The sequence below is a fragment of the Argopecten irradians genome, chromosome 15 (genome assembly GCF_041381155.1).
Source record: "Argopecten irradians isolate NY chromosome 15, Ai_NY, whole genome shotgun sequence".
Taxonomy (NCBI): domain Eukaryota; kingdom Metazoa; phylum Mollusca; class Bivalvia; order Pectinida; family Pectinidae; genus Argopecten; species Argopecten irradians.
In genome coordinates, this window is record NC_091148.1 from 22,789,438 (window position 1) to 22,861,526 (window position 72,089).

Below are 72,089 nucleotides of genomic sequence, written 5' to 3' on the forward strand. Positions count from 1 at the left end.
TTGCTCTTGTTCTAACGTGTCAGTGGTCCTGTCTCTATATGTAACGGTCTCGTGTAATATTCCGTGTCTGGTACCAGTCCCGATCTGGGCACAATCTCATCACGGACATTCTTTAACCGAAGGAATCTCTTCAACTTAGAATTTCCCAAGAGAAAACATTGCTGAAGTAACGAAATACCACTTTGTTTTCTTACCCTGTGTAATACTTTCTAATGGCGGATTCCAAGTTAAAGAATTCTTTAAAGTTAAGGAATGTTCATGAAAATAGTTCCTGGAGGTCGATTGATGAGGATAAGATTCACAGACAGACCTCAGCAGGCTGGTGGATATCGCAAAATACCGTTCGTATGTCCTATGATGTGGCAACCCATCTCCTCAACGTTCTTTCACTTTCCCCTACTTCCGAGGCCTTATTTCATTATGTACGAGTTCTACTGATCTCCCTGTTGTCCGCGGATGTCTTCAATAGTCTGTGCGTGGTTCCAAGGTTCCAAGACCCTGTCTGTCCTGTCATTTCGTTCTCACTATGTCATTGTGTTTAAGCATGCTTCCAGCTTCATACGCATATAACATTCTCCCAGTACTCCAAACCAAAACTAACGTCTCCCTTGACATCTCCCCACTGCTTGCCTTTGGTTGAGCCCTCGTCCCTGCGAGGAACGCTTTGGTTTCTGTCCCAAGCTTGAGACACACCATAGAATATCAAAGTGGTAGTGTCTGCACCCGGTTAATGATCAACAGTAAGGGAGTGGGATGACTTGGTGCTGAGGATAAACAAGAGCAGAAGCTGCCACTTTCGGACAGGGGTAGAGCCTAGGATGTTCTTCACAGGGGCGAACGCTCAAAAGTGAGACGGTGTCAAGAGAGACGGTAGGTAAAATAAATAAAGTCAGCTAGAAGAGAAAAGACAATATGGTAGTATTGAGATACCAAGGCGATGTGGGTAAAGTAATATTTACCGTCGATTGGTCCCACCTTACGGTGACTGTGACGTCACAAAACACGTAAAAATATGACGTCATAATCATGGAAAGGTGGAACTAATTCTAATTGACGGTGAATCGTTTCTTCGACACGTCATTTTGGAATCTCGAAATCGACGTATTCTAACATTCTGCATGCAGGACAGTGATCATTTTAAAAATTACATTTCAAATTAGTTTTTTGGAAAGTTCAGACTTGAATTTAAAAAAAATAACATTGATGGGAATTTCGGCTTATAATCATACAGAGACGCCTTTTCTTCTTACACAACATTGCTTTAGAGATTGTGCAGTTATTGGTATAAAAAATTCTTAAAGAAGCCTCCAGTGAGGATCGATCTCACGACCCCTGGTTTACAAGACCAGTGATCTAACCACTGAGCTATGGAGGCGATAGAGTCGACTGTTGTTATATCTGATCCGTCCATTACAACAGATAACGTACGATTGATACCGTACCTCTAGCACACAATTCATCTTCTTATCTTATTTAAACATTTGGTTTGTTTGTTTGTTTGATTAATTAACGTCATATTAACAGCTTTGTTCATGTAAGGACGGTCACCCATGTATGTGGTGTGTTGCGTGTATGTTGGGCGAGGTGCGTGTTTTGGGAGACTGTGGTATTTTCATGTTGTGTCTTCTTGTATAGTGGAACTGTTGCCCTTTTTATAGTGCTATATCACTGAAGCATGCCACCGAAGACACCAAGCAACACACCCCACCCGGTCACATTATGCTGACAACGGGCGAACCAGTCGTCCCACTCCCTGAATGCTAAGCGCCAAGCAGGAGCAGAAACTACCACTTTTATAGACTTTGTTGTGTCTCGGCCAAGGGACAGAACCCAGAGCCTTCCTCACAGGGGCGAATGCTTAACTCAAGGCCAAAAGTGAGGCGGTGCCAAGGGAAGCATTAGGAAAGATAAAGTCAGTTAGGAAGAAGAGAAAACACCCTACCTGCATTTGGTTTGAACATATCATATTATTGACTTCCCATTTTATTTTATAGTGTTAATATGATTCTCTGAACTTTATTTTGTGTTTTATTGTATGCATTTGTTAAGAATGTTAAGAAATAAACAAGTATATCTTAATATTTTTCAAGGAAGATTTTGGTGTCGAATTCATTTTTCATTCTACATCTGCGTGAAAACATACACGTGTATAAGATTCAGTATTAAAATCTTTTTGTCCAAAATGACTTCCTCTAGCCCCCAGTGAGGATCGAACTCATGACCCCTGGTTTACAAGACCAGTGCTCTAAACACTGAGCTATGGAGGCGATATGGTCATTCTTGACATCTGTTATAACTCATCTTTTCTACAATTGATTAAATCCGAACCTTATGCTTGACACACGTTTCATTATTTCAGCCTGTAGATGTTTAGATATTATATTATTAGTATTATGAATATGGTCATAGCATTAGAAAGTACACGTAATTGTTTTAATTATCCTTTTGTTTCCTAACGAGTAGAATCAAGCCACAAATTAAATATATTTTCTAGTCGTTTGGTGATAAATATATTCTCTATTCAACATCTGGATAAAAACAGACATAAATTGATCAAAACGTTTTCGTGAGCATTAAGATTCTAGCCATATTGAAGATCGAACTCACGACCCCTGGTTTACAATTCACTGAGCTAGTGAGGCTAATGATTCAAAAATAAGTATTTGACTTTGATCAGTTATTTGTGTACTATAGACAGAAATCATTTATTTGAAGGTAATATAAGTGAGTCATATGGTTGATTCCATGCTCCAACCTTTTCAAGTGTATTCTAAGCTGTAAAATACAACAGTATGTAAAGGTGGTAGTTCCTTCCTGCTAAGCGCTCAGCGTAAAAGAAGTTGGGCGGCTGGTTTGCTCTAACATATAGAGAAAGGTAAGGAACTTCTCCGTGATGCAAAATTGAGCAATCTAAGAAAGAGTGGTCAATGTTATACAAAGAGCAGAAGAATATACATCATTCAATAAAGAGGTTAAAAGATACACCAGGAAAGACAAGAGAGACTACATTGATAGTCGATCGGACGAAGTACAAGAGAATTTGAAAGGCCTGGCAGGTCAGTTCCAGCATACAGATAAACCAGCATAGAACAGGGATGGGAATGCCGTATAAAAAATTGAAGATCAGCGATTGGTCCATCACTATCAGAAACTTCTTAACAGACCAAACCCTGATACAGTATCCGGTATTACATCAGCGGAGAAACAGCGGCCTACCAATTGTGACAAACCGTCGAAATAAGAAGCAAGGAAACTGAGGAAAGCTTCAGGGCCAGATGAGCTTCCTGCTGACGCCATCAAACCAGATCTGGAAACGGCATTCAATATACTGCACAACCTCTGCAACAACATAGGGAGAAAGTCAAGATTTCGGTACATGGAGGCCATTATTGTTAGGCTTACAAAGAAAAGGGACCCATCGAACTGCAGCAACTAGAGGCATAATGTCTGGAAAGGTACTTGACAGAGTGTTACGTGTTCTGAGTGAACAGATCCTGGAGACACCAGATTGCTAGCCTAAATTCTGGAGCAGTCGATGAAGTAGACTTCCTCCGATGAAATCCTGAAGTTAGGACATTTCAAATAGAATCTACTGTCCCATTGAAAGATTTTTAAAAGGCGGGTAAATTTAGGACTTTATCGTTTCACTTTTTCCTTGATGACCTTCATTTTTGCTAACGTCTCACCCGACATTGCCTAACTGTAGGCCTTTAGTTGTGGACTCGCCCTGGATAAGGCTCTGAGTTCTATCCCTTTGCCAAAACACACCTTAGTCTATCAATGTGGCAATTCTTCTCTTGCTTTGCGGTCAGACTGGTTATCTTGTCTCGGGAAGGCTTTCCTCGCCCAGGCGAGCGGTCAGACTGGTTGCCATGTCTAGGTGAGGCATCCTCCCCCAGTCGAGCGGTCAACTCGTGGCAAAAATTGTAGTGGTGTTCAGGGAGACGCTAGGAACAAAAACGTCAGTTAAGATGGATAGAAAATTAAAATATCTCAATTTTAGTCGTCTTTTACGATAATATGATGTTTGTGTAGAGGAATATTCAAAGAAAGGTATGTTTGATGCATGGGCACAGAATTGTGCTGTTGTCATCAAATTGACACATTTAAGAACATTCCGTTTTTGTAAATTATAGTGCTACTCGATTTTAAGGTAGGGTTGGGTTGTTACGTTATTGATAACAAAATAAAGTTACGTTTATAAACAATGGCAGTAACCATCAATACATGTGTGTAGTATGTAAAAACAAATGATCTGTACTTGTATTAGCCATAGCTGGGAATAGGTTTCATTCATGACTTTGAGTTTCAGTGAAAACTTCTTATAATAATAAAGATTCCCCAAAAAATATTTTCGGCAAATGGGGCCTTATTTAGCTCATGCAGTAAATACTTCTCATTTGCATGAAGATTGTCGTCATGGACAAAACAGAATTTACTTACATGTGTAACAGTGTACTAAACAAGCCTCCAGTGAGGATCGAACTCACGACCCCTGGTTTACAAAACCAGTGCTATAACCACTGAGCTATGGAGGCGAAAGAGTCGACTGTTGTTATATCTGATCCGTCCATTACAACAGATAACGTACGATTGATACTGTACCTCTAGCACACAATTCATCTTCTTATCTTATTTAAACATTTGGTTTGTTTGTTTGTTTGATTAATTAACGTCATATTAACAGCTTTGGTCATGTAAGGACGGTCACCCATGTATGTGGTGTGTTGCGTGTATGTTGGGCGAGGTGCGTGTTTTGGGAGACTGTGGTATTTTCATGTTGTGTCTTCTTGTATAGTGGAACTGTTGCCCTTTTTATAGTGCTATATCACTGAAGCATGCCACCGAAGACACCAAGCAACACACCCCACCCGGTCACATTATACTGACAACGGGCGAACCAGTCGTCCCACTCCCTGAATGCTGAGCGCCAAGCAGGAGCAGAAACTACCACTTTTATAGACTTTGGTGTGCCTCGGCCAAGAGACAGAACCCAGTGCCTTCCTCACAGGGGCGAATGCTTAACTCAAGGCCAAAAGTGAGGCGGTGCCAAGGGAAGCATTAGGAAAGATAAAGTAAGTTAGGAAGAAGAGAAAACACCCTACCTGCATTTGGTTTGAACATATCATATTATTGACTTCCCATTTTATTTTATAGTGTTAATATGATTCTCTGAACTTTATTTTGTGTTTTATTGTATGAATTTGTTAAGAATGTTAAGAAATAAACAAGTATATCTTAATATTTTTCAAGGAAGATTTTGGTGTCGAATTCATTTTTCATTCGACATCTGCGTGAAAACATACACGTGTATAAAATTAAGTTATTAAAATCTTTTTGTCCAAAATTACTTTCTCTAGCCCCCAGTGAGGATCGAACTCCACGACCCCTGGTTTAAAAGACCAGTGCTCTAACCACTGAGCTATGGAGGCGATATGGTCATTCTTGACATCTGTTATAACTCATCTTTTCTACAATTGATTAAATCCGAACCTTATGCTTGACACACGTTTCATTATTTCAGCCTGTAGATGTTTAGATATTATATTATTAGTATTATGAATATGGTCATAGCATTAGAAAGTACACGTAATTGTTTTAATTATCCTTTTGTTTCCTAACGTGTAGAATCTAGCCACACATTAAATATATTTTCTAGTCGTTTGGTGATAAAATATATTCTCTATTCAACATCTGCATAAAAAAACAGACATCAATTGATCAAAACGTTTTCGTGAGCATTAAGATTCTAGCCATATTGAAGATCGAACTCACGACCCCTGGTTTACAATTCACTGAGCTAGTGAGACTATTGATTCAAAAATAAGTATTTGACTTTGATCAGTTATTTGTGTACTATAGACAGAAATCATTTGTTTTGAAGGTAAACATAAGTGAGTCGTATGGTTGATTCCATGCTCCAACCTTTTCAAGTGTATTCTAAGCTGTAAAATACCATAGTATGTAAAGGTAGTAGTTCCTTCTCCTGCTAAGCGCTCAGCGTAAAAGAAGTTGGGCGACTGGTTTGCTTTAACATATAGAGAAAGGTAAGGAACTTCTCCGTGATGCAAAATTGGGCAATCTAGGAAAGAGAGCAATAAAGAGTTTAAAAGATACACCAGGAAAGACAAGAGAGACTACATTGATAGTCGATCGGACGAAGTACAAGAGAACCTGAAAGGCCTGGCAGGTCAGTTCCAGCATACAGATAAACCAGCAAAGGACAGGGATGGGAATGCCGTATAAAAATTGAAGATCAGCGATTGATCCATCACTTTCAGAAACTTCTTAACAGACCAAACCCTGATATAGTATCCGGTATTACATCAGCGGAGAATCAGCGGCCTACCAATTGTGACAAACCGTCGAAATAAGAAGCAAGGAAACTGAGGAAAGCTTCAGGGCCAGATGAGCTTCCTGCTGAAGCCATCAAACCAGATCTGGAAACGGCATTTACTATACTGCACAACCTCTGCAACAAGATAGGGAGAAAGTCAAATTTCGGTACATGGAGGCCATTATTGTTAGGCTTCCAAAGAAAAAGGGACCCATCGAACTGCAGCAACTAGAGGCATAATGTCTGGAAAGGTACTTGACAGAGTGTTACGTGTTCTGAGTGAACAGATCCTGAAGACACCAGATTGCTAGCCTAAATTCTGGAGCAGTCGATGGAATAGACTTTCTCCAATGAAATCCTGAAGTTAGGAGATTGAAATAGAATCTAATGTCCCGTTGAAAGATTGTAAAAGACGAGTTAATTTAAGGACTTTATCTTTTCACTTTTTCCTTTATGACTTTTTTCTTCCTAACGTCTCCCTAAACATCGCTCACCGTTGGCCTTTAGTTGTGGACTCGTCCTTGGATCGGGCTTTGAGTTCTATCCGTTTACCAAAACACACCTTAGTCTATAAAAGTGACAATTCTACTCTTGCTTAGCGGTCAGACTGGTTGCCATGTCTCGGCGAGGCTTTGAACTCGTGGCCAAAATTGTAGTAGTGTTCACGGAGACGCTAGGAACAAAAACGTCAGTTAAGAAGGATAGAAAGTTAAAAATATCTCAATTTTAGTCGTCTTTTACGATAATATGATGTCTATGTAGACAGATATGGAAAGACAGGTATGCTTGATGAATGGGGAGGGAATGATGCTGTTGTCATCAAACTAACACATTTAGTTTAGCATTACCTGCTTTTGAGGTAGGTTGTGATTAGCACGTTATTGATAGAATATGAAGTTACGATTATAAAAAAAGGCAGTAACCATCAATACCACACGAACTTTATAGCATGTAAAGACAAATAAGCTGTACCTGGATTAGACATACAGTAGTTGGGAATGGGTTTCATTTATGAATTTGAATTTTAGAGAAAACATCTAGAAAATAAAGATTCCGAAAAAAAATTTCACTTTTTCCTTGATGACCTTCATTTTGCTAACGTCTCCCCCGACATTGCCTAACTGTAGGCCTTTAGTTGTGGACTCGCCCTGGATAAGGCTCTGAGTTCTATCCCTTTGCCAAAACACACCTTAGTGTATCAATGTGGCGGTTCTTCTCTTGCTTTGCGGTCAGACTGGTTATCTTGTCTCGGGAAGGCTTTCCTCGCCCAGGCGAGCGGTCAGACTGGTTGCCATGTCTAGGTGAGGATCCTCCCCCAGTCGAGCGGTCAACTCGTGGCAAAAATTGTAGTGGTGTTCAGGGAGACGCTAGGAACAAAAACGTCAGTTAAGATGGATAGAAAATTAAAATATCTCAATTTTAGTCGTCTTTTACGATAATATGATGTTTGTGTAGAGGAATATTCAAAGAAAGGTATGTTTGATGCATGGGCACAGAATTGTGCTGTTGTCATCAAATTGACACATTTAAGAACATTCCGTTTTTGTATATTGTAGAGCTACTCGCTTTTAAGGTAGGGTTGGATTGTTACGTTATTGATAACAAAATAAAGTTACGCTTATAAACAATGGCAGTAACCATCAATACATGTGTGTAGTATGTAAAAACAAATAATCTGTACTTGTATTAGACATAGCTGGGAATAGGTTTCATTCATGACTTTGAATTTCAGCGAAAACTTCTTATAATAATAAAGATTCCCCAAAAAATATTTTCGGCAAATGGGGCCTTATTTAGCTCATACAGTAAATACTTCTCATTTGCATGAAGATTGTCGTCATGGACAAAACAGAATTTACTTATATGTGTAAAAGTGTACTAAACAAGCCTCCAGTGAGGATCGAACTCACGACCCCTGGTTTACAAGACCAGTGCTCTAACCACTGAGCTATGGAGGCGATATGGACAGATGTTACACTTCATCTTTATATACAACATATAACAATTGATTGATATCATAGATAAAATCATTTGGTAAATGTATTTGTTTGATTTACGATACAGCATGTTTCCTCTCTGAACTTATAGTTGTGATATCATACTAGCTATAGATACATGACAAGCACATGGTTTTCAGGTGATAAAAAATAATAGGATGTGTTTGATTTTGATTATGTATTTTGTTCCTATAGAAAGAAAAACCGTTCACTAGTCGCATTCTGTTTTTGATCTAAAACTCAATCTAGATACATCAAAATGTGAATCCATTATTCTTGACAAAATAATAAAAGCTGAAATACAAGTAGACATCGTCCCATAGCTCAGTGGTTAGACCACTGGTCTTGTAAACAAGGGTCCAGTTTCATGAACATTCATTAATTAAACATTCTCCATAGGAAATCAATACAGATTTTAAGGAAGATTACTTAACTTCAGCAATGCTTTCTTACGGGGGAGTTTAGTTAAGGAATGCTCTAAAGTAAAGGAACAATCGTGAAACTGAGCCCTGGGCACTGCATACGGATAATGATTTGTCATGCTCAGGAAGAGTGAGCGTCAGTGACGACAATCGAATCTGAAAGTTGTGGACAAACGATTTTCATATAAAATAAATTAATGAAACCTCCAGTGAGGATCGAACTCACGACCCCTGGTTTACAAGACCAGTGCCCTAACCACTGAGCTATTGTGCCCTTATTTTATTGTGATAGCGACGAAGACTAATCACATATAAAAGTTAATTGTTATAACATCCTCCGATTTTTTTGCCCATCGAAAATGTCAATAAGGGTATCCGCGTCTATGGGCATGTCGCGGTGCACATGTAACAGAGCCAGAACCCATGCTCGCAGGTTTTAGGGCCCTAAGGCGCTTCATAACACTCTAGTATGCTTCTTACTGCTGTTGCCGTTGTTAGTAGCATCGTTATTAAGGTCTGAAAGATCTTGTGTATATTGGGATATAACTTCTTATTAGTGTCTTGTTCATGTCGGGTTTTCGGCTTAAAAACGTCAATTTTCTGACACGACCTCGCACCAATAATTGCCATAATTGTAAACCCTGGAAACGGAAACATAATTTTCCGGAAAATGTGAACCTAAAAAGTAGGCGATTCGGATAACAAATTAAAAGGTTTAATGTTAGTCTCGATTACGTGTAGTTATGACTATGATTTTTTTTTTTGTTTTTTTTTGAAAATTGATTGATGTGCTCGCAGTTGCGTTTTTGCGTCAATGGTAGCCTGACATCAGATAACAATTAATTAATACTGGTCTTTTCATAGATAAAGTCATTGGGTTATATTTGTATTGGTTTTGATTTTATTTCAAATTACAGCATACTTCTTATCTGGACTTGTAGATATTATACCAGCTACGGTTTTGATCATGTATTTTGTTCATAAAGAAGAGAGACATACGTTCAATAGTCTAATTCTATGATAAATCAATATATAAATACTGTAAATGTTTCCGCGTTTTTTTACGCTAAAATAACCACAACACAACAGCAGAAATACAAGTAGGCATCACTCGGATAAGTGAGGCATTCTATGTCTATATCGACAATCTTTTTCCTGCATGTTGGTAAGTCGATAGCATTGTACCTGCTGGTCCTATTGCATGAAAAAAGCCCAATTATGTCAAACACTTTGAACGTCAGCTAATTAAAATTCATACTGGTGGTGTTGCCGATATAATATGCATGAACGAGACTTCGGCTGCAATCTAATTGGCCGGCTATGAAAAGTCCACAGTTGTATATATTTGAATAGTAACGGCGAAATCCATATATATATATAGATGTACAACGTCCGAAAAGATAGACTTTTTATCTACTGTCCCACTGAAAGATTGTAAAAGGCGAGTTAATTAAGGACTTTATCTTTTCACTTTTTCCTTTATGACTTTTTCTTCCTAACGTCTCCCTTAACATCGCTCACCGTTGGCCTTTAGTTGTGGACTCGTCCTTGGATCGAGGCTATGAGTTTCTATCCCTTTGCCAAAACATACCTTAGTCTATAAAAGTGGACAATTCTACTCTTGCTTAACGGTCAGACTGGTTGTCATGTCTCGGCGAGGCTTTCCTCGCCCAGGCGAGCGTCAACTCGTGGCTAACATTGTAGTGGTGTTAATGAAGACGCTAGGAACAAAAACGTCAGTAAGGAGGATAGAAAATTAAAATATCTCAATTTTAGTCGTTTTTGCAACGATAATATGTTGTCATGTTGACAGACATTCAAAGACAATTTTGTTTAATGCACTGGGCACAGAATGGTGCTGTTGTCATCAAATTGACACATTTAAGAACATTCCGTTTTTGTATATTGTAGAGCTACTCGCTTTTAAGGTAGGATTGGATTGTTACGTTATTGATAAAAATAAAGTTACGCTTATAAGCAATGGCAGTAACCATCAATACATGTGTGTAGTATGTAAAAACAAATAATCTGTACTTGTATTAGACATAATGGGAAAAGGTTTCATTCATGACTTTGAATTTCAGATAAAACGTCTTCAAAATAAAGATTCCCCAAAAATATCATCGGCAAATGGGGCCTTATTTAGCTTACTGATAATACAGTAAATACTTCTCATTTGCATGAAGATTGTCGTCATTTACAAAACAGGAATTTACTTATTTGTGAAAATGTGTATTATACAAGTCTCCAGTGAGGATCGAACTCACGACCCTGGTTTACAAGACCACTGAGCTATGGAGGCAGTTGTGATATCATACAAGCTATAGATACATGACAAGCACGTGATTTTAAGTTTTAAGGTGATAAAAATTAATAGGATATGTTTGATTTTGATTATGTATTTTGTTCCAATAGAAGGAAAAACCGTTCACTAGTCGCATTCTATGATTGAATCTAAAACTAGATGTAGATACATCAAAATGTAATTCCACCATTTTTGACAAAATAACAAAAGCTGAAATACAAGTAGACATCGTCCCATAGCTCAGTGGATAGAGCACTGGTCTTGTAAACTAGGGTCCAATTTCGTGAACATTCTTTAACTTAAAAGTCTCCATAGGAAATCAATACAGATTTTAAGGAAGAATCCTTAACTTCTGTAATGCTTTCTTACGGGGGAGTTTAAGTTAGGGATATTTTAAAGTAAAGGAACATTCGTGAAACCGAGCCCTGAGTACTGCATACGGATAATGTTTCGTCATAGTTTAGGAGGAGTGAGCGTCCATGACGACAATTGAAACTGAAAGTTGTGGACAACCGATTTTCCTATAAAATAAATTATTGAAACCTCCAGTGAGGATCGAACTCACGACCCCTGGTTTACAATACACTGAGCTAGTGAGGCTAATGATTCAAAAATAAGTATTTGACTTTGACCAGTTATTTGTGTACTATAGACAGAAATCATTTTAGTAGGTTTTGAAGATATATAAGTGAGTCGTATGGTTGATTCCATGCTCCAACCTTTTCAAGTGTGTTCTGTGCAGCAACTAGAGGCATAATGTCGTGAAAAGTACTTGACAGAGTGTTACTGGATGGAGACTGGAGAGGCACATTACCGTGTGAACAGATCCTTGAAGGACCAGATTGCTATCCTACATTTTGGAGCAGTCGATGGAATAGACTTCCTCCCTCGAAACTCTGGAGTTAGGGCATTTAAAATAGAATCAACTGTTCCGTTGAAAGATTGTAAAAGGCGAGTGAATTAACGACTAATTTATAATAAATATCTCAAGTTTAGTCGTCTTTTACGATGACATGATGTCTATGTAGACAGACATTCAAAGACAGGTATGTTTGATGCATGGGCACAGAATGGTGCTGTTGTCATCAATTGACACATTTAAGAACATTCCGTTTTTTGTTGTATATTGTAGAGCTACCTGCTTTTGAGGTAGGTTGTGATTAGCACGTTATTGATAGAATATGAAGTTACGCTTATAATAAATGGCAGTAACCATCAATACCACACGAACTTTATAGCATGTAAAGACAAATAAGCTGTACCTGGATTAGACATACAGTAGTTGGAAATGGGTTTCATTCATGAATTTTAATTTCAGAGAAATATTCTTCAAAATAAAGATTCCCCAAAAAAAAATCATCGGCAATTACGGCCTTTTTATGGTTCCGGATCATAGACGAAAACATTTTTGCATGAAGATTGCCGTCATGCACAATACACTCATTTGTGTAAAAATGTTCTAAACAAGCCTCCAGTGAGGATCGAACTCACGACCCCTGGTTTACAAGACCAGTGCTCTAACCACTGCGCTAAAGCCATAGCCCATTAGTCTCCAGAGCTAACCATAAAAAAAAAAGAAAGAAGAAAGAGAAGAAAGGAAGGAAAAAAGAAGGAAAAAGAGAAGAAAAGAGAGAAAAAAGAAAGGAAAAAAGGGGGGAAAAGAAGAAAAAAGAGGAAAAAAAGAAAAGGGAAGGGGAAAAAGAAGGAAGAAAAGAAAGAAGGAAGGAAGAAAAAAAAGAAAAATTTAGAAATTAGAGGAAAACAGAATTGTTTTAATATCTTGAATCGATATGAGGAAAAAAAAGAGAGAAAAAAGACAGGAAAGGAAGGGAAAAGTGGGGAAAAATGAAAAAGTGATGGAGAAAGAAGAAAATGATATTCAGAATTGAAATCATTTGGAATTCTTTATTGTTTTTCTCTCTCCTTCATCTGAAAGTATAAATTTAAAAGAAACTATTAAGATTAAACATGTTTGTTACTTTATCTATAGAGTATCATAACTTTAAAAAAATCATTGCTTTTATTTCATTTACTTTAACATTTTATATTCAATTGAAATTAATGAAACTGACAAAATTGTTCCAGAATGTAGCAAATATGAAGAAAAAAAACATTGCTTGAGTATGTTGGAAATGATAAACAATTTAATGATTCATTTTTCACAAAAAAAGAGTTGCTTTTTCAAAAGGAAAGCATGTTAAAGAAAATGTATGATCATCACCACATTCTTCAAACCTTAGTCAATAAATGTGTCACAAATCATAAACAATTCTCCTCTGCTTTTACAAGGGCTTGGAACCTTCTACTATATCACAAGCATATATATTACATGTTTGTGAAATAATAGGCAGCATTAAAAAATGTTATGATTGATGCTTGTTGTCATTTGCCTGCTTCACAATCCACTTCTAAAATGGCAGAAGAATGCTTAGTGTGAAGCTCAATCAGTCCACAAGTGGTTTGACCTGCAAAAGAAACATTTGTAAAGGATGAATAAATGAAGATAGTTTATGAATTTACTTTCTTTGAATTGTTCAACAAAGGATTCTTTGTTTAAAGCTTTTAATATGCTCATAATTATATTGAATGCCATCCATTGGAATAATATTACAGCAAAAGGATAATTTTAAATACATTAATCATTTTTAACTGTTTTGTCGGTAAGCAACATTTATATTGGCAATAGGAATAATAAAATTATACTGTATTTTCAATGAAGCACATTTTAGTCATACCTTAAACCAAAATCACTATCAAAGTATGATGACCCAGAATTTGGCGAGTTGGTCTAGGTACTTAGTCAACTGTATATAGGAGGCAGGAGACAGCTTATTAAGAGGCTCAGACAGTCCAATTAAGATGATGACAGGATTTCAAACTGTAAATGATAGAAGGCATCTTATTTACAACTATTGCAACAAACAAATTCTGAAATGAGATTTCAAGACAAATTGAAAAAAATCTTGAGGAAATGGATACAACTGTACACAAGTAACCAGACTCTATTGTTTTTAATTGATTAAGTAAGGAATCAATTCGCAACTTCTGTTTCACTTAACGACATGAGACAATGAATATTAAGAGATTGAATACTTACATAGCAGAGTCTACATCACTGATGGCAAGAGGTGGCTCTCGAGAAGGCTTGTGGTGGCCTGAGGTGGCTGTGAGGAGGCTTTATATGAATATGCCATAACACAAAAATCTTCACAATATTGAGTGTCCTCACATTATTCGCAGTTGCTTTAGAGTAATCTTTTTATACAACAGATAACAATTGATCGATCTCATAGATAAAGCCATTTGGTAAATGTATTCGTTTGATTTCCGATACAGCATGTTTCCTCTCTGAACCTATAGTTGTGATATTATACTAGCTATAGATGCATGACAAACACATGATTTTCAGGTAATAAAATTAATAGGATGTGTTTGATTTTGATTATGTATTTTGTTCCTATAGAAAGAAAAACCGTTCACTAATCGCATTCTATGATTGAATCTAAAACTAGATGTAGATACATCAAAATGTAATTCCACCAAATAACAAAATCTGAAAAACAAGTAGACATCGCCTCCATAGATCAGTGGTTAGAGAACTGGTCTTGTAAACTAGGGTCCAGTTTCATGAACATTCATTAACTTGAAATTCTCCATATGAAATTAATACAGATTTTAAGGAAGAATCCTTACATGTAACTTCTTTAATGCTTTCTTACGGGGGAGTTTGAGTTAGGGAGTTCTCTAAAGTAAAGGAACATTTGTTAAACTGAGCCCTGGGTACTGCATACGGATAATGTTTCGTCATAGTTTAGGAGGAGTTAGCGTCCATGACGACAATCGAAACTGGACCTATCTGGGCTTGTAGATATTATACCAGCTTTGATTTTGATCATGTATTTTGTTCATAAAGGAAGAGAGACAGACGTTCAATAGTATACAGTAAAAATTTTCGCATTTTTTGCGATAAAAAACCAACAAGCAGAAATACAAGTAGGCATCATTAGGATAATTGAGGCCTTCTATGTCCATAACGACAATCTTTTTCCTGCATGTAGGTAAGTCCTAAGAATTGTACCTGCTGGTCCTATTGCATGATCAAATATACCGCAGTCTCACAAAACACACACTACATACAGTCATACACGCTTGGGTGGGATGCTTACATGACACTGACTGTTAATAGACGTTGATTAATCAAACAAACAAATTCTGCGTGTTCCGGGACCGAATTAAGGACCCATTCAAAGGTCCACTTTTTATGTTCACTACGTCCCTCAAATCTTTTGTGGATATGTACTCCTAAATAGGTCGAATCTAAGTAAAGCTCATTCACACTATAAAGATCCTTGAAAGACCAGATTGCTATCCTACATTTTGGAGCAGTCGATGGAATAGACTTCCTCCGTCGAAACTCTGGAGTTAGGGCATTTAAAATAGAATCAACTGTCCCGTTGAAAGATTGTAAAAGGCGAGTGAATTAACGACTAATTTATAATAAATATCTCAAGTTTAGTCGTCTTTTACGATGACATGATGTCTATGTAGACAGACATTCAAAGACAGGTATGTTTGATGCATGGGCACAGAATGGTGCTGTTGTCATCAATTGACACATTTAAGAACATTCCGTTTTTTGTTGTATATTGTAGAGCTACCTGCTTTTGAGGTAGGTTGTGATTAGCACGTTATTGATAGAATATGAAGTTACGCTTATAATAAATGGCAGTAACCATCAATACCACACGAACTTTATAGCATGTAAAGACAAATAAGCTGTACCTGGATTAGACATACAGTAGTTGGAAATGGGTTTCATTCATGAATTTTAATTTCAGAGAAAAATTCTTCAAAATAAAGATTCCCCAAAAAAATTATCATCGGCAATTACGGCCTTTTTATGGTTCCGGATCATAGACGAAAACATTTTTGCATGAAGATTGCAAGAAGATCATGCACAAAACACTCAATTGTTTAAAAATGTTCTAAACAAGCCTCCAGTGAGGATCGAACTCACGACCCCTGGTTTACAAGACCAGTGCTCTAACCACTGAGCTATGGAGGCGATATGGACAGATGTTACAACTCATCTTTTTATACAACAGATAACAATTGATCGATCTCATAGATAAAGCCATTTGGTAAATGTATTCGTTTGATTTCCGATACAGCATGTTTCCTCTCTGAACCTATAGTTATGATATTATACTAGCTATAGATGCATGACAAACACATGATTTTCAGGTAATAAAATTAATAGGATGTGTTTGATTTTGATTATGTATTTTGTTCCTATAGAAAGAAAAACCGTTCACTAGTCGCATTCTATGATTGAATCTAAAACTAGATGTAGATACATCAAAATGTAATTCCACCATTTTTGACAAAATAAAAAACGCTGAATATCTCCTCCATAGCTCAGTGGTAAGAGCACTGGTCTTGTAAACTAGGTCCAGTTTCATGAACATTCATCAGCTTAAAATTCTTCATAGGAAATCAATAGAGATTTTACGAAAGAGTCCTTAACTTCTGTAATGCTTTCTTATGGGGAGTTTAAGTTAAGGGATTATTTAAAGTAAAGAAACATTCGTGAAGCTGGGTCCTGGGCACTGCATACGGATAATGTTTTGTCAAAGCTTACGAGGAGTGAGTGTCCATGACGACAATCGAAACTGAGAGTTGCTGACAATGGATTTTCCTATAAAAATAAATTAATGAAGCCTCCAGTTAGGATCGAACTCACGACCCCTGGTTTACAAGAGTTATGGAGGCGATATAGACAGGTGTTACAACTCATCTTTTTAAACATCAGATACAATTAGTTGATACTGGTCTTTCCATAGACAAAATCATTGGGATATATTTATATTGGATTTGATTATATTTCAGATACAGCATAATATAGTCCCATTCCATGATAAATCAATATATAAATACAGTAAATGTTGCAGCGTTTTTTTTCGGTTTTTTTTGTTTTGTTTTTTTTTACACAAAAAACCAGCTGACATACAAGTAGGCATCACTCGGATAAGTGACGCCTTCTATGTCCATAACGACAATCTTTTTCCTGCATGTAGGTAAGTCCTAAGAATTGTGCCTGCTGGTCCTATTGCATGATCAAATATACCGCAGTCTCACAAAACACACACTACATACAGCTATACACGCAACACATCGCATACATGTTGGGTGGGGTGCTTACATGACACTGACTGTTAATAGACGTTGATTAATCAATCAAACAAACAAATTCCGCGTGTTCCGGGACCGAATTAAGGACCCATTCAAAGGTCCATTTTTATGTTCACTTAGTCGCTCAAATCTTTTGTGGATATGTACTCCTAAATAGTTCAAATCTAAGTAAAGCTCATTCACACTATAAAGTTATCCGGCTCGTATGGATAGCTATATTGATTGTTACGCTCTGTATTTATGAGCGTTATGTTATATTGGGAAGAGAAATGGCGTAATTTTTCGTACTCGTAAACACTAATAACTTATCAATCATAATCTATCCTGAAAGCAGGTAGCTCTGTAATACACAAAGAAGAAATCATCTAATATGAGTGACATTAATGACAACATGATTATTTATTACATCGCCATGCAGTAAACATATCTGTGTTTAGTATCTGTCTATATAGACTCAATTTGGGATACATTTTCTATTCTTCTTATGACCGTCTTATCCCTTGACACTATCTCGGCCAGAGGACAGAACCAAGAACCTAGCACACAGGTGCGAGCGCTCAACCAAAAGCCCAATTCTGAGGCGATGTGAAGGGAAAGATAGGGAAGAAGACAGTCATTAATTAAGGAAGAAGGGAATTATAACATTTTTACCTCTACTTACAGGGCTTCTGGGGGTTTCTACTCGATATGTAGGCTGGTAAAATGGTCTGCCTGCACAGGAAATCCCTAAACCTCAAATTGATTTTAAGTTGTAAATCAAAGTACTGAAAGTACTAAATGGCTCGGTCTCAATGATTGGAGGATATATTTCTAAAGTCAACATTTTTTTTTCAATAAGAAATAAAGTTTTCTAGTGTTCCTTCCAGTTTGGACTTTTGAAGATTCCTTGGACACCAAGGTGTTAAATAAGAAACATATGCTAAACTCTTAGGAGCCCATTCTAATATTTCCTATGGTGTTATATGCCAAATGACTTTATAGCATCTTTAACCTTTTCCTTGTTAATTTGATGTCAATTAAAATATCCATTCTGAATTGCTATTCTCATTAAGTTCCTGGGACCAAAGTATCAGTTAACAAGTATTGTTTTGCAGCAGAGACAGACAAGAGGCATATTTTTCTATGCCAAAATGTCTTAAATATAGAATATGTCAGTCCTCAAGAAGACTTATCAATATAGTCATACCATTTCTGAATAAACTGGTCAATTGGTCTACTTTTAACAAGTTTTTGTAATTAGTCTTTTGTAAAACAGCAAGTTGATTGATATATCCAAACATGATTTAAACTAGCTCTGATAAAATATCTTAAACATCTTACAGCCATTTAAACAAGAGCTGTCGGAGAACAGCAAAGCTCGCCTATTCAGAAGAAGTTGTTGTTCAAGTATTTACTATTTAAACATGGAAATATGACAAATTAACAGACTAAAAAAAACCTAAAGGGCCCCAAATTGGTTGTATTATCACGTTCAGCATCCATACACATTAGGAAAATAAAATCATAAACATTTATGATGACTTAAGCTTAAACAATAGACAAAATAGAAACTTGCTCAAAAACTTTAACGTGAAATATGACAAATTAACAGACTCAAAAAAAACCTAAAGGGCCCAAAATTGGTTTATTATCACGTTCAGCATCCATACACATTAGGAAAATAAAATCAGAAACATTTATGATGACTTAAGCTTAAACAATTGACGAAACAGAAGCTTGCTCAAAAACTTTAACGTGAAATGGGACGCCGACGCTGACGCCGACGCCGGGGTGACAACATTAGCTCCCCCTATTCTTCGAATAGGCGAGCTAAAAACGTCTGGTCTATTTTCATGTTAAGTATACATTATGCCAAAAAGTAATCATTCTACATTTTATTCCAATATCAATTGGGTATCTTGTTAGCTCGCCATAAACCATGAATTGTTTTATACACTTTTTTAACTTGAGGAAATTACAAATGATTTTTTCTACAATATTTGTATTTTCAAATCCCCATACTTCTGACGAGTATAATAAAACTGGCATTACAAGTGACTAAAATATTTTCAGTTTAAAATCAACAGGAAGGGATACATTCCTTTGTTTCTTAAAAATAGTAGACATGCACTGATTTAATTGTTTGTTCAGCAGTTTTTTTCCTTTTCTTTAAAAACGCTACCATTAATGTTAAAAAATATATACATAGATATGTATACCCTTCTTATCAAAATAATTCTATATCCCATAACGTAAACTGGTGTTGTTGGGCCAATTTACGTTTTGAGAATATTACAACTTTTATCTTTCTGATATATTAAATTATAATTTCCATGTAATGCAATAATGTAATGCAATATTATTCAAATCCGTTTAACATTTGTTGTAGAACAGTGTCATCGCCATATAAAATGATAAAAGTTTGGGATACATTTCAATATTATCTGTAAATAATTTGTCAATAGTTGTCAGACAATTAACATATTTTTTCCGCCAGATAAGATTCCAAGTCATCAAGGTATATTGAAAATAGGAAAGGAGATATAAATAAGGTACCATACTGTGCATGTATATGTTCAATGTAAATTAACAATGTAAGCTGATCTTGCAGAATTGCCTTACAGCGTTATAATAAATGCAGTTGTCTCATTGCATTGGATATAATTGATTTAAGGCAGTTCATGTGGCGACCGAAAAAGGTAAAATCACCATTTTCAGAGTGATCAGAGAAGATTGATAGTCAAGGAGGGAAAACATAAGACAACCTGTGTTATGCAAATTAATATCTAATTTATTTTGAATAAAGTATGCCGAAGATGATGATTAGTGTATTATTAACAATAATCTTAATATGTTTTCTAAAAATATTAACAACTAATGTCATATTGTGTTATAAATTTAATGTTTTATTTATTCTTTTTATTTCAAGCATGTAGATGTCATAGAAAATAAACAAATACCAAGTATATGCATATATGCAAGTAAAATTCACAAATCACAACACTAATGTGTATTGTATATATGGAATGAAGATGATGATGGTAATTATTTGGATCAAAAATGTTTACAACATTAAATGTATTATATATATGGAATTTGAATATGATGATAGTAATTATTTTCATATCAAAAACTATTACAGTATTAAGCTACCACAGTTGAAAATGATTTCTTTCATTTTGTTCACACATTTTTTCTCCTGGACTGGTTCCAATTGAAATGATACTTGCATGTAGACATTCTGTGAAACATAAGAAAACAATAAATGTATTAACAGAGTAATTACCGAAAAGGCTAATATCATATAATTAAACATTTTTTTTTATAAATCACAATACCAGTTTAGAGTAAATATTATTGAAATTTATTTTCTGTTGTTCTTAAGTCCTCCTGTTCTTTGGAGTTTTGTCCTTCATAAATTGATTGTAATACAGCAGTTGTCATATAATGTATCTGATAATGTGCACACAGAAGTATAAGTATATGCATATGCATGTGTGCATGGGCACGGTGATAAGTTTATTTTGCCGAGTAAAAAGTTCAAAGAACTAGTATTGTTCATACTCAAAGATGTAATCGCACTAAAAACAGTGATCGTGTAGGCTTTTGTGTGATTGCATTTGTACGGGGGTGTATCTCTGAACGCCAACATTTTGGATTTAGCTGTAGGGTAGTTTGTTGTGACAGTGGTTATAGTCTTTTTCCTAAAGGCAGACCCAATGCCACAGGTAAATTTACCTGTAAAAGTTACCTGTGTTGATACTTATCTAAGTGTATATTGATTAATTTTCATTTCAATAAGTGTTCATATTTAATATCAGATACATATATACATAATATATGTTTCTGTTAATATCTATGAAAATATAACAATAGAATCTATGAATGAAATTAAATTAAATTCACAATGATTTTATTTCAAGAATTTTAAAGATTTCCTTGATATATCTAAAATCTCTGGTATAAATCTCATTAGATTTTCAATAGATTGATACTAAAATCAAGCAAAATTCTTTGAAACTTATTTCACATGGAAGTAACTTTACCATTCAGTAATATCAAAGAAAAAATCCAAAAAGGAATTATCCAGTTTCAACTTAGTGTAACACTAATTTGATTAAAAGTTTGAAATAATATAAGCCTTTTGCCTGTTGAAAAGTGATATATTTCCACAAGGTCTTCCATATATGTCTGTTAAGTGACCTTATATACATATATAGTACATGTACATGTAACATCTGCGTTAATAACCTACCAAAGAGTAAGTGAATTTATGTCAAATATGATTTCCAAATTTTACTTGTACTTGACTGACCTTTTTAAGTTAACAGAACATAAATATATTTTGAAAGTTGCATTAGGATGCATCATTTATCATAATTATATAATTTTCCTGCTTTCTTATCCTAAGATGGTATTTCTAGATCAGCGTGATGTTACATTATAATGTAAATGTACATATACATTTGTATATCATTATTGCAAAAGAGCACCCAATAATTAAACTGTTGTCCGTTAACAGCGCAGTAAAATTATATATTTTTGTGCATGTTAGAAATAACATATAAATTTCTTTCCTATGGTTGAATTTCGGTCAAACATTGTTACTAGATACAAATTGGTATATGTACTATAATCTTTAAACAGATAAAATTAGAAAACTGTTAATTCGGTATTCTGAGCACTAAAAGTTTGCAACATTTTGAGAATTACAAGACCTTCAACATATGGACTTGAAATAATTTTGCCAGTATTGCAACATTAACATCTATAATGTGATTTAAAATGAATATGGTTAAGACCCTAAGTAACAGTCTTCAATCTCATTTCATTTAGTATTTTTACATTATTAAGTGACTTCTAAAAATATTTTGTATCAAAAATACCTATAGAGCATTAAACCCCAATGATATATTATTACCAATGTTTATAAAACATCATAATGTGTGTTTGTGTCGGCTTCAATAGATTACAAACTTAAACTATAATCAACAGGTCAAAATTTCCGACAATATTAATTTAAACTTTTGTGATATTGTTTTTCTCCACTCATTTTCTAACCAAATACTTCACGGTGTACGTCTATGCGATAAGAGAAATCATGCGCAACTATGCACGGTCACAAGAAATGAAAGTTGGCTAAGAATGTAGCCCTACTGGAACTCCTATGTCAAAACAGAATACTGTTACATTAGAATATACACTGATCAAGAAACCTGTTTTTCTGATAAAATTGAGATATGATTTGTAAAAAAATATTTCACCTGGAACTCAAAATGCATCGTTCTTAATAATCCACATGTAGCTCCATATTAATTCTTAGCATATTAAAGCACTGATTATCTTTGATTAATAATTTACGTTGTATATAATACGGAATATATTGAAGGAATTTTTATCCAAAACCCACCAATGTTACCTATGATACTGATTGAAATACAGGTAAATCTGAAGTGACTTTACAGGTGAAAATAAAGACAGCTTATATGAAACAGTATATAATTGCCTTCCTATTGTTTCCAAAAATAACACCTACCTGTTGCTGATAAATATGTTGGCGTTAAGAGAACACCCCTTTGTAAGACTGTGCCAGGTGGTAGAGATTAGTTCCGCTCGAGTGATCACACAATGCAAGTGAGAATCAGGAGTATGTTTGTGTAAGTTTTAATTACTAATCTCTGATACTTGTTGATAAAATATAACTCAGGATAATTGCTAAACATTTAACCGTTTTCTCCACGTTTGTTGTAGATTGAAACAGCTTTTTAAGTGCCGTTCTACGGAAGAATTATGAAAAAGAAATCGGCATTTTCATCGATCTACAAATGAAGTAGTCCAAAAAAATCTCACTTCGAGTTATACGAACATTTTATGTATGATTTTTGTCATTCGGACCAAAAATACTTCGTTAATTACGTAGTTTACTGAATACGTTATATATGTTATCAGAACGTCAAGCTCCTGTAGGCCTACATGTGATGAAAGTGGCTAAAACGTTTTTAGTGACAACCTCTATACGTGCTTTAATATGTATATATAATCTGATAATGTATACATGTGCTTATAAAATTATCGATAAAAATGGATGTGGTAAATATTCATACCTTATTAACTGCCGTAAGTTGGAAGATTACGCCAGCTTGGACATTTAGAAAATGTTCATCGGCTCTCTCACGCACTATTTGATCAGTTTACAAAGTTTATCCTAAATTTTCTTAGAGTTGTCTTTCTTCCATTGTGGATTTACGTACATGTGGCATAACGCAGCCGTGATAAACAAATCTCCATTTCGTCCTGAGATTTATTTGCTCCCGAACTAATATGATTCAAATTACAAAAATCATTATTGTAAAAATTTTGATGTTTGAGGTGAAACATTGATTTCATTTTTTCCGTTGCGGGATAATTGTCACTAGTAGGGACAAAACGCGTGGGGCGAAGCGAAGCATTTTCGGGACGAAACGTCTTCATGCATTGTTAACAACATTTTCGGGACGGAAAGTCTAGATACATTGTAAACAATTCAAGTGAAAATTTTCCAACCTAAGATCATTTGGATAGTGTATATGGTAAGGATATGAAAGCAGTTATCTACTTCTCCTATTTCAACATTACAGATACGCTTATTTCAGTAACTTTCATATTCAAAATTTGCTATTTAAAATTCCCGGTAAAATCAAAGTTGTTGAATACACTGCCGTTAGGAGCGCTAGTATCTGCGAGCAAGTTCTAAGCCAATCATATTGAGGAAATTGACTGAAAGAGAATTTTGCAACCACGATCACAATGGCGAGGTGATCTGTCTATATAGACTCAATTTGGGATATATTTTTTATTCTTCTTATGACCGTCTTATCCCTTGACACTATCTCGGCCAGAGGACAGAACCAAGAACCTAGCACACAGGTGCGAGCGCTCAACCAAAAGCCCAATTCTGAGGCGATGTGAAGGGAAAGATAGGGAAGAAGACAGTCATTAATTAAGGAAGAAGGGAATTATAACATTTTTACCTCTACCTACAGGGCTTCTAGGGGTTTCTACTAGATATGTAGGCTGGTAAAATGGTCTGTCTGCACAGGATACGTTCCTATGGAAACCTGTTGATTTTGTGATAGTTCGTCTTTGTATATCACAGATCTATTCTTTTTAGAGGGTATGGTGTGATTGGTACGTGCAAAAATGTTCTCTTCCAAATATAAGTTACACTACGGAAGCCAATTGGTGCCAAATTAGAAATAAAATAAGTTATGGCAATATTTGAAATAACATTTCATTTATTCGCAATCCTTTTTTCATATCTAAATTGGCACCAATGGGCTTCCGCATTACATATCATTACAATCAATACTAGTCCGCTAAACCTGCCTATATTATTAGGATTTTTTTTTTTTTTTTTTTTTGCCTAATATATAGTCAGCTCGCGGTACCTCTTAAAAATGTGAAATCGTAGGCCAGATTTGGCCTACGCTACGTCAGCGGTATATTTCTAATATATCGTCCATGCAATGCCGGGAAAACATACACATACCTATATATTGGGATCTTATGTACTCCACTGCCCCATGTTACATCCCATTTATGAAATTAAACAACTCTGCACAATGAAATACTTCCGAGACCCTTCTATTTCACACATTTGTAATGGCCGCCGTATACACATTTAGTAGAGCAAACGGCAGCCATTCAACTTCGCTTCCGGTTTTATTTTTAAAAAACCACGTGTAGTTGAAAGATAAACACAATTCAACTGTGTATATGCTACATGTATATGCAACGTGAATATCGCGAAAGTGATGCGGTACCAGCAATAGTCGTGTTCAATTTGAATATTTGACAACATGTCGTGTATATCGACCATAATTTCACTATAAAAACTCTAACTGGCTAGCATTTTGTTTATCTTTCAACAACGCTGTACCCTTACCCGAGTCAAAGTCACGCACGTTAAACAAATGCAATACATAACCACTGAGGAGTTGATAAAGTTATTTCTCTAATAATGTTAACACAACTGTAAGAGCGTCTTTAGTAGTTCTAGACAAAAAAATCTTTACTGTACATGCAAGGGTCTGGGTTCGGCATACAAGGCCGTGTAATGGCGATTGAACATTTCACATACATTTGACGACTGTGGGCTTTTCTGACATATCACAGTTAAACCAACTTATCTAATTACCATTAGAACTGATTTGTTTCCGAAATATGTGCAAGTATTTATGCACTCTTAGATCGAATTGTCCCTTTAACCTTATCAATCAATTTTATTTTTATACAAATAACTGCATTCTGAAATTGATGCTTGGGGATAGTGAGCGTCTTCTGTTTCCATGGCGACAACAGTTACAGGATTTTTTTTCTTGTAATCTTTGGGAGCATGAACAACAATTATTTTCGCACAAAAAATTGTAGTCGACTTCACTAACTCGTCTATCTAAATATTTACCTGTCACTGATGTTGAGGGTAGGGTTGTTTGTTTCGTTTTTAGATTGTATATGGCGGAACATAACAATTGTTTTCCTTTCCAATATCATGTCACCCTCCCAAACACATTGACTTTCCAACATTGTATGACACTTGTCAAATATAAAGTAAAGATTGACACGGGGATATTTACTTTGACTCCGTACCAATCAGTTGTTATCTGTTTTATACAAGATTTCAAAACAATAACTGTTATAGCATATAACAATTATAGTATTTTTTCTATATGGACGTAAGTTCAAATATAGCCAATAGCAAACTAGCACTTTTCCCAGTTAATGTCTCATTGCAAGAAAAGCTATATGTTTGAGGCGTAATGTCAGATTTGCAAAAGCAAAAACAATCATCGTTTGGTACACTAAAAGCAAAACGTTCAACCTCACCATCAAAGAAGTACATTTTGATGAGTTCATGAAGTCGATCACTAGGCTTCCTCATGGTATTCATCTTTTTTCTATCTGTGGCAGACAGGTTGACATATCTTTCTATGTAAAGGAGATATTTTTGCTTTCTTTTGGAGCATCATTGTCTGTTTGCATGCCTACAGATTTACCTGTATTTGTGAATATAGTTTGATTGTTACGGTATATTAATGTATGCACGTGCAAACATTCCGGGTTTTTTTCTCACGAACACATGGTTTACAAATCAACAAATTTATTCAATCAAACATATTTTTGTTATATGCAAAGATAAAAAACAATCTTATTTTGACCTATATTTAGGACTTTTTGAATGTCCTAAAAACCAGGATAGGATTTGCGATAAATACTGAAATGTGAAGACAGATTAATAAAATTATAATGCATGGGACAATATATTTCAAGTGCAGATTTTTTAGCGACATAATTAACTGTTGTGACATGGTATCAATCGATTGTTATCTGTTGTATAAAACGATCAGCTATAACAGCTGTCGCAGTAGTTTATATCGCCTCCATAGCTCAGTGGTTAGAGCACTGGTCTTGTAAACCAGGGGTCGTGAGTTCGATCCTCACTGGGGGCTTGATTTGTATATTTTTTATACCAATAACTTCATTCTGGCTTTGGTAGAGTTCAGGAAGTTCAGTGAGCGTCTTTTGTTTCCATGACAATGACTGCCATGATAATGAGATATTTTGTACGACGTAAGGTCAAATATAGCCAAAACGAACAATTTCCCTGAACTTCAAGCTGACAATGCAAGTTAAAAAATGTATATTTGAGATATAAAAAAAATAATGAAGTTTTTTATTTTCAAAAATTTGTTTCTGAGACAGCCCATTGCGTTTCTAAGAACGGGCAGACGCCATTTTGTTTGAACTCTGATTGGATACGAGACGCCTGCCGACCCCTATATAAAGCGCGTGAATCATATATATACATGTATACACCTAGCAGTTGTCCACTCTGTATCACCTACTGATACATAAGCAAACTCCTTACCTGTAAATATGTGTAGGGCTTGTTTTAGCAAGCAAGCATGTCAACTCTCCTAAGCTCTCATTTAGATGTTTCACAAATTGAACTTTCCACACAAATGAATAGAAATCCTAATAATAACCCGTCAACATTTCTCCACGTATACTATCTAGCCGAAGGACTCGACCGGCCACGTGCACGTGACCACTTGTCCCAAACAAGTGACGCTTCCATATAGAAACTACTGATGGCACACACGTGTACATGTGGGTGTAATATCTAATGTATATTGAAGTGTTTTATTAGCTCATATTTTACATAGTTTGGGATCTAGCTGACAATATTACTTCAATGAAACCTTGTCAGGTGAGTGCAGTGTTTATTTTTAGTTTGAAAATGTTATCTGCTATTAGAATTTCCGAGTTTGTTTTCGTTATAATCAAAATGGATCTCGCACGTGGAAAGAAGTATGAATTCATTCATTACTTTTTATTCAAATTATTAGATCTATATATGGTTCTTAGAAACTTTATTTGAGAAAACATTGAACGTACTAACAATTTTATTCTTATGGCATTTCCTCAGATTACAGTAGATCTAGAGCCGGTCAGGTGTTAGTTGTTACACCTTGAACAGCGAGCGTTCGACTGATTGCACGTGTGTGTGGTTCACGCGCTTTATCAGAAGGGGTCGGTACCTGGTGTTGTATCCAAGCAGAGTCAAAATAAAATGGCGACTGACCGTCCTTAGCAACGCAAGGGGTTGTCTCAGAAACGAATTTTGAAAAAAAAATTATCTCAAATTTTTTTTTATCTCAAATGTATGCTTTTTATCTTGCATTGTCAGCAATAACGTCTCATGGAAAAGCAATGTGTTTAGGGCGTGATGTCATATTTGCAGAAGCGAAAACGACCATCGATAGGTCGTTATCGCATATACACCAACTTAAACCAAAATGTTCAACCCTATCCACAAACTCGGGTAAATCAGATGTAATATAGAAAAATTAAAAACCCTCTGGTCGAGATGATAACAGAAAAAAATCGCACATTGACATTGCTGAATCGTGTCTGTTTTACATGTCACATAGAGAAAAAATACAAATGTAGTACATTTGATATACGACTTCGTGAAGTCGATAGTAAGTCGCCCTCGAGATATTGATTTTTTTCTTGATGTGGCAGACAAATTTTCATTCTATTTGAGCCATTTCTTTGTAAATATGTTGCTTTCTTTTGAAGCAGCATTGTGTGTTTGTTTGCTTACAAATTTACCTACATTTTTGGATATAGTTTGATTATTACGGTATATTAATGTAAACAATGCAAACACATCATTCGATCCTCACTGAGGGCTTCATAGAAATTATTTTTATACAAATAACTGCATTCTGAAATTGATGTTTCGGAATAGTGAGCGTCTTCTGCTTCCATGGCGACAACAGTTACAGGATTTTTTATTTCTTTAGGAGCATGGACAACAATTATTTCCGTACAAAAAATGTATTCCATAGACAGATTCTTTAATTTTGTAGTCGATTTCATTAACTCATCAAATATACTACTGTTTTCTGAATGCCCTGTTTTACCTCATGTTGAGGGTAGGGTAGATTATTACGTTTTTAGATTGTATATTGCGGAACAATTGTTTTCGTTTCCATTATGATGTCACACTCCCAAACACATTGACTTTCCAACATTGTTTGACACTTGTCAAATATAAAGTAAAGATTGACACGGTGATATTTACTTTGACTCCGTACCAATCAGTTGTTATCTGTTTAATACAAGATTTCAAAACAATAACTGTTATAGCATATAACAATGATAGTATTTTTTTCTATACGGACGTAAGTTCAAATATAGCCAATAGCAAAGTAGCACTTTTCCCATTTAATGTCTCATTACAAGAAAAGCCATATGTTTGAGGCGTTATGTCAGATTTGCAAAAGCGAAAACAATCATCGTTTGGTACACTAAAAGTAAAACGTTCAACCTCACCATCAAAGAAGTACATTTTGGTGAGTTTATGAAGTCGATCACATGGCTTCCTCGTGGTATTCATCTTTTTTCTATCTGTGGCAGACAAGTTGACATATCTTCCAATGTAATGGAGATATTTTTGCTTTCTTTTGGAGCATCATTGTGTGTTTGTATGCCTACAGATTTACTTGTATTTGTGAATATAGTTTGATTGTTACAGAATATTAATGTATGCAAGTGCAAACATTCCGGTTTTTTTCTCACGAACACATGGTTTACAAATCAATAAATTTATTCAATCAAACATATTTTTGTTATATGCAAAGATAAAAAACAATCTTATTTTGACCTATATTTAGGACTTTTTGAATGTCCTAAAAACCAGGATAGGATTTGCGATAAATACTGAAATGTGAAGATAGATTAATAAAATTATAATGCATGGGACAATATATTTCAAGTGCAGATTTTTTAGCGACATAATTAACTGTTGTGACATGGTATCAATCGATTGTTATCTGTTGTATAAAACGATCAGCTATAACAGCTGTCGCGGTTGTTTATATCGCCTTCATAGCTCAGTGGTTAGAGCACTGGTCTTGTAAACCAGGGGTCGTGAGTTCGATCCTCACTGGGGGCTTGATTTGTATATTTTTTATACCAATAACTTCATTCTGGCTTTGGTAGAGTTCAGGAAGTTCAGTGAGCGTCTTTTGTTTCCATGACAATGACTGTCATAATAATGAGATATTTTGTACGACGTAAGGTCAAATATAGCCAAAACGAACAATTTCCCTGAACTTCAAGCTGACAATGCAAGTTAAAAAATGTATATTTGAGATTAAAAAAAATAATGAAGTTTTTTATTTTCAAAAATTTGTTTCTGAGACAGCCCATTGCGTTTCTAAGAACGGGCAGACGCCATTTTGTTTGAACTCTGATTGGATACGAGACGCCTGCCGACCCCTATATAAAGCGCGTGAATCGACACACGTGCGCTCAGTCATGTACATATATATACATGTATACACCTAGCAGTTGTCCACTCAATGGGGACAACCTACGTCATCGGAAGGGATATCGGGCACACAAAAATAATGAAAAAACGCCCGCTTCAAGATGAAAATCGCCTGAAATTATGACATAAAAGCAATGCATCTTCTAAACCTATCGCGCGTCAAAGACAGTGTATTGTTAGAGACTCTGTGAAACTATAAGATATCGTCAAACTAGCTCAGATAATGCAAACACCTCGACACAATATTTTTCGACAGCAGGGATATCGGTCACATTTTATTCAATAAAACGTAACAAGTTGTAAAAAAATAAATTTTGCTGCCACAAAACCGTCCCATTTACTAATATGTAATATATGACTATTGAAAGAAAAATATCATTCATTATATCTTCTAGTGGAGAAACATAGACGGTGCTTAATTGTAAATTATGAAAGTGATATCGGTCACACTTAGAACTTTAGGGGTAACGGTCACATCCAAAATTACGAAAACTGAATATTACAGCATTGTACATGTAGTCGTTATTTACGCATTCATGCAACTCCAGTGGAAAAGCGCCAATACACTTTTATTGAATTTATCTGATCTTGAAAGATGACTTTTTAACCGATTATCAGCAAATGGTTGGCGAGCTATAAAACAAACCTTTCCCCCATTGTCATCCATCCGTCTTTTGTTTCTGTTATTTCTCTGAAAGTACTGGAGGGGTTTCATATGTAGATCCAGTTATGTATAAAATATTTCGGGATCAATCAGAAATCGAGATGGGAAACAAGAAAACATCATTTGTTTCGATACAAATACATGTATTTGCCAGAGAGTATTAAGGATCTATTTTAAATTCCATGTTTAGAAAGTCATCTTTCTTGATTCTAATAGTTGAACTTGCTGCTATGGTTCAAATTCCACATGTGAGCATAGTTATGCATATTTCATATTGGGACCGATCCATTGACACAATGGCCAACTGGTAGTCATCTTTGGTTTTCATATAGGAGTTATTACCCATATTTATGTACTTAATGGACCTTTCTGGAATTTTATAAGTACTATCTCTCTCTTTACCATTGTTGTGCATAATGCACAAATTAAAGCACGGTAGTCGACAACTTGAAGTTCGTTGCCATGTAGATATACAATTATCAAATATCTTGTTTGATATAGATATTTTGATATTCATTTATCTCATAGGGTTGTATTTATTAATGCTCATTTTTGGGACAGATAATATTACAAAATAATGAATATTTGGCTATCTTGGAAATTTTTGACTACCACGGTGCTTAATAGCATTCATATACATGTAGATATATTTACTTTTTCACTGCAACCCCACTATTTATACTTACCAAGTGCATTTGACATTCAGGGGTGCATGATCTGCTATCCGCCTATTTTCATGTAACGTCATAATTTTTGTGCCATCGATCACATAAACTATAGTTGTTTCGTCCTTGACGATATTGCTTTTTTCCTTAGATATCTTTAAATGTTATCATACAATTGTTATCAAATGAAAATGCGTCCTGTTGACAATTAGGGGAGCATGAATGCCAACTGGACATCGGCTAATTCAACATGAAGCGCTAAAGATATTGGTCCCACATATCAAATTGACTAATTTGCAAATCCAATGGTAGACGTCACGATGTTTCCTGGGCCTCTTGTTATCGACTGATTTGCTTTTATAATTTGTTTGCGTATGATCATTTGTGATATTGTTGTTAAGATATATTCTATTTACCTTTTCAACCGTTATAGTGTGTTTATTTGTATAAAGCAAATTATTGAGTTGAAAATCTTTGGAGAAACTATCAGTGAACTGTCATGAAGAACTGTACAAACGCTATCAGCTAAAAACCCTCAGTGATCCTGTCTATCATGTATTCACGTATTTCCGTTGCTTATAGATCAGTGTGGTTTTCCTTTTGTTTACATCGGATGCCTTTACATCTTTAAGTTTTATGTAGTTTCTTATATATTGTCACTGCGAAGTTTTTAAATTATAATTACTTTAACACAGAAACGTGCTTCAAAATAGTACAATGGTACTACATGGAGATGTAATGGTAAGGGTTGCCCCAGTTCCACTTTGCTTCAGCAAGCATTCCACGCAAAGACAATGCAAGAACAAATGGGTATGTACAAATACATGTATAGACAAAAACAAAACAATATACAGTGTACGAATAACCAAAGTATTCAGCAAAAAAATAGTTACGATAATAGTTAATGATGTTTCATGTATCTCGGTAGTATTTCCTCTTGAATGATTAGATAAGGAAAACCAAGCTGCAATATTTCAGCAATCTTTACGAAGCGACAAACCATTTCAAAAACTTTGGATTTGAACCGTTACCATGTGAACGACATTCTTTTCAAAAACAACAAAACGCCAATTATACAGGTACGTCACTTTTGAAGCGGATAAAAATGAACTATAGTTACTACTTGAAATATAAGGTAATTTATATCAGTAAATAACAATAAAGTTACGAAATTTACACTTGACATATTTTCAGTGAATAAATTGTGACCGATAGCCACGCTGTCAAAACAAAAAACGGACGGATGCCGAGCAATGGACGAAAGGCGATTTCAATAGCTCGCCAACCATTTGCTGATAGTGGGTTAAAAGTCGTCTTTCAAGATCAGATAAATTCAATAAAGGTATTTGTTGCGGCGTATCCACTGGAGTCGCATGCTGCTTAAATAACAACTACATGTACAATGCTGTTATATTCAGTTTTAGTTACTTTGGATGTGACCGTTACCCCTAAAGTTCTAAGTGTGACCAATATCCCTTTTATAATTTCTAATAAAGCACCGTCTATGTTTCTCCACTAGCAGATATAACGATTGAAATATTTTCTTTCAACATTCATATATTACACTTTAGTAAACGGGACAGTTTTGTGACAGCAAAATTTGTTTATTTACCACTTATAACGTGTTTGTGAAAAAAATTATCTCAATTTTTTTTATCTCAAATCAGAGATTTAAATATCATTGGGATAAGTAACTAGGGCTGTTCTCGCGATATCACGTGCCCACCTATTGTTATCGTAAACGGATGAACGGTTACCGCGAGACCAAGCCGTGCGTCTGCGCACTAATAGCTAGAGGCGAGTTATCATAGTGTTAGCCCATGAAGCTGTGTACGGCATTTTACTACTATATAAGACTATACGACTATATACAAACCACTAAACATCGAAAAGTATCTCATAGCTTTTTTTACTGTTGCATTAGAGACGCTAATCTCATGCATGTATATTTAACCATTTATGTAAATATTACCATATATCTATATAAGCCAAAAATGGCTTTCCAATGATGTTGAACTGATGAGATACTGATGAGATATTTCTGTGTTGTTTTTTATGAAAAATTGTAAAATTAAAACCTATGCATTGAAAATTCTGTAAGCAATGATCAAAATGTTGGTAAATTTTGGTGATTAATGACATATTATAAAAGCTTTTCTTGATTCGTTAGAATGAAAAGTACGACACATATAAATTTAATGAGTTTAACCCTGGAAATTCAATTTTGCTTTAGTAAAAAAAAATGCTTGGTAAAGCAAGATATTTAAATGAATTATATTCAAATTTCTGGTAAAGCGGAATATTTACATTTCACTTAGATTTCACTTTTATTTCAACATGGTTCTATGCATTATGAATAAAACTGTTTGGGAAAATTAAGATTAGAAAAATATTATCTAATTTAAAAACTTACTGCATAGCCTTCGAGACTCAAACACAGGTAAATAGACCCCCGTTGAGTTAAGTGAGGCGATGACCTGGGGCGGTGGCCAGGTGTTCTGGCCGACGGTTCACCTGATGACAGTAAGACACCTGTGATTATAGCAGTTGCAAATCACTTTCCGTTAATTAGATATCAAATTATGCTATCGATCACAGCTCGATCGGCACTGTAAAAAAAAATGAAAAAAAAATGTATCTCTTCGCCATGATATATTGGGTACCTTCGATAATTTGTTAACACTTGTACTTGAGCTTTAAAAGTTTCCATATGTACAAACTCAATCAATAGAAAATTAATATTTGAAAACTAAATAAATGGAAATCAGTCAATTATTGAAATCAGAGTATGTGGGTTTAATTGTGCTATCTTTCACGACCCTTGATCTGAACAGTATCGTCGCCATTATAAATTTAGGGTAACTTCGATGATTTGTGTACAGATTTACCACCAAAAATTCAAAAGGTTCAATATGTTCAAATTTAATCAATTTAATATTTTATCATGTAAAATTTACCAAGCAACAAATATTTGAAATTTTAATGGAAATCAGTCAATTATTGAATTCAGAGTATGTGGGTTTAATTGTGCTATCTTTCACGACCCTATCGGAACGGTATCGTCGCCATTATAAATTTAGGGTAGCTTCGAAAATTCAAAAGGTTCAATATGTTCAAATTATATCAATTTAATATATTAACATTTAAAATTTACCAAGCAACAAATATTGGAAAACTAAATGGAAATCGGTCAATTATTGAAATCAGAGTATATGGGTTTTATTATATTAATATTTCACGGGGCGATCCATTGTATCGATCGAGGAAGTAATCATGCCGGGATGAGGACATTCACAGTTAGCATTACGTTTATTTAGTGTAACACCTCTACAATTATGAAAAATGTGATGGATTATTCAAATAAATTACATTTTCAATAAAGAGCAAACTTTATGCTATTTGGTTTATTTTCTGTTCATCACCTGAATTATAGCCTAGATTGCTTCATCGGGCGAAGCGTAGTTTCAATATGGCGTCGTTAGACTACTGTAGACACGCGATGCACTCTGGGATAGCTTCCGCTGCGGGCGTCGTTAAGTAAGGCTATGAGGTACCTTCTTATCCCTACTATTTAAATCTCTGCTCAAATGTATGCTTTTTATCCTGCATTGTCAGCAATAACGTCTCATGGAAAAGCAATGTGTTTAGGGCGTGATGTCATATTTGCAGAAGCGAAAACGACCATCGATAGGTCGTTATCGCATATACACCAACTTAAACCAAAATGTTCAACCCTATCCACAAACTCGGGTAAATCAGATGTAATATAGAAAAATTAAAAACCCTCTGGTCGAGATGATAACAGAAAAATCGCACATTGACATTGCTGAATCGTGTCTGTTTTACATGTCACATTGAGAAAAAAATACAAATGTAGTACATTTGATATACGACTTCGTGAAGTCGATAGTAAGTCGCCCTCGAGATATTGATTTTTTTCTTGATGTGGCAGACAAATTTTCATTCTATTTGAGCCATTTCTTTGTAAATATGTTGCTTTCTTTTGAAGCAGCATTGTGTGTTTGTTTGCTTACAAATTTACCTACATTTTTGGATATAGTTTGATTATTACGGTATATTAATGTAAACAATGCAAACACATCATTCGATCCTCACTGAGGGCTTCATAGAAATTATTTTTATACAAATAACTGCATTCTGAAATTGATGTTTCGGAATAGTGAGCGTCTTCTGTTTCCATGGCGACAACAGTTACAGGATTTTTTATTTCTTTAGGAGCATGGACAACAATTATTTCCGCACAAAAAATGTATTCCATAGACAGATTCTTTAATTTTGTAGTCGATTTCATTAACTCATCAAATATACTACTGTTTTCTGAATGCCCTGTTTTACCTCATGTTGAGGGTAGGGTAGATTATTACGTTTTTAGATTGTATATTGCGGAACAATTGTTTTCGTTTCCATTATGATGTCACACTCCCAAACACATTGACTTTCCAACATTGTTTGACACTTGTCAAATATAAAGTAAAGATTGACACGGTGATATTTACTTTGACTCCGTACCAATCAGTTGTTATCTGTTTAATACAAGATTTCAAAACAATAACTGTTATAGCATATAACAATGATAGTATTTTTTTCTATACGGACGTAAGTTCAAATATAGCCAATAGCAAAGTAGCACTTTTCCCATTTAATGTCTCATTACAAGAAAAGCCATATGTTTGAGGCGTTTATGTCAGATTTGCAAAAGCGAAAACAATCATCGTTTGGTACACTAAAAGTAAAACGTTCAACCTCACCATCAAAGAAGTACATTTTGGTGAGTTTATGAAGTCGATCACATGGCTTCCTCGTGGTATTCATCTTTTTTCTATCTGTGGCAGACAAGTTGACATATCTTCCAATGTAATGGAGATATTTTTGCTTTCTTTTGGAGCATCATTGTGTGTTTGTATGCCTACAGATTTACTTGTATTTGTGAATATAGTTTGATTGTTACAGAATATTAATGTATGCAAGTGCAAACATTCCGGTTTTTTTCTCACGAACACATGGTTTACAAATCAATAAATTTATTCAATCAAACATATTTTTGTTATATGCAAAGATAAAAAAAACAATCTTATTTTGACCTATATTTAGGACTTTTTGAATGTCCTAAAAACCAGGATAGGATTTGCGATAAATACTGAAATGTGAAGATAGATTAATAAAATTATAATGCATGGGACAATATATTTCAAGTGCAGATTTTTTAGCGACATAATTAACTGTTGTGACATGGTATCAATCGATTGTTATCTGTTGTGTAAAACGATCAGCTATAACAGCTGTCGCGGTTGTTTATATCGCCTCCATAGCTCAGTGGTTAGAGCACTGGTCTTGTAAACCAGGGGTCGTGAGTTCGATCCTCACTGGGGGCTTGATTTGTATACTTTTTATACCAATAACTTCATTCTGGCTTTGGTAGAGTTCAGGAAGTTCAGTGAGCGTCTTTTGTTTCCATGACAATGACTGTCATAATAATGAGATATTTTGTACGACGTAAGGTCAAATATAGCCAAAACGAACAATTTACCTGAACTTCAAGCTGACAATGCAAGTTAAAAAATGTATATTTGAGATATAAAAAAAATAATGAAGTTTTTTATTTTCAAAAATTTGTTTCTGAGACAGCCCATTGCGTTTCTAAGAACGGGCAGACGCCATTTTGTTTGAACTCTGATTGGATACGAGACGCCTGCCGACCCCTATATAAAGCGCGTGAATCGACACACGTGCGCTCAGTCATGTACATATATATACATGTATACACCTAGCAGTTGTCCACTCAATGGGGACAACCTACGTCATCGAAAGGGATATCGGGCACACAAAAATAATGAAAAAAACGCCCGCTTCAAGATGAAAATCGCCTGAAATTATGACATAAAAGCAATGCATCTTCTAAACTATCGCGCGTCAAAGACAGTGTATTGTTAGAGACTCTGTGAAACTATAAGATATCGTCAAACTAGCTCAGATAATGCAAACACCTCGACACAATATTTTTCGACAGCAGGGATATCGGTCACATTTTATTCAATAAAACGTAACAAGTTGTAAAAAAATAAATTTTGCTGCCACAAAACCGTCCCATTTACTAATATGTAATATATGACTATTGAAAGAAAATATATCATTCATTATATCTTCTAGTGGAGAAACATAGACGGTGCTTAATTGTAAATTATGAAAGTGATATCGGTCACACTTAGAACTTTAGGGGTAACGGTCACATCCAAAATTACGAAAACTGAATATTACAGCATTGTACATGTAGTCGTTATTTACGCATTCATGCAACTCCAGTGGAAAAGCGCCAATACACTTTTATTGAATTTATCTGATCTTGAAAGATGACTTTTTAACCGATTATCAGCAAATGGTTGGCGAGCTATAAAAAACCTTTCCCCCATTGTCATCCATCCGTCTTTTGTTTCTGTTATTTCTCTGAAAGTACTGGAGGGGTTTCATATGTAGATCCAGTTATGTATAAAATATTTCGGGATCAATCAGAAATCGAGATGGAAACAAGAAAACATCATTTGTTTCGATACAAATACATGTATTTGCCAGAGAGTATTAAGGATCTATTTTAAATTCCATGTTTAGAAAGTCATCTTTCTTGATTCTAATAGTTGAACTTGCTGCTATGGTTCAAATTCCACATGTGAGCAAAGTTATGCATATTTCATATTGGGACCGATCCATTGACACAATGGCCAACTGGTAGTCATCTTTGGTTTTCATATAGGAGTTATTACCCATATTTATGTACTTAATGGACCTTTCTGGAATTTTATAAGTACTATCTCTCTCTTTACCATTGTTGTGCATAATGCACAAATTAAAGCACGGTAGTCGACAGCTTGAAGTTCGTTGCCATGTAGATATACAATTATCAAATATCTTGTTTGATATAGATATTTTGATATTCATTTATCTCATAGGGTTGTATTTATTAATGCTCATTTTTGGGACAGATAATATTACAAAATAATGAATATTTGGCTATCTTGGAAATTTTTGACTACCACGGTGCTTAATAGCATTCATATACATGTAGATATATTTACTTTTTCACTGCAACCCCACTATTTATACTTACCAAGTGCATTTGACATTCAGGGGTGCATGATCTGCTATCCGCCTATTTTCATGTAACGTCATAATTTTTGTGCCATCGATCACATAAACTATAGTTGTTTCGTCCTTGACGATATTGCTTTTTTCCTTAGATATCTTTAAATGTTATCATACAATTGTTATCAAATGAAAATGCGTCCTGTTGACAATTAGGGGAGCATGAATGCCAACTGGACATCGGCTAATTCAACATGAAGCGCTAAAGATATTGGTCCCACATATCAAATTGACTAATTTGCAAATCCAATGGTAGACGTCACGATGTTTCCTGGGCCTCTTGTTATCGACTGATTTGCTTTTATAATTTGTTTGCGTATGATCATTTGTGATATTGTTGTTAAGATATATTCTATTTACCTTTTCAACCGTTATAGTGTGTTTATTTGTATAAAGCAAATTATTGAGTTGAAAATCTTTGGAGAAACTATCAGTGAACTGTCATGAAGAACTGTACAAACGCTATCAGCTAAAAACCCTCAGTGATCCTGTCTATCATGTATTCACGTATTTCCGTTGCTTATAGATCAGTGTGGTTTTCCTTTTGTTTACATCGGATGCCTTTACATCTTTAAGTTTTATGTAGTTTCTTATATATTGTCACTGCGAAGTTTTTAAATTATAATTACTTTAACACAGAAACGTGCTTCAAAATAGTACAATGGTACTACATGGAGATGTAATGGTAAGGGTTGCCCCAGTTCCACTTTGCTTCAGCAAGCATTCCACGCAAAGACAATGCAAGAACAAATGGGTATGTACAAATACATGTATAGACAAAAACAAAACAATATACAGTGTACGAATAACCAAAGTATTCAGCAAAAAAATAGTTACGATAATAGTTAATGATGTTTCATGTATCTCGGTAGTATTTCCTCTTGAATGATTAGATAAGGAAAACCAAGCTGCAATATTTCAGCAATCTTTACGAAGCGACAAACCATTTCAAAAACTTTGGATTTGACCGTTACCATGTGAACGACATTCTTTTCAAAAACAACAAAACGCCAATTATACAGGTACGTCACTTTTGAAGCGGATAAAAATGAACTATAGTTACTACTTGAAATATAAGGTAATTTATATCAGTAAATAACAATAAAGTTACGAAATTTACACTTGACATATTTTCAGTGAATAAATTGTGACCGATAGCCACGCTGTCAAAAACAAAAAACGGACGGATGCCGAGCAATGGACGAAAGGCGATTTCAATAGCTCGCCAACCATTTGCTGATAGTGGGTTAAAAGTCGTCTTTCAAGATCAGATAAATTCAATAAAGGTATTTGTTGCGGCGTATCCACTGGAGTCGCATGCTGCTTAAATAACAACTACATGTACAATGCTGTTATATTCAGTTTTAGTTACTTTGGATGTGACCGTTACCCCTAAAGTTCTAAGTGTGACCAATATCCCTTTTATAATTTCTAATAAAGCACCGTCTATGTTTTCTCCACTAGCAGATATAACGATTGAAATATTTTCTTTCAACATTCATATATTACACTTTAGTAAACGGGACAGTTTTGTGACAGCAAAATTTGTTTATTTACCACTTATAACGTGTTTGTGAAAAAAATTATCTCAATTTTTTTTTATCTCAAATCAGAGATTTAAATATCATTGGGATAAGTAACTAGGGCTGTTCTCGCGATATCACGTGCCCACCTATTGTTATCGTAAACGGATGAACGGTTACCGCGAGACCAAGCCGTGCGTCTGCGCACTAATAGCTAGAGGCGAGTTATCATAGTGTTAGCCCATGAAGCTGTGTACGGCATTTTACTTCTATATAAGACTATACGACTATATACAAACCACTAAACATCGAAAAGTATCTCATAGCTTTTTTTACTGTTGCATTAGAGACGCTAATCTCATGCATGTATATTTAACCATTTATGTAAATATTACCATATATCTATATAAGCCAAAAATGGCTTTCCAATGATGTTGGACTGATGAGATACTGATGAGATATTTCTGTGTTGTTTTTTATGAAAAATTGTAAAATTAAAACCTATGCATTGAAAATTCTGTAAGCAATGATCAAAATGTTGGTAAATTTTGGTGATTAATGACATATTATAAAAGCTTTTCTTGATTCGTTAGAATGAAAAGTACGACACATATAAATTTAATGAGTTTAACCCTGGAAATTCAATTTTGCTTTAGTAAAAAAAAATGCTTGGTAAAGCAAGATATTTAAATGAATTATATTCAAATTTCTGGTAAAGCGGAATATTTACATTTCACTTAGATTTCACTTTTATTTCAACATGGTTCTATGCATTATAAATAAAACTGTTTGGGAAAATTAAGATTAGAAAAATATTATCTAATTTAAAAACTTACTGCATAGCCTTCGAGACTCAAACACAGGTAAATAGACCCCCGTTGAGTTAAGTGAGGCGATGACCTGGGGCGGTGGCCAGGTGTTCTGGCCGACGGTTCACCTGATGACAGTAAGACACCTGTGATTATAGCAGTTGCAAATCACTTTCCGTTAATTAGATATCAAATTATGCTATCGATCACAGCTCGATCGGCACTGTAAAAAAAAAAAATGAAAAAAAAAAAAAATGTATCTCTTCGCCATGATATATTGGGTACCTTCGATAATTTGTTAACACTTGTACTTGAGCTTTAAAAGTTTCCATATGTACAAACTCAATCAATAGAAAATTAATATTTGAAAACTAAATAAATGGAAATCAGTCAATTATTGAAATCAGAGTATGTGGGTTTAATTGTGCTATCTTTCACGACCCTTGATCTGAACAGTATCGTCGCCATTATAAATTTAGGGTAACTTCGATGATTTGTGTACAGATTTACCACCAAAAATTCAAAAGGTTCAATATGTTCAAATTTAATCAATTTAATATTTTATCATGTAAAATTTACCAAGCAACAAATATTTGAAATTTTAATGGAAATCAGTCAATTATTGAATTCAGAGTATGTGGGTTTAATTGTGCTATCTTTCACGACCCTATCGGAACGGTATCGTCGCCATTATAAATTTAGGGTAGCTTCGAAAATTCAAAAGGTTCAATATGTTCAAATTATATCAATTTAATATATTAACATTTAAAATTTACCAAGTAACAAATATTGGAAAACTAAATGGAAATCGGTCAATTATTGAAATCAGAGTATATGGGTTTTATTATATTAATATTTCACGGGGCGATCCATTGTATCGATCGAGGAAGTAATCATGCCGGGATGAGGACATTCACAGTTAGCATTACGTTTATTTAGTGTAACACCTCTACAATTATGAAAAATGTGATGGATTATTCAAATAAATTACATTTTCAATAAAGAGCAAACTTTATGCTATTTGGTTTATTTTCTGTTCATCACCTGAATTATAGCCTAGATTGCTTCATCGGGCGAAGCGTAGTTTCAATATGGCGTCGTTAGACTACTGTAGACACGCGATGCACTCTGGGATAGCTTCCGCTGCGGACGTCGTTAAGTAAGGCTATGAGGTACCTTCTTATCCCTACTATTTTAAATCTCTGCTCAAATGTATGCTTTTTTATCCTGCATTGTCAGCAATAACGTCTCATGGAAAAGCAATGTGTTTAGGGCGTGATGTCATATTTGCAGAAGCGAAAACGACCATCGATAGGTCGTTATCGCACATATACACCAACTTAAACCAAAATGTTCAACCCTATCCACAAACTCGGGTAAATCAGATGTAATATAGAAAAATTAAAAACCCTCTGGTCGAGATGATAACAGAAAAATCGCACATTGACATTGCTGAATCGTGTCTGTTTTACATGTCACATTGAGAAAAAAATACAAATGTAGTACATTTGATATACGACTTCGTGAAGTCGATAGTAAGTCGCCCTCGAGATATTGATTTTTTTCTTGATGTGGCAGACAAATTTTCATTCTATTTGAGCCATTTCTTTGTAAATATGTTGCTTTCTTTTGAAGCAGCATTGTGTGTTTGTTTGCTTACAAATTTACCCTACATTTTTGGATATAGTTTGATTATTACGGTATATTAATGTAAACAATGCAAACACATCATTCGATCCTCACTGAGGGCTTCATAGAAATTATTTTTATACAAATAACTGCATTCTGAAATTGATGTTTCGGAATAGTGAGCGTCTTCTGTTTCCATGGCGACAACAGTTACAGGATTTTTTATTTCTTTAGGAGCATGGACAACAATTATTTCCGCACAAAAAATGTATTCCATAGACAGATTCTTTAATTTTGTAGTCGATTTCATTACCTCATCAAATATACTACTGTTTTCTGAATGCCCTGTTTTACCTCATGTTGAGGGTAGGGTAGATTATTACGTTTTTAGATTGTATATTGCGGAACAATTGTTTTCGTTTCCATTATGATGTCACACTCCCAAACACATTGACTTTCCAACATTGTTTGACACTTGTCAAATATAAAGTAAAGATTGACACGGTGATATTTACTTTGACTCCGTACCAATCAGTTGTTATCTGTTTAATACAAGATTTCAAAACAATAACTGTTATAGCATATAACAATGATAGTATTTTTTTCTATACGGACGTAAGTTCAAATATAGCCAATAGCAAAGTAGCACTTTTCCCATTTAATGTCTCATTACAAGAAAAGCCATATGTTTGAGGCGTTATGTCAGATTTGCAAAAGCGAAAACAATCATCGTTTGGTACACTAAAAGTAAAACGTTCAACCTCACAATCAAAGAAGTACATTTTGGTGAGTTTATGAAGTCGATCACATGGCTTCCTCGTGGTATTCATCTTTTTTCTATCTGTGGCAGACAAGTTGACATATCTTCCAATGTAATGGAGATATTTTTGCTTTCTTTTGGAGCATCATTGTGTGTTTGTATGCCTACAGATTTACTTGTATTTGTGAATATAGTTTGATTGTTACAGAATATTAATGTATGCAAGTGCAAACATTCCGGTTTTTTTCTCACGAACACATGGTTTACAAATCAATAAATTTATTCAATCAAACATATTTTTGTTATATGCAAAGATAAAAAACAATCTTATTTTGACCTATATTTAGGACTTTTTGAATGTCCTAAAAACCAGGATAGGATTTGCGATAAATACTGAAATGTGAAGATAGATTAATAAAATTATAATGCATGGGACAATATATTTCTAGTGCAGATTTTTTAGCGACATAATTAACTGTTGTGACATGGTATCAATCGATTGTTATCTGTTGTATAAAACGATCAGCTATAACAGCTGTCGCGGTTGTTTATATCGCCTCCATAGCTCAGTGGTTAGAGCACTGGTTTTGTAAACCAGGGGTCGTGAGTTCGATCCTCACTGGGGGCTTGATTTGTATATTTTTTATACCAATAACTTCATTCTGGCTTTGGTAGAGTTCAGGAAGTTCAGTGAGCGTCTTTTGTTTCCATGACAATGACTGTCATAATAATGAGATATTTTGTACGACGTAAGGTCAAATATAGCCAAAACGAACAATTTCCCTGAACTTCAAGCTGACAATGCAAGTTAAAAAATGTATATTTGAGATTAAAAAAAAATAATGAAGTTTTTTATTTTCAAAAATTTGTTTCTGAGACAGCCCATTGCGTTTCTAAGAACGGGCAGACGCCATTTTGTTTGAACTCTGATTGGATACGAGACGCCTGCCGACCCCTATATAAAGCGCGTGAATCGACACACGTGCGCTCAGTCATGTACATATATATACATGTATACACCTAGCAGTTGTCCACTCAATGGGGACAACCTACGTCATCGGAAGGGATATCGGGCACACAAAAATAATGAAAAAACGCCCGCTTCAAGATGAAAATCGCCTGAAATTATGACATAAAAGCAATGCATCTTCTAAACCTATCGCGCGTCAAAGACAGTGTATTGTTAGACTCTGTGACTCTGTGAAACTATAAGATATCGTCAAACTAGCTCAGATAATGCAAACACCTCGACACAATATTTTTCGACAGCAGGGATATCGGTCACATTTTATTCAATAAAACGTAACAAGTTGTAAAAAAATAAATTTTGCTGCCACAAAACCGTCCCATTTACTAATATGTAATATATGACTATTGAAAGAAAATATTTCATTCATTATATCTTCTAGTGGAGAAACATAGACGGTGCTTAATTGTAAATTATGAAAGTGATATCGGTCACACTTAGAACTTTAGGGGTAACGGTCACATCCAAAATTACGAAAACTGAATATTATGTACAGCATTGTACATGTAGTCGTTATTTACGCATTCATGCAACTCCAGTGGAAAAGCGCCAATACACTTTTATTGAATTTATCTGATCTTGAAAGATGACTTTTTAACCGATTATCAGCAAATGGTTGGCGAGCTATAAAAAACCTTTCCCCCATTGTCATCCATCCGTCTTTTGTTTCTGTTATTTCTCTGAAAGTACTGGAGGGGTTTCATATGTAGATCCAGTTATGTATAAAATATTTCGGGATCAATCAGAAATCGAGATGGGAAACAAGAAAACATCATTTGTTTCGATACAAATACATGTATTTGCCAGAGAGTATTAAGGATCTATTTTAAATTCCATGTTTAGAAAGTCATCTTTCTTGATTCTAATAGTTGAACTTGCTGCTATGGTTCAAATTCCACATGTGAGCAAAGTTATGCATATTTCATATTGGGACCGATCCATTGACACAATGGCCAACTGGTAGTCATCTTTGGTTTTCATATAGGAGTTATTACCCATATTTATGTACTTAATGGACCTTTCTGGAATTTTATAAGTACTATCTCTCTCTTTACCATTGTTGTGCATAATGCACAAATTAAAGCACGGTAGTCGACAACTTGAAGTTCGTTGCCATGTAGATATACAATTATCAAATATCTTGTTTGATATAGATATTTTGATATTCATTTATCTCATAGGGTTGTATTTATTAATGCTCATTTTTGGGACAGATAATATTACAAAATAAATGAATATTTGGCTATCTTGGAAATTTTTGACTACCACGGTGCTTAATAGCATTCATATACATGTAGATATATTTACTTTTTCACTGCAACCCCACTATTTATACTTACCAAGTGCATTTGACATTCAGGGGTGCATGATCTGCTATCCGCCTATTTTCATGTAACGTCATAATTTTTGTGCCATCGATCACATAAACTATAGTTGTTTCGTCCTTGACGATATTGCTTTTTTCCTTAGATATCTTTAAATGTTATCATACAATTGTTATCAAATGAAAATGCGTCCAGTTGACAATTAGGGGAGCATGAATGCCAACTGGACATCGGCTAATTCAACATGAAGCGCTAAAGATATTGGTCCCACATATCAAATTGACTAATTTGCAAATCCAATGGTAGACGTCACGATGTTTCCTGGGCCTCTTGTTATCGACTGATTTGCTTTTATAATTTGTTTGCGTATGATCATTTGTGATATTGTTGTTAAGATATATTCTATTTACCTTTTCAACCGTTATAGTGTGTTTATTTGTATAAAGCAAATTATTGAGTTGAAAATCTTTGGAGAAACTATCAGTGAACTGTCATGAAGAACTGTACAAACGCTATCAGCTAAAAACCCTCAGTGATCCTGTCTATCATGTATTCACGTATTTCCGTTGCTTATAGATCAGTGTGGTTTTCCTTTTGTTTACATCGGATGCCTTTACATCTTTAAGTTTTATGTAGTTTCTTATATATTGTCACTGCGAAGTTTTTAAATTATAATTACTTTAACACAGAAACGTGCTTCAAAATAGTACAATGGTACTACATGGAGATGTAATGGTAAGGGTTGCCCCAGTTCCACTTTGCTTCAGCAAGCATTCCACGCAAAGACAATGCAAGAACAAATGGGTATGTACAAATACATGTATAGACAAAAACAAAACAATATACAGTGTACGAATAACCAAAGTATTCAGCAAAAAAATAGTTACGATAATATTTAATGATGTTTCATGTATCTCGGTAGTATTTCCTCTTGAATGATTAGATAAGGAAAACCAAGCTGCAATATTTCAGCAATCTTTACGAAGCGACAAACCATTTCAAAAACTTTGGATTTGACCGTTACCATGTGAACGACATTCTTTTCAAAAACAACAAAACGCCAATTATACAGGTACGTCACTTTTGAAGCGGATAAAAATGAACTATAGTTACTACTTGAAATATAAGGTAATTTATATCAGTAAATAACAATAAAGTTACGAAATTTACACTTGACATATTTTCAGTGAATAAATTGTGACCGATAGCCACGCTGTCAAAACAAAAAACGGACGGATGCCGAGCAATGGACGAAAGGCGATTTCAATAGCTCGCCAACCATTTGCTGATAGTGGGTTAAAAGTCGTCTTTCAAGATCAGATAAATTCAATAAAGGTATTTTTTGCGGCGTATCCACTGGAGTCGCATGCTGCTTAAATAACGACTACATGTACAATGCTGTTATATTCAGTTTTAGTTACTTTGGATGTGACCGTTACCCCTAAAGTTCTAAGTGTGACCAATATCCCTTTTATAATTTCTAATAAAGCACCGTCTATGTTTCTCCACTAGCAGATATAACGATTGAAATATTTTCTTTCAACATTCATATATTACACTTTAGTAAACGGGACAGTTTTGTGACAGCAAAATTTGTTTATTTACCACTTATAACGTGTTTGTGAAAAAAATTATCTCAATTTTTTCCATCTCAAATCAGAGATTTAAATATCATTGGGATAAGTAACTAGGGCTGTTCTCGCGATATCACGTGCCCACCTATTGTTATCGCAAACGGATGAACGGTTACCGCGAGACCAAGCCGTGCGTCTGCGCACTAATAGCTAGAGGCGAGTTATCATAGTGTTAGCCCATGAAGCTGTGTACGGCATTTTACTACTATATAAGACTATACGACTATATACAAACCACTAAACATCGAAAAGTATCTCATAGCTTTTTTTACTGTTGCATTAGAGACGCTAATCTCATGCATGTATATTTAACCAATTATGTAAATATTACCATATATCTATATAAGCCAAAAATGGCTTTCCAATGATGTTGGACTGATGAGATACTGATGAGATATTTCTGTGTTGTTTTTTATGAAAAATTGTAAAATTAAAACCTATGCATTGAAAATTCTGTAAGCAATGATCAAAATGTTGGTAAATTTTGGTGATTAATGACATATTATAAAAGCTTTTCTTGATTCGTTAGAATGAAAAGTACGACACATATAAATTTAATGAGTTTAACCCTGGAAATTCAATTTTGCTTTAGTAAAAAAAAATGCTTGGTAAAGCAAGATATTTAAATGAATTATATTCAAATTTCTGGTAAAGCGGAATATTTACATTTCACTTAGATTTCACTTTTATTTCAACATGGTTCTATGCATTATAAATAAAACTGTTTGGGAAAATTAAGATTAGAAAAATATTATCTAATTTTAAAAACTTACTGCATAGCCTTCGAGACTCAAACACAGGTAAATAGACCCCCGTTGAGTTAAGTGAGGCGATGACCTGGGGCGGTGGCCAGGTGTTCTGGCCGACGGTTCACCTGATGACAGTAAGACACCTGTGATTATAGCAGTTGCAAATCACTTTCCGTTAATTAGATATCAAATTATGCTATCGATCACAGCTCGATCGGCACTGTAAAAAAAAATGAAAAAAAAATGTATCTCTTCGCCATGATATATTGGGTACCTTCGATAATTTGTTAACACTTGTACTTGAGCTTTAAAAGTTTCCATATGTACAAACTCAATCAATAGAAAATTAATATTTGAAAACTAAATAAATGGAAATCAGTCAATTATTGAAATCAGAGTATGTGGGTTTAATTGTGCTATCTTTCACGACCCTTGATCTGAACAGTATCGTCGCCATTATAAATTTAGGGTAACTTCGATGATTTGTGTACAGATTTACCACCAAAAATTCAAAAGGTTCAATATGTTCAAATTTAATCAATTTAATATTTTATCATGTAAAATTTACCAAACAACAAATATTTGAAATTTTAATGGAAATCAGTCAATTATTGAATTCAGAGTATGTGGGTTTAATTGTGCTATCTTTCACGACCCTATCGGAACGGTATCGTCGCCATTATAAATTTAGGGTAGCTTCGAAAATTCAAAAGGTTCAATATGTTCAAATTATATCAATTTAATATATTAACATTTAAAATTTACCAAGTACCAAGCAACAAATATTGGAAAACTAAATGGAAATCGGTCAATTATTGAAATCAGAGTATATGGGTTTTATTATATTAATATTTCACGGGGCGATCCATTGTATCGATCGAGGAAGTAATCATGCCGGGATGAGGACATTCACAGTTAGCATTACGTTTATTTAGTGTAACACCTCTACAATTATGAAAAATGTGATGGATTATTCAAATAAATTACATTTTCAATAAAGAGCAAACTTTATGCTATTTGGTTTATTTTCTGTTCATCACCTGAATTATAGCCTAGATTGCTTCATCGGGCGAAGCGTAGTTTCAATATGGCGTCGTTAGACTACTGTAGACACGCGATGCACTCTGGGATAGCTTCCGCTGCGGACGTCGTTAAGTAAGGCTATGAGGTACCTTCTTATCCCTACTATTTAAATCTCTGCTCAAATGTATGCTTTTTATCCTGCATTGTCAGCAATAACGTCTCATGGAAAAGCAATGTGTTTAGGGCGTGATGTCATATTTGCAGAAGCGAAAACGACCATCGATAGGTCGTTATCGCATATACACCAACTTAAACCAAAATGTTCAACCCTATCCACAAACTCGGGTAAATCAGATGTAATATAGAAAAATTAAAAACCCTCTGGTCGAGATGATAACAGAAAAATCGCACATTGACATTGCTGAATCGTGTCTGTTTTACATGTCACATTGAGAAAAAAATACAAATGTAGTACATTTGATATACGACTTCGTGAAGTCGATAGTAAGTCGCCCTCGAGATATTGATTTTTTTCTTGATGTGGCAGACAAATTTTTATTCTATTTGAGCCATTTCTTTGTAAATATGTTGCTTTCTTTTGAAGCAGCATTGTGTATTTGTTTGCTTACAGATTTACCTACATTTTTGGATATAGTTTGATTATTACGGTATATTAATGTAAACACTTCAAACATACCATTCGATCCTCACTTTGGGCTTCATAGAAATTATTTTTATACAAATAATTACATTCTGAAATTGATGTTTCGGAATAGTGAGCGTCTTCTGTTTCCATGGCGACAACAGTTACAGGATTTTTTTTTTCTTGTAATCTTTGGAGCATGGACAACAATTATTTTCGTACAAAAAATGTATTCCATAGACAGATTCTTTAATTTTGTAGTCGATTTCATTAACTCATCAAATATACTACTGTTTTCTGAATGCCCTGTTTTACCTGATGTTGAGGGTAGGGTAGATTATTACGTTTTTAGATTGTATATGGCGGAACAATAACAATTGTTTTCCTTTCCAATATGATGTCACCCTCCCAAACACATTGACATTCCAACATTGTTTGACACTTGTCAAATATAAAGCAAAGATTGACACGGGGATATTTACTTTGACTCCGTACCAATCAGTTGTTATCTGTTTAATACAAGATTTCAAAAAATAACTGTTATAGCATATAACAATTATAGTATTTTTAGCCAATTGCAAACTAGCACTTTTCTCTCAATTTAATGTCTCATTGTAAGAAAAGCTATATGTTTGAGGTGTGATGTCAGATTTGCAAAAGCGAAAACAATCATCGTTTGGAACACTAAAAGCAAAACGTTCAACCTCACCATCAAAGAAGTATATTTTGGTGAGTTCATGAAGTCGATCACAAGGCTTCCTCATGGTATTCATCTTTTTCTATCTGTGGCAGACAAATTGACAAATCTTCCTATGTAATGGAGATATTTTTGCTTTCTTTTTGGAGCATCATTGTCTGTTTGTATGCCTACAGATTTATCTGTATTTGTGAATATAGTTTGATTGTTACTGTATATTAATGTATGTACGTGCAAACATTCCGGGTTTTTTTCCTCACAAACACATGGTTCACAATCAAATGTATCCAATTTAACATATTTTTGTTAAATATGTCTTATTTTGACCTATATTTAAGACTTTTTGAGACTTTGGGAATGACCTAAAAACCAGGATAAGATTTGAGATAACTACCGAAATGTGGAGATAGATAATTAAATTATAATGCATAGGACAATATATATCTAGTGCAGATTTGTCAGCTACATAATTGACTGTTGTGACACGGTATCAATCGATTGTTATCTATTGCATAAAACGACGAGCTGCAACAGCTGTCGGGAATGAATATATCGCCTCCATAGCTCAGTGGTTAGAGCACTGGTCTTGTAAACCAGGGGTCGTGAGTTCGATCCTCACTGGGGGCTTTCTTATAATATTTTTATAAAAACTGCGTTCGGTTTGTCAGAGATCAGAAAGAGTGAGCGTCTTCAATCGTCATAAAATTAGTAGCATTTACCTGTATGGTCCGAGAACGAAACAAGGCCCCATTGGCCAATATTACAATTTCTATTTTGCATTTTTCCGAATCGTTAATTCGTAGAAGTTTTCTTCCAAATTCTCATGAATGAATCCAATTCCTAAATACGTCCAATCTAAGTAAAGCTTACATGTCTTTTCATACTAATTGTGTACATAGGTATCCGCTCATGTGGGTAGATATTGGTTGTTACGGCATGTTTTTATGAGCGTAACGTTATATTTGGAAGAGAAAATGGCGTAATGTTCGCACGTTCCTCTCTCACCACATAGCCTCTAAATCGAGTAGTTCTGTATTGTAAAGAAATCGTCTCCATATCTCAGTAGTTATAGTACGCGACTTGTTAACCAGGGGTCGTGAGTTCGATCCTCACTGGGGGTTTGTTTAATTAGTTTTTATACAAATAACGGCATTTTGAATTTGGAGTTCAAGAAGAATGAGCGTCTTCTGTTTCCATGGCGGCAAATGTTTGTGTTTTTGTCTTGGAAAGCCAATGGATGGGAGTGGGGCGTCATATTTGAAAGCAAAGAAGACATTTTTTCTCGCACATACCCGATCTTCAAAACCAGACATATAAGTCATTCAAGATGTACTTTACAGGCGAAATACTCCCAGGTATAGCTGACGATGAATCCTTCGCCATGATATCACAGACATTTCTCCGCAGAAACCACTGGACAATATATCTTCACATTTTGGTAATTATTCCAAATCAAATCCCGTTTTTTTTTTGTTTTTTTTTTTTTTTTTGTTTTTTTTTGTTATTCCAATGTCACAATAAAGTCCTAAATCTAATATTGGTCAAAATAAGATAAAGTTTCCTTTTATCTTTGCATTAAGTTATTGATTGGTACACCGTGTGTTTGTGAGAAAAAATGGAATGTTTGCACGTGCATATACATTAAGTAAACAAAGACAAAATGATGCTTCAAAAGAAAGCAAAACATATCTCCTTTAGATAGAAAGAATTGTCACAAATAGAATAATTTGTCTGCAATAGAAAAAATAAACAATTGAATAACATTGGGAAGTCTTGCGATCGACTTTATGATCTAAAACAGCGAGACGACTTCATCGAGATGTTCATTTTTTTTAGTGCATGGTATTAAAATCACACATCATTGGTAATTCAAAATCATATACAATGTAAACACTTGGATGATAATAACTAGATAACTCAAGATTTCAATATATAATATATCCCCATAACGCCTCCATAGCTCAGTGGTTAGAGCACTGGTCTTGTAAACCAGGGGTCGTGAGTTCGATCCTCACTGGGGGCTTCTAAGTCTATGTTTTACTTATTTTGATAACACGCACAAAGGTCAAAGAAAGCCTTGTATGAGATATATACAATGTAGCCTAGCTACGCTTAGCGTATGGTGAATAAGCATATACCCAAACCTTTATAATAGAAAGTTCACTACACGGGTCGAAAGTCCTACTAGATAAAGAAGGACATGACTTGTTATCGTGATACACATATAGTGTAGTTATATAGAAATAAGTCACCGAACCCATTTAAATTAAAGATTTGAAATATGCTTCAAAATCAGAGACTTTTTAAATTCAAAATGAAGATTCAATTTCCTTCAAAATGCATTGTATTATAAAATGTCTATTTTTGAGATTATATGAAAATTATAACCTATAGAAACACACTATAATGCAATAGAGAACTAGGCCTATACCTCAAAACTAAATTGAAACTTTACTAAATACATTTAGGTGTCAATTAAAAGCTATAGTTTAATAATGGTATAACTCGAAGGGCATGGACTTAACTAAACAAATAATCGAAATAAAACAAAAAAAAATAAAAATTAAAAAAAAAAATAAAAATAAAAAACAAAGGTGCGTCGGCCGGGAGTCGAACCCGGATCGACTGCTTGGAAGGCAACCATGCTAACCGTTACACCACCGACGCTCTTGAAGGCGGAAGGAGATATCAGGTGAGTGGATCATAGCAGCCTACTCACCACGTGTACTACTAACACACCATATGGTGTGTATTGGTAGGTGCAACTGAAAATCTTCGGCATTTCGTCACTTTAATTACTATTGATTAACATTTTATGTAAAAATATATACATGAGAGAACTATCTTCCTTGCATTCATGGTATATGTCTACATACAGGCCTCATATGTAAAACATGTACATAATATACAATACAAAATATGTTTATTTTATCAAAATTGACTACAATTCTTCTGAATATTGATGTTCTCCCTCCAGAAAAATATAAAAAGTTGTCAATCATGTTATAATATATAAATATATTCAGTATTCAGTTGAAAGCATATTCTTGAACTCGGTCAAAATATATATTAGAGAGGCATGTATCCCGTGATAGCTCAGTTGGTAGAGCGGAGGACTGTAGTGGGTCATGACTTAGCTATCCTTAGGTCGCTGGTTCGACTCCGGCTCGCGGGGATTTTTTTTGGTCCTGTATATTTATTTTTGAAGATAATAATTTCAATTCAAACTAATTAAATGAACAATTGTTAGAGCCATTTATCAAATAAGTTCTAATGTAGTATAAAATTATACACTGAAAAATTGAATGTTGAAACAACATATTTTTAGTATAGTTCTAAATAAATAAATATGAACAAATCACTTTATAGTTTACTTATATGATTGAAATAAAACAGAAATAAAATGTACTGAAACAAAGGAATGCGGAATAAAAAATATTGAAGGAAAAAGCATGTTGTGTAAAGAAAATAAAACGATTAACCAAAGACTTTTGACGTGTAGGTTGTACTGATCAAATCTAAAATAGTTATTCCTTTGTAGTATGTAATTTAGACAACCAGAAGAGCTGAATTTTATGTACGAAAAAAGGGAGGCAACTCCGCTTACCTAAACATTATGCACTATGGCAATCGATGTATGAGCTGACAGCATCCCATCCAGGTACCATACATAACAGTTTCATATAGTTCCGCCGGATATAAACACTTTAGCTAATCTAAAACTCAAACGTGAAATATATTAGAGAATACAAAAACTGAAATGAATTAATTGACAGGAGTGAAGCTAGGGTTGAGACAATGTGGGTGTATATCTTATTCCCTGCTGAAGCCAGCTACCCTCTCCCCTACATGTCATACCAAACGTTGTTAAATATGCAGTGGTGGTATTATCATTGCGTTCTTGTTATATATATTGCATTATTTTTTTACTCACATTCTATGTTTCGATATTCCTATTGCGTCTTTTTATATAAATATTATATGTTTACTATTCTAATTGTATATCTTCCATTTATATTGTATCTTAGTTACCGGTATGTCTCTAATGATTGGTTCTCATTAGATCAAACTAATCAATATTAATTCTAAAATGAACAGTAAAATGATGGGGAAACACAGGAGTCTATGGTAGCTATGTATGTGCCTGATTGGTATGATGTTAAATGTACTCATTAATTACGAGTTATTGGTTGGCTGACACTCAAGCATTGTCATAAAATGACGATTAAATAAAATACAACCTAGAATTAATAACGGGATGGATGGTAGGAAAATGTCATCCAGTGAATAATATTCTTTACTTGTAGTGTAATGAACGTTTTCAATATTTGTTTTGAAAATATAAGTAAAACGCCACCCTCGATACTCCGTGGATTAAATCACTGACATTATATCCACCCTGGACTATCTCATAGTAAAACCGAAGGCATTCAAGAGAAAATACTGAAATAAAAGGATCAAATTACCTGCGTCTTCTGTAGCTTCCAGTTTATTGGATAGTCAGGGCTGGATATAACGTCAGAAGTAATCTGCAGTATCGAGGGTGGAAAAATGCTTTTGAATACAAAGTCTTCCAAATGACATAATTAATGTATGACTCTTACGAGATGTCTCGTGATGACATGGGCCGCACAAAATAGCTGCATAATTTATTCAAATTTAGTAGTTCATCTACAAACTAAAGGTATCCCCTCCCTCCATTTCGTTTGAAAAAGGCAGGGATGAATGTCGTCATTCGACTAGCTCGTGGATATAGTGATCCTTGATACTATCACTGACGTCATTCGGACTAGCTCGTGGATATAGTGATCCTTGATTAGACGTTATATCTACCGCTGGACTATCTCATAGTAAAATTGAAGCATCAGCAGACACAGGTTATTTGATCCTACATGTACATTAAATGAATTGTATAACGGTACGCTGTGGTTAGTGGTCAGTTTTTCCCCTGAACTGCCTTCACTTTTACTATGATATAGTCCAGGGGGTGGATATAACGTCAGTGATAGTAACCCCTGGAGTATGGAGTCGCACGGTAGCTCTATCGGTAAATCATCTAGCCAGTGTTTGGTCCAGGTTAGTCCGCTAAACCTGCTGTATTATAGGTTTTTTATTTCTAAAAAAGCCTATAATCTAGGCAGGTTTAGCGGTCCCAGGTTCGAACCCCAATGTGGTCGTTCTAGTCCCCCTCTCTCCTATTACAACATTACATTTTCTATCAATAAATCTATTTCATATAATTGATGAGGACATTTTTTATAAACTGTAAATGCCCCTGTGCCGAGTCCATGAATCCTTGTGTACCGACATGACAATCTGGTCGTTCTGGGTGATTCATTAGCCCAGATTTAGGATTATACATCGGCTGGCAAACGTCTAATATAAAAGGCGCCTGCGCAATCCTGTCTGCCCTGACTAGGTCAAGGTGAAGGTCGCCACTAGATACTATTACGTCATTATAATCATGTATTGGCCGAAGTGGTTCCCGCTACGAGCGTGTACACATCAAGATTGATCTCGACACGGGGAACGGTGACCATCGAAGGAAAATTCAGTATAAATATGTCCATATAAGGAGATTAAAGTCTAAACAGTCCAATACGAGGACGTAACGTAAATCGACGCTATTCTTGTCATCGACGGGTCTGTTTTAATTATGTGTAGTCTGCTCAGCCATATAGCTACACGGAACGTCCATTGGACATTGGTCATTTTAACCGGATTGGCAGGCTGATGTAAAAATAAAACTGGACACCTCTGAGTCCTATTTCCTCACACCATACTAAGTGAATATCCCTTAACCCAATTCTAGTTTTAAATATCTGAGGTCAGAGGAAAATTAGACCGACTTGGCGGATTGAGCTTAAACATATTCGCGGCGTGCGATATTATAGTAACATACTAAAAAAACCGTCTAGAAAACGTGGTCAAGGGGATGTAGTTTGTTCGTGAAAGCTGACCAGCAAAATGTACAACTGACCACTATTAATTATGAATCAGCGGTCGTTATGGACACGACAAATCAATATTGAATGGTCAAAGAGCACATGTGTATACGAACTGACCACTATGTTTCCGGCCACCAGATAGCAGATACTGTAACACACGTGTGTATCGTACACTTTACACGGAATATAGAATAGGTTTCATACCGACACGTAGCGTTGAAATGTATAATTGTAAAATATCACGTATATTAAACTACCATGTAGTGGGGAAATTCACATAAAATCTAAATATTGGATTTTGATGACGAGCTAAGTCAGAACATTTCCATATTACAAGGATACATTTTTAAAGCCTCAAATATATCATATTGACATAACCACTGAGCTAAATTTATGGGATATTATGTAAAAAATTCAGAAAACTTTATCTATTATTTCTCTGGACAAATAAGATTAATAAGGAAGAAAAAATAGATAATATATATGTAAAATATGCGATATACGATAGTATTATATAGATTTAACACCCATATGCGTCAATGATGACCCAAAGAACAAAACTTTTATACGTTTATGTGGTAGCCCATTTTGTTACAATAACTTAAAAATCAATTGACATTATATATTAACATAACTTGGAAATCAATTGACATTTATATATTAACATAACTTGGAAATCAATTGACATTATATATTAGTATAACTTAGAAATCAATTGACACTTTATATATATTAGTATAACTTAGAAATCAATAATTGACATTATATATTAGATAATTATAACATAGTAACTTGAAATCAATTGACATTATAGAAATATGAGTATAACTTAGAAATCAACTGACATATATATATGAGTATAACTTAGAAATAAATAGTAGAAACATTATATATATAAGGAGTGACACAATACAAACATGGTCAAAAACATGGACATTTTAAAATATTAAAAGCCCACTGACCAACAGCATTTTGTCATTAATATAATTTACAAACCATTTATAATACCACAAACCATTTACATTGTCATCAGAGGCAATATACGTACGACTTAGCTTTACACAGTAAGCTCCCTTTAGTGAGTTGTCGTTCTTTATCGAGAAAATAAAATGAGACGGCGATGCATTTGTCGGGTAAGATTTACTTACCTGGGAAAACAATTTGGGTAATGGATATAATTTAATTAGTGAAACATAAAAAGACTTAAATGATTTTTGTTGAATAGTGAAGGTTTGAATTTTAAATTGACTAATTAATAAAAAATGAAAGTGTCATACAAATGATAGTCTATTGCTAATATTGTTTACATGAGACCCAAGTTTAGTCCTATAAATGTAAAATGCGTTCTACTTGATAAAACTGTACGAACACGAGAAAATCGCCGCAAGTTCTCAATATAGTTAAACTAAGCGTGAGACACCAAAACTAGGAGAGATTAGTACGTTAATGTACACAGATTTAGTATCACGAAGTATCGCGGATGCACGTGTAAATCGCACTAAGGTTTATTTACCTCTGAGTGAAATGCCCGCATTGGCTATGGTTCTATTAAATATTCATAGTTATATGAACACGAATGTAAGTCATCTGAGAATACGATATCAACAGAAAAGATGGCGGCGTTCATATTTGTGGTGTCTGTTCTAACAGTTTTGTAGATTGGACAAGATCTCCATCTCATTTTATGTCGGAACCAATCAAATAAGGGATATTTGACGGCCGAGTTATTGATGATACTGCAGCGAAGGTACACATTGATAAAGTTCCATAGCTTCTGTCACAACTCTATAATTTACAAAGTAAATGACAGTGCAGCGCCACCTATGGTCTAAGTTTGAAAGGTACGCAACTCTAACATAACAGTCAGCAAATAAAATTTTCATAAGTGTTTGTTATAATGTATAATACATGTAAATAACTACAAGATTAGTCAAAATTATTCCGCCGGTCTATTGTCTTTTTATATTCCGTCTTTGCATGTAACAGATTTTGCTCCCATGTGAGTACATAGCTATTGTTACGTCATTATTTTGTGACCGCAATTCGCGACGTTTTCTCCGAAAAGTATGACTTTACGCTCGCAAACACATTACGTCACAATCAATACCTACCCACAAGGGCAGATAGTTCTGTAATATGAAAATACAGAATTGGCCTTGAACTCAATGCATAAGAAAGAAGATATAACGGCAAAATATTTCGGACTGTGCATTTAGGTATGAAATATTTTCAATTTGTCCTATGGTATTAGGTAAAACATTTGGTATCCGTATCATTTTTTGAAATACATCTGATATGAGTTCAGTGTGGTCTCCGTGGTTGATAAACGTACACGGGTCATTCAAATGATCGGAGAACGACCCGCGCGGAAACAAACACTCGTCCAAATGTACTCTAGAGCCAATTATCGATTTTACCTTTCTCTATCACTCGTATTTCAGTACAATTCCTTCATTTATCTCTAGATACACAATGAAAATCTATAAACATCGCCATTTTACTGTCCATCAAAATAACCAATGTCACTTTGGTGCATTAAATGTGCACCGTCACACCTGGTAAGCGCCCGCCATTTTAGAACCTGTTTTCCTGACCGCGCGCCTCTACTGTAATTGGCGGGTCAGATCTTACTCATCGTCTGCTCCTTGAAGGTCATCGCCTTTCGATGGCCACACGCACGGGGTCCGTTGGCCACGGAAAAATATGAAATTTGAATGAAACATGCATAGAATTTTCTCAGGATCAAAATGGTGTATTCCAAAATACGTTTTACACATGTTTTAGTTACGTAACACACGTGAACAGTTGGAGGAAAGGCCTTGTAGCTATACGCCGGTCAATAGCGGGCATTACTCCGAGGTGGGGTTAAAAGTTTAGCCGGTCGTTTCACAATATGCTTGTCGGGGCTCACCAAGGGGGGGAGCCTCTTTTAATCAAGTAATAATTCTTGAAATTTAGTCTCAAGGACACTTTGTTGATCATTAAGCGGCGACCTGTAGCTTGACAAAGGTATGTTTGTTGTTTGGGGTCCGCCATTTTACCTCGATTCTAGTTCGTTAATAAAACTGCATAGTGATCTGACCTATCTGACGGAGTGACTAACAGAATAAGGCATGGACAAACACATGTTTATAATCTAAAGCTGCTGTTTACCAAAGACTAGTTAGCTTTATGTTATTGGTCTGAATTAATCTAGAATAAATCTTCTTTTCAAATAATGTATTGGTGGAGTAAATTCTATGCACTAATAAAAAAAAACCGGCTGGGAATCTCGATGTTAAATTCAGATAGAACATCTTATCTGTTCTTAGATTGTATACCACATGCCGTGTGGCGCGAACATCCCCCTATATACAATAAATCTGATCCCCTTCTCCAGATGCCTAGGAAATCGCCATGACCAATGGTCGCGCGAGTAATATAAATATACTGCACGCTTGTCTACTTGCGGTTTCCTAGATTTATGATACGTAATATTCACATTTTCACTCTATTTTTAATGTCCCTTTCAACTTTTGACACTAGGAATCTATAAAAAATGAATTGATTGATATAAATCAAAATTAGAGTTTATAACAGCATGAACCGGTAAAAAAATAATGAAAATGTTTTATATTGAAAATAATAATGGTTCACTAGACTTTTATCATTATGATCTGGTCATTACCACGTGTCCCTCTTCAAGAAATGTTAGCTTTTATCATTTTAAACTCTACTATAAGGTATTGTCTTTGTTAATGCTTGTCTATTTTTAATATTCAAGAAATAAGATGGTTTACCCCCTAATTTACGTTGTATAATGTATTTATTTTGTTTACAGGATTACTAGGGGATTTTTTTTACCGTTGGTTCTGCCATTAAATTGCATGCGAATGGTGATTTATTACATTACAGTACACATTTATATTTTATATGCCGTTAGTATTTGTACTGAAACATATGCAGGACGAACAACTGTTCGTACTATACGTTTATTACAACAAAATTTATAGACTTATGAATAATGATTGTCCTCCCTCGCGCCGCGTTATAAATCACGTATTTATGTTTTGTTGTGTGAGAGGCACGCAATGTCATACTCAGGCTTAGAAGTGAGGCGATCGTCCATTCACTCCAATAGCCATGCTCACGGACTTGGGGTCAGCGCGAGGTCTGCAGGCTTCTATATCGGTACATCTAGTCGTTTGTGCGCTTGTCCAGCTATGTAAGGAAACTCACACACGTCATACATTATTTTGTTGTATTTTATGAGCTGTACGGAAGCTCTTCAACAGCAAACTTATTCTGTCCCAGAGTAAATTGCGTTCTCTGTCGGTGGTTTTTTCACCGGGTACTCCAGCTTTCCTCCACATAAAAAGTTGCACATTTTTTAAGACCTTGGCTGTTAAAATGACGTTAAACAGTTCGAACCAAATGTTCCTTTCTGTGAGACAAACGTAGAATGTACTTACGGGCCACGTGGAATTATTATTTTGCTGTGCGTTGCCTACCATTTAGAAGTGTTCGTTTTCTGTTTTACATTAAACTGTCGGCGGGAATTAGAGCTACAGTCTGTTGTCAAATAAAACCTCCGAATAGATTTATATTTTTTTTAATTCTATAATACCTTTCGATACTTGAAGTCGAAAATAACACTTTTCTATTTTACTCTAAACCAACTTATTGTGGCGCGCGATGAAATTTTGATTATTTTGAGATAAGAATCGTCTAAAAATGTCAAGATCTCGAAATTGACAACTCACGACTTATCACGAACTTACTCGAGTCTCGAGAATATTAAAATCATTGCAAAGATTTGAAAACTGCGACAAAAATTGTTTTTACAAAATATCCGATTTAAACCAGGGGGAGATTATCTTTTGTGAAAGGGCGAGAGTGTATGCCGAGCTCGATTTTACTGGCGGGCTGCTCTACCGAGTGATGAGATAATTAATGCGAAATTCTTCACAAGGCGAGCGTATCACCACGTGCAATTAAAACCTGCCACACCATTATACCAGAGACCTACATAATTTACTTTTATTTAAATCTAAAATCTATTAACAACTTGGGCCCTGGCGGCCAGTCTAGAATAAGTCGTACGGCATGGAAACGCGAAAATCAGTCACCGCCCGCGAGAATACGTTCGTGTACAATACCTGTCGTTAGACTCTAAATGGGTTTCTGTTTCCATTGTTAGGCTCGACCACAGTGTGTGATGTGTATCAGAAGAATTATATGGTATATATGGTTGTCCATACATACACACAGAAAGCTAAAGAGCTGTAGCTTCAGTGTACACACATGTTACACCTACTGACCACAGTAACGTCAGTCCGCCCAGTGGTCACTTCTACACATACGCTAACCCTGATACACATACTGACCATTACTGACCAACACATATATACTCGTCTGCATGTCGACCACAGCCTGGCCGATTTCGTGTACGTAGCAATGTCCGAGCTGACCGGTCATCGCTAACTGACCACTACGAGAATATGGAGCCAGGTGGAGAAATTATTTGATTAGGTCAGCGGAAAATGGTGTGAAAACGTCTAATTTTGATTAACAGGAAATGTGATTCATCATACAGTAACGCTTTATTCATTATTTTAATCTGACAACGAAATACTGGATTTTTTTCAAACTATCAGGTTTTATAATGTTATTACATTTCAACGTGTTTTAACAGAAATGTTTGACCAGTACTTTTGGAGGATTTCGGACCATGGATATAATGCACGTTGTTATAGCCGGTTACTGTGGCAGGTGTGTTTCAGTTGATTGATAACGACTATTTATATCACAGATTTCGCTGGACCATGTCCAGATAGTTTATCACTGGCTGGTCAGCTTTTGTCGTAGATCTGACCAGTACGCTTAAAATAGTAAACCGAATGTATTTCCCTCATAGAATTGACCGGTGACGCTCCGCCATAACGCTCGAGTCAATATGTATATATACATATTTGCATACGGCATAAAGCAACAAGTTCACGTTCAGATATAGGACAATCGTGAATTATTATAACTCTGTGTTGTATAAAAATCGATTTAATTACTACAAGTCAGTGCTCTGAATTCTGGATCCCCCGTTGGAGCCCCTTTTTGGCGGGCGGTTGTTGGCGTCCTTGGGTTTGCCTAAAGTGCAGAAAATAGCTGTGACTAGACCAGAGACAGTGGCACATCGACGGAGGCAGAAAGAAAAAATAACTTTATTCAAAAATCAAGAAAAATCCAATATCATATTTGGTGATTATTTTTCTAAAAAATCAAAATTTTCGCATATATAAGACACTTAGCTTTCATTGGTGGCTGTTTGAAATGGACGTTTGGATTCAAGAAAGGAAAATCAACAGGAAAGGTAAGAGTTCACGAAAATCTATGATAAAATTTCGACTTTTCGTATTATAAGTGAGGCTTGTCAACTCCACATGTAATTACAAAAATACAGTTTTCATAATTGACATAGAAAACTTAAATATATATGAAACTCAAAGTAAAGGAAAGATGCCTTGTATAAAAAGTCCGTTAATTCAAAATCAAGGCGATATCACTTGCCTTCTTTCCAGGTAGAGTTTCATAGAATACTTAATCAATATGAAACCTGTGATAAAACAGAACTGATATATATCACATAGGCATACCTGGTTTTAGATTTCATATAATCGACTAAAGCGGTAAATTACGGAAATAAATCTAATCTGTTTTCGTTGGGAGAATAACAATTTCTGTACGATATGCTTGAAATTGATGTCGAAGGGATTGGATATATGTTGTGTCAATTATGTCGATTCGTAATCTAAAAGCATCGGATTTTAGTGTAACTTAAGATTATTGCGCCTGCATGCCCTTTTGGCTCATTTCAGCGCCATCGGTTAGTATTTCTGTGCCTTCAGACAATATTGTACACATTTTCAGACAGTTAATATCCCACACATTTATAGCCCTCAGTTAAGATTCCACAAATTGACCCCCTCCCCAGCCAATATCCCACATATTTTGTCGCCTTCGTTCATTATTCTATATATTTCATCACCTTCGGTCGCAATATTCCACAAATTTAACCTCCATCGTAATGTTCCAAATATTATGTCGCCTTCGTTCATTTCAGCGCCCTCGGCCAATAAACCACCCAAATTAGCGCCTTCGGCCAATAAACCACCCATTTTTATATTCCACATGTCTACGCCCCTAGTCAAATAACCGCGATTGCGGCGCCCTCAGCCAAACAAATATCCACTCATTCTGCGCACTCAGTAAATATTCTACATATTCCAACGCCTCTAGCCATAATACTGCACATGTTGTGCACATATTTTATTAGCTCCCTCAGTAGACATACATACATTTCTGCGCCGTTGGTAAATGTCCTACATTTAAGCGCCCTCAGTCGATACTCCACATTTTAGCGCCCTCAGCCAATATTCCACATTTTAGCGTTTTCCGTCGATATTGCGCATTTTTTTTGCATAAAGGTGGTTTCATCTTCACTTGATACAAGAGTTCATATTTACCTCATTTAGGTGGTCAACAGGGCGCTGTTTTAAACGCGATTTCATCTTAACTCTGTCTTGGGATTCTAGACGGATTCGTTTTAGAAGCGTTATATTCACTTTGTCTAGGGATTCTACAGGACTCTATTTTATAGGTGGTGATATTTTCGCTTTATTAAGGAATTCTACAGGGCTCTGTTTTAGAGGCGGTGCTATATTCACTCATTTAAAATTTCTACATGGCTATATGTTTTAAAGGCAGTATCATCTTCAAGTTATCTAGGGGGTTATATAGGGCTCTGTTTTAGAGGTGCTATTTTTTACTTTTTAGGGGTTCTACAGGGCTCTATTTTAAAGGCGGTGCTATATTCACTCATCTAAAAGTTCTATAGGGCTATGTTTTAGAGGCGGTATCAACTTCATTTTATCTAGCGGTTCTACAGGGCTTCATGTTAGATGCGGTATTCTACAGGGCAAATTTTCAGAGGCGGTACCATCATCAAGTTCCTTAGGAGTTCTTCAGGGCTCTGTTTTAGAGGCGTTATTTTCTACACTTTATCTGGGAGTTCTACAGGGCAATGCTTTAGAGGCAGTATCATCTTCACTTTATCTAGGGGCTGTACATGGCTCTGTTTTAGAGGCAGTAGCATCTTCACTTTATCTAGGAGTTCTATAGGGCAATGCTTTAGAGGCAACATCATCTTCACTTTATCTAGGAGTTGTACATGGCTCTGTTTTAGTTCACGTTCCCTAAGAGTTCTACAGGGCTCTGTTTTAGAGGCGGTGCTATCATCACTCTATCTAGGGTATCTACAGTAGCAGGGCTATGTTTAGAGGCGGTGTATTCACTTTATGAAGGGATTATACATTGCTGTATTTGAGGGGCAGTATCATCTTCATTTTATCTAGGGGTTCTACGGGGCTCAAACTGATTAAAATATAGATCCTTACACCCACTCCGTCCAATAGAGGATATAACAACATCTCATAAGGGGTCATGTTCAGATGACCTTTATATCATCTGTACTTCAGATTAAATGCATTTCTTCGCCTTGCTACGTCACGACATTTCGCCCCGGTTTACTTATACATTTGGCTTTGTTACCGATAAGTAACGGTAATTTAGTAAAATTCCGGTTTCGTCCCGGTACCCGGTCGGTGATTAGTAACGCCGCGGGGTAGTGACGTGTGAATATTATGGGATGGACGGCATGGCGTAACAGGAAAACAACGCTGAGAAGAGTAAAGATGGAGTTTGATAAGCTTCCTAACTATGGGACATAATCGTTGGTGCACAGGTTATTTGTACCTATAAGGCACAAACTGTTGATAACATCTAGTAATGAAGTAACACAGGTAGGCTCGTTATATTTGAATATTGATGTCGGTATTGGCCAAGCATTGTTGGCAGCCTGCGGTATGTACTACCTGGAATGTTACGGCGAACTGTTCAATAAATGTGTGCTTTTAGCGTTACATACCTTGTGCGTTATATATATGTGTATGCTGTGTAATCACTGGCGACTAATGGTCCACCACATCTGTACAAATAACCTGCATGACCTACGCCTACGTAGTGATGAAAAATAATGTGAAACATTAACAATGAATGACATTTATTTTGAATGAACTGGTATGTTGAATCATATGTAAGCACGCTCGTCAGTGAGATATAGGATTCCCCCACTCACATAGAATTGAACTGTTAATACAAATACTAGCACTGATTACTATTCGTAACAGTGTGTGCTATGGCTATGGAAACAAAATCTAAGGGAGATAACCCTCGTGACACAGAATCGGGTAGGCAAAGGGTACCTAGCACTAAGATAAATTCTGATGATCATATACGCGAACAGCTTTTACATCTGTACAATTCTCGTGCCGGATATGCTGGTTCAGTTACTCGTAAACTGCATAAATTTGACTTGTCAATAAATAACAGTGATATTGACTTAGTATCTCTAGATGGTCATTTGGATAGTCTACAAGATGCATTCAACAAATTCGAAAACATACACCTTCAATTTGTGAACATGGCAGTTGATCATGATAAGGAAAAGGTAGATTCGAGTGAGAGACAGTTTGCTGAAGTGCTACAAAAGGTCCAGGGCGCACACGCAAAATTCCAGATAATAGCGCATCGCGAACATATGGAAACTAATGACCTAGTAAAACCTGAGGATAGTGTTTCTAAAGTATCTTCAAAACGTTCGAAGGCTTCATCTGCATCTAGTGCCCTAGCAAAGGCCGCAGCAAAACAAGCCATGCTTGAGGCGAAGGCTGAGTTTATCAACGCAGAAATGGAATCTAGAATATCAACAGTTTCAGATTGAGCAGAAAATGAAAAGACTTAAACTCCAAGCCGATATTCAAGCTGCCAACGCAGAGAGAAACGCATTATCCAAGTACGCGAAATCATGCGACAGCCTAGGTACCGAATACTTTGCCGTTAAGCCAGATATCGCCGAATCAAATATGCTCAACCCTTCCGCACCGACATTCTACCCGGAAACGCGCCACGTCCAGGAAAGTTATTGCGATCAGACATCTGGCGGAGCCCAGCCTCAAGGCTTTAGCACTAGCTCAACTGTTCAACAAGGAAGTCATTACGATCGGACATCGGATGGAATGAGACCTCAAGACTTGAGACAAAGTGTACAAATTCAACAGCAAAGCGAATACGAATTACGACTGCTTGATGCCGTGAGTCTACCTAAGGCCAGCATTGTAACATTTGATGGTAATCCATTGGACTATTGGGTGTTCATAAACTCCTTTGACGCAAGTGTTGGGCTGTCTAGGGTCGGAGATGGTGTAAAGTTGAACAGACTGTTCGAATATTGTACTGGAAAAGCTGCTCAAGTTATCAAGCCATGTTTAATGATGAAACCTAACGAAGGCTACAAGCAAGCCAGAAAACTGCTAAAGGAACGGTTCGGGAACAACTTCATGGTGGCCGAAGCCTGGATAAAGCAAATAACCGAAGGAGATCCTATCCGACCAAACAATCCTCAGGGAGTCCGCGATCTGGCTGATGATGTTAAAGCATGTGTGGAGGCACTAAGGGCTATGGACATGCTTGAGGAAATAGATTCTCGTTGTCGTATGGTGAAACTTGTTTCGCGATTACCGTTATACATTCAAGGAAGATGGCGTAAGGAAGCACAGCGAACGGTGGAGATTACAGGGAAATACCCGCACATCGTCAAGTTTACCTCCTTTCTAGAAACAGTTGCTAAGGAACTCTTTGACCCGGTGTTTGGAGTTATTGAACAGAAAGAGCGTAAGGACACGAAGTCAAAATCGAAAACCCACAAAACGGGAAAGTACTAGTTTTAGTGTGCAGAGCACTGACAAGTCTTCGAAAACAACCGACAAGTCAACTGATTCTGGCACGAAGGAATATAACTGTTTTATATGCAGTGGTAATCATCAGATGAGCACCTGCAAAAGGTTTCTTGACATGACACCAGCAAAACGGCTAGACGTTGTGAAGGAACATAAACTGTGTTTTAACTGTCTGAACTATAGCAACCACTCTGCCAAGTTCTGCAAACAATCATCCAAGTGTAATATAGACAATTGTAAGATGAGACACTCAAAGTTGCTTCATACCTCATTTCTGGTGAAAAAGGACGGGTCACAAAAGTCAGAAACACAATCTCAACATTATGTCAACATGTTACCGACTTCTGAAAATAAGGTAGAAGCTAACAGTAGCGCATGCGGAGGGCTCGAAAATGGAACCTCGAAAGTGTCACTTCCTATTGTAACTGTCCTTGTTCGAGGTAAAGGCCAAAGCGACTTTGTAAGAACCAATGCATTATTGGATCCTGGCAGCAACAAGACTTTCTGTTCAGTTGAACTGGTGAACCAGCTTGGAATTAGTGGTCAACCTGCTTCTCTCAATTTGAAAACTCTTAATGACGGCAAGGACATGCTGGTAGAAGAAGTATGTCTAGAGGTAATGAGCACTGTGGGCAAACGTAAATGTCGCGAGATACTCTGTTTACCAAAAGTTTACGCCTTAAATGACTTTCCGGAATTACAAGGCAGTGTAGCAACATCGGCGGATGTGTATAGGTGGAACCACTTGAATGACGTCTCAGTGCCACACAGGCAAAATGTAAGTCTGCTCATCGGTCAAGATGTTCCCAAAGGATTGATGCCTATTGAAGTACGCCGCGGCAAGGATGGAGAGCCTTACGCTATAAAGACAGTGCTTGGATGGACTATTAATGGCCCGCTTGGTAACATTAGTGAGGACCTGCATATGGCATCAGCATGTCATTTTGTCTATGGCAAGTCAGATTCCGACATTAGTCTGGAGGCGAGAGTGGAACGGTTTTGGTCGATTGATACAGGCCAGGTCTTAGCAGGGAGCGTGCCAGAGTTGTCGGTCGACGATAGGAGAGTTTTGAAAGTATGGAATGACACCATAAAGCTAAAGGAAGGACATTATGAGCTCAGCATTCCGTTTACTGACGAATGTCCCAACTTACCAGACAACAAATCATTGGCATTGAAACGGCTTCTTTACCTGAAGAAACGCCTATCTAAAGATACTGATCTACACAAGAGATATACTGAAGAGGTCAACAAACTATTTGATAAAGGCTACGCTGAATGTATTCCATCAACCTGCAATACGGAAGAAGAGAAATTATGGTATCTGCCCCACCATGCTGTTTCTAATCCTAACAAGCCCGACAAGCTTAGAGTCGTCTTCGATTGTGCCGCTGAATGTAAGAACACCTCGCTAAATAAGAACGTATCGCAAGGACCGGATTTGGCAAACAAGTTGCTTGGCGTTCTGCTAAGGTTTCGCGAGCGTAACATTGCGCTCATGGCAGACATTGAAGCAATGTTCTACCAAGTGAAAGTTCCTCCTCAGGACCGCGACGTGTTGAGGTTTCTGTGGTGGCAGAACGGGGACTTGACCCAAGAACCTACAGTATATCGAATGACTGTGCATCCTTTCGGAGGTGTTTGGAGTCCAAGTTGTACGAACTTTGCTTTGAGGCATACCGCTGAGGCAAATGCTGCATCCTTTGATCCCGAGACTGTACACACCGTGTTGAACAACTTTTACGTTGATGACTGTCTGAAGTCAGTTGATGGTGAGGAACGCGCAATAAAGCTTGTTCGTGAACTGATACATATCACCTCATTAGGAGGTTTTCGACTGACCAAGTGGGTGTCAAACAACGATGCAGTAATGGAAACTGTTCCATTAGGAGAACGAGTCTCGGAAAGGCGCAATATCGAATTGCATTGTGGATCATTGCCCATCGAAAGAGCACTTGGCGTTTTATGGAATATCGAATCCGACACTCTGGGAATCAAAATTGGAGAGAAAGATACAAACTACACAAGACGAAGCGTCCTAAGTGTTACTAGTTCTGTATATGATCCATTAGGTTTCGTCTGTCCATTCGTTCTTCAAGCGAAAAAGATTCTTCAGACAGAGTGTAGGATGAACAAAGACTGGGATGACGACTTGGAGGACAAAAGTAAGAAGTCTTGGTCAAAGTGGTTAAATGAGTTGCCGAAGCTCAAGGAGTTTGAGATGGATCGTTGTCTCGTGCCAGATAGTTTCAGCTATGCAGAAAGATTAGAACTACATCATTTCTGTGATGCGTCCCAGGAAGCTTATGGAGCGGTTTCTTACCTTCGTGTGGTAAACTGCAACCAGGAAATTCATTGTGCGTTTCTTCTTGGAAAGTCTCGGCTTGCTCCTATAAGGAAAATGACTATACCGCGACTGGAACTTTCGGCTGCCGTGCTGGCAGTACGCGTCAGTAGTATTTTAGGCGACGAACTGGGTCTTAGAATTGACAGAAACGTGTTCTGGTCAGATAGTATGATTGTTCTACAATACATCAAGAACAAGAAGAGACGTTTCCACACATTTGTTGCAAATCGCGTCGCGATCATACATGATGGATCTTCGCCTGAGAGTTGGAGACATGTTGACGGAAGTCTGAACCCCGCTGACGACGCTTCTAGAGGGCTGAACGTCTCAGAAATGGTTGCAAAGAAACGGTGGAAACAGGGGCCGGATTTCCTGTGGCAGGATGAGTCTGAATGGCCAGAACTTCCGACATGCTCAGATATCTCTCCCGATGATACGGAAGTTCGCGCTGAAGCTAAGTCTTGTGCTGTTGAAACGACAGTAGCAGATGGCCCAATAGATAGATTTTTGACACACTACTCATCATGGCACCGTCTAAAGAAGGCTGTAGTTTGGCTTTTGAAGTACAAGGATTATCTTCGTAAGAAAACCGTAACAGGCTGTATTTCTGTGGAGGATCTCAGGGACGCCGAGATTGTGATATTTCGATACATGCAGCAACAAACGTTTGGCGAAGAACTGTCTGTTTTGAAATCTAGTCGAGGAAAGATTAGTAAAAAGAGCCGTATATATGCACTAGAGCCAGCCTTGGAACGTGATGGCCTTCTTCATGTAGGTGGAAGATTGTTATCTGCTCCAATTGCAGACTCCGCGCAGCATCCTGTAATTCTTCCAAGAGATCATTACGTCACTAAACTCATTGTTCGACATACCCATGAGATCGAGAGCAGACATTCTGGAAGGGAACATGTGCTCTCTGTTCTGAGGCAAAGGTATTGGATCCCAAAATGTCGTCCATTGATAAATGCCATCCTACGTAATTGCGTGACTTGCACAAGACTAAGAGCAGTGTCAGGATCTCAAAAAATGGCAGGACTTCCCCCTGATCGAGTACGTCCTGGTCAGGCACCATTCACATCTGTAGGAATAGACTGTTTCGGACCTTTTTACGTGAAAAGGGGCCGGAGCCAGGAAAAGAGATATGGATGTATCTTTACGTGTCTAGCAATGCGTGCGGTGCATATTGAAAAGCTCTACATTCCCTTGAAGCAGATTCCTTTATCAACGCGTTAATACGCTTCATGTCTCGACGGGGAGTTCCGGAACTTATTAGGTCAGACAACGGAACAAACTTTGTTGGCGGAGAAAAGGAGCTGAGAACTTCTATAAGACAGTGCACAGAACATGTAAACACAAAGGAATACCTTCTGTTACGGAACATCAAATGGGAATTTAACCCTCCAGCAGCTTCGCATATGGGCGGAGTATGGGAAAGACAAATACGCTCCGTGAGAAAGGTTCTTAATGTCATCTTGCGCAATCAGGTTCTTGATGATGAACGCTTGGACACCGTATTCTGTGAGGCGGAATCTATTGTTAATACGCGTCCTCTTACATATGTATCCGACAACCCAAATGACTTGGAGCCACTTACACCTAATCACTTGTTGCTGCTTCGCCCAAACAAACGTAGTTCCATTGGGGATATTCAAACAGCAGGACCGTTACGGACGGCGTTGGAAGCAAGCGCAATATTTAGCTGACCAGTTCTGGGAAAGATGGCTCGCGGAGTATCTTCCAACGTTGCAGCTTCGGAAAAAGTGGAAAACCGAAAAGGAGAACTTTCGTATTGGAGACATCGTATTAGTGATGGACGAGTCTACACATCGTACGATCTGGCCTCTTGGCCGGGTGGTGGAGACATTTCCGGGAAAGGATGGTCTCGTTCGGAGTGTTAAACTAAAAACGAAGTCGACCGTTCTTATTCGTCCGGTACATAAGTTGTGCCACTTGGAGCTTTCCAGAACATAGACCACAACCGCTATTTGGTTGAACTTTCTGGTACTAACATTGAACATTTATCTTGTTAAGTTAAAGGACATGTTTTTGAGAGATTTGCAACGTATGGGGTTAAAAGCCATAATAATGCTTCCCATTCGGGAGTGTACGACGTGCTCTGCTCTGCAAATCTTTTCATTCTTTTTGGATTTTATTTCTTGTATAATGAAAATAAGTAATTGTAGTATTATGTATGTATAGTATTTTGTTTGAAATGCTCATTGTTATAGTACTCGCATTTAGGGGCCGGTATGTTACCGATAAGTAACGGTAATTTAGTAAAATTCCGGTTTCGTCCCGGTACCCGGTCGGTGATTAGTAACGCCGCGGGGTAGTGACGTGTGAATATTATGGGATGGACGGCATGGCGTAACAGGAAAACAACGCTGAGAAGAGTAAAGATGGAGTTTGATAAGCTTCCTAACTATGGGACATAATCGTTGGTGCACAGGTTATTTGTACCTATAAGGCACAAACTGTTGATAACATCTAGTAATGAAGTAACACAGGTAGGCTCGTTATATTTGAATATTGATGTCGGTATTGGCC

At 35.9% G+C, this 72,089-nt stretch overlaps 1 protein-coding gene and 14 non-coding genes across 15 annotated transcripts; 8 read left to right on the forward strand and 7 right to left on the reverse strand.

Moving 5' to 3' along the window:
* Positions 1–1,302: 1,302 nt before the first annotated feature.
* Positions 1,303–1,375, reverse strand: Trnat-ugu (transfer RNA threonine (anticodon UGU)). The gene has a single exon. It is a non-coding gene; the product is annotated as a tRNA-Thr (tRNA).
* An 819-nt stretch (positions 1,376–2,194) lies between these two features.
* Trnat-ugu (transfer RNA threonine (anticodon UGU)) lies at positions 2,195–2,267 on the reverse strand. Its single transcript has one exon. It is a non-coding gene; the product is annotated as a tRNA-Thr (tRNA).
* A 2,198-nt stretch (positions 2,268–4,465) lies between these two features.
* Positions 4,466–4,538, reverse strand: Trnat-ugu (transfer RNA threonine (anticodon UGU)). Its single transcript has one exon. It is a non-coding gene; the product is annotated as a tRNA-Thr (tRNA).
* A 3,684-nt stretch (positions 4,539–8,222) lies between these two features.
* On the reverse strand, positions 8,223–8,295 carry Trnat-ugu (transfer RNA threonine (anticodon UGU)). The gene has a single exon. It is a non-coding gene; the product is annotated as a tRNA-Thr (tRNA).
* Positions 8,296–8,957: 662 nt separating this feature from the next.
* On the reverse strand, positions 8,958–9,027 carry Trnat-ugu (transfer RNA threonine (anticodon UGU)). The gene has a single exon. It is a non-coding gene; the product is annotated as a tRNA-Thr (tRNA).
* Positions 9,028–16,053: 7,026 nt separating this feature from the next.
* Positions 16,054–16,126, reverse strand: Trnat-ugu (transfer RNA threonine (anticodon UGU)). The gene has a single exon. It is a non-coding gene; the product is annotated as a tRNA-Thr (tRNA).
* A 10,521-nt stretch (positions 16,127–26,647) lies between these two features.
* On the forward strand, positions 26,648–26,720 carry Trnat-ugu (transfer RNA threonine (anticodon UGU)). Its single transcript has one exon. It is a non-coding gene; the product is annotated as a tRNA-Thr (tRNA).
* A 2,944-nt stretch (positions 26,721–29,664) lies between these two features.
* Trnat-ugu (transfer RNA threonine (anticodon UGU)) lies at positions 29,665–29,737 on the forward strand. Its single transcript has one exon. It is a non-coding gene; the product is annotated as a tRNA-Thr (tRNA).
* Positions 29,738–36,764: 7,027 nt separating this feature from the next.
* Positions 36,765–36,837, forward strand: Trnat-ugu (transfer RNA threonine (anticodon UGU)). Its single transcript has one exon. It is a non-coding gene; the product is annotated as a tRNA-Thr (tRNA).
* Positions 36,838–43,875: 7,038 nt separating this feature from the next.
* Trnat-ugu (transfer RNA threonine (anticodon UGU)) lies at positions 43,876–43,948 on the forward strand. The gene has a single exon. It is a non-coding gene; the product is annotated as a tRNA-Thr (tRNA).
* Positions 43,949–50,972: 7,024 nt separating this feature from the next.
* On the forward strand, positions 50,973–51,045 carry Trnat-ugu (transfer RNA threonine (anticodon UGU)). The gene has a single exon. It is a non-coding gene; the product is annotated as a tRNA-Thr (tRNA).
* A 1,323-nt stretch (positions 51,046–52,368) lies between these two features.
* Positions 52,369–52,441, forward strand: Trnat-ugu (transfer RNA threonine (anticodon UGU)). Its single transcript has one exon. It is a non-coding gene; the product is annotated as a tRNA-Thr (tRNA).
* Positions 52,442–53,013: 572 nt separating this feature from the next.
* Trnag-ucc (transfer RNA glycine (anticodon UCC)) lies at positions 53,014–53,085 on the reverse strand. The gene has a single exon. It is a non-coding gene; the product is annotated as a tRNA-Gly (tRNA).
* A 418-nt stretch (positions 53,086–53,503) lies between these two features.
* Positions 53,504–53,593, forward strand: Trnay-gua (transfer RNA tyrosine (anticodon GUA)). The gene is given in 2 exon segments: positions 53,504–53,540; positions 53,558–53,593. It is a non-coding gene; the product is annotated as a tRNA-Tyr (tRNA).
* Positions 53,594–67,310: 13,717 nt separating this feature from the next.
* Positions 67,311–70,775, forward strand: LOC138308675 (uncharacterized). Its single transcript, XM_069249710.1, has one exon. It carries the CDS (start codon positions 67,311–67,313, stop codon positions 70,773–70,775), a length of 3,465 nt encoding a protein of 1,154 aa, XP_069105811.1.
* The last annotated feature ends 1,314 nt before the right edge of the window (positions 70,776–72,089 follow it).

Coding starts and splice junctions, on each gene's coding strand:
- LOC138308675 (XM_069249710.1), top strand. CDS start 67,311: ATGACACCAGCAAAACGGCTAGACGTTGTGAAGGAACATAAACTGTGT.